At 37.0% G+C, this 72,089-nt stretch overlaps 2 protein-coding genes across 5 annotated transcripts; both read left to right on the forward strand.

Annotated features, from left to right (window-relative positions):
• Window positions 1–14,527: 14,527 nt before the first annotated feature.
• LOC123310414 lies at window positions 14,528–18,318 on the forward strand. Its single transcript, XM_044893882.1, has 3 exons — window positions 14,528–15,584; window positions 17,244–18,241; window positions 18,308–18,318. Exons 1-3 carry the CDS (start codon window positions 14,761–14,763, stop codon window positions 18,316–18,318), a joined length of 1,833 nt encoding a protein of 610 aa, XP_044749817.1. The 5' UTR covers window positions 14,528–14,760.
• A 1,939-nt stretch (window positions 18,319–20,257) lies between these two features.
• On the forward strand, window positions 20,258–38,827 carry LOC123310572 (UDP-glycosyltransferase UGT5-like). 4 transcript variants are annotated; one of them, XM_044894095.1, is made up of 4 exons: window positions 20,258–21,165; window positions 37,174–37,396; window positions 37,712–37,928; window positions 38,486–38,827. In XM_044894095.1, the coding sequence occupies exons 1-4, from the start codon at window positions 20,329–20,331 to the stop codon at window positions 38,760–38,762; spliced, it is 1,554 nt and encodes a 517-aa protein (XP_044750030.1). In that variant the 5' UTR covers window positions 20,258–20,328; the 3' UTR covers window positions 38,763–38,827. The 4 variants fall into 4 exon arrangements, with proteins under 4 accessions (XP_044750030.1, XP_044750029.1, XP_044750032.1 ...); XM_044894094.1 differs by lacking the exon at window positions 20,258–21,165 and adding an exon at window positions 23,153–24,164; XM_044894097.1 differs by lacking the exon at window positions 20,258–21,165 and adding an exon at window positions 26,234–27,086.
• Window positions 38,828–72,089: the final 33,262 nt, after the last annotated feature.

The following is a 72,089-nucleotide window of genomic DNA, read 5'->3' on the forward strand; positions in this document are numbered from 1 at the left end:
AAATAAAAGTATTCCTCATATTTTCTTGTATAATGCGTTGTTTCCGAGTAATTTGATGTTAAAAAATTGAAAAGTATCAGAATCTGTGATATTTGAAAAATTGGCTACTTTGGCTGAATACAACTCTGTTTGAACATCCACAAATGTGTAGTGTCCCAGATTTAGCTTATTATTCTAATAAGCTTTGGTTAAACCAATTCACAAGAAGGGAAATAAAAACATCTATGATAACTATCGCCCTATATCAATATTATCTAATATCAACAAGATTTTCGAGAGAATAATTTTTGATAAGGTCTTACATTTTTTTGAAAAAAATAACATCTTGGTTAAGCAACAATGTGGTTTCAGGCAGGGAAAATCCACAATAAATGCAATGTATCAGGCACTAAATTCCATCATAAAATCATTGAACAAAAATCAAGTGACAGCAGCTCTTTGCCTTGATTTGACAAAAGCATTTGACAGTGTGAATCATAACATCCTATTAGAAAAAATGGAAAAATATGGAATAAGAGGAGTTGCACTAGATCTCTTCAGATCATATTTAACAAGAAGAACTCAAAGAACCACAGAGAGAGGAAGAAATGGCAAACAGGTAATATCAGATCCCTTACATGTTGAGAGAGGTGTACCACAAGGCTCAATATTGGGTCCTCTACTCTACATAATCTATACCAATGATTTAATTCATGTAACATCCAATGATATGGTTATGTTTGCTGATGATGTATCAATGATTTTGTCTCGTAAGACTCTGACTGAATGCAAGGATCAGCTTGAATGTGACTTGGAAAATCTTGAAAAGTGGTTCAAAAGTAACGAATTGGTAATAAACATCGATAAAACAAAATTGCTCGTCTTTAGGGAAAGAAATAAAGATGCCATAAGCTTGACATATCATGGTAAAACAATCAAGACAGAGGATGCAGTACCTTTCCTGGGGATATATATCGATGGGGACCTGAGTTGGAAAACACAAATTGAAAATCTGTCTACAGGCATTGCAGGATATTGCTATGCTTTGAGGATATTGACCAATACAATTAGTGAAGAGACGGCCCTGACAGCTTATTATGCCTACGTTCAATCCAAACTCAGGTACGGAATAATTTTCTGGGGTAATTCTGTTGAGGCTGAGAGAATATTCAAAATGCAAAAGAGATGCTTGAGAACTATCTTCAAAATGAAATACAATGAGAGCTGTAGAAATATATTTATTGGTAATAACTTATTGACATTGTACAGTCTCTTTATTTATGAATGTGTAATGTATGTAAGCAACAACTTCAATGATTTTAAAGAATTACTGTTAAGTCATGAATACAATACCAGAGGAAAAAATTATCTCAGTAGAGAAAAAACAAATTTTAGTTATATACAAAGGAATGCTGTATATTTTATAATCACAGTATGGAATAAATTTCCTCAAAATTTTAAATGCTTGCCTATTGCAATTCAAAAAAAAAGATTAAAAATATTTTTGGCTAGAAAATGTTATTATAGTGTTGGGGATTTTTTGAATGAGGGAGATTTTGTTTCATTATAGGTTCATATGTATTGACGTGATCTACATCTGTTGATATTTGATCAAATAAAGATTATTATTATTATTATTATTATTATTATTATTATTATTATTAAATAAGAATTTCTCTTCACTTCCCTTAATTGGTGTTGACCAATAAAGCGAACTCTGTTCGCTTGTCATCAAGATGTAATTGATTCCTCAATATTTCATCCATCTCGAGCAAGAGAAGCAATTAGTTCAACGCCTACCACGATATCTACGAACGTAATAATAAATAAGGTGAAATGGAGTAATTCAATTAATTCTTTACCATAAGTAATGACTTTTTTATCGGTGCAATTTGTATAAATAAATGATTCGATTGCGTCTTTCTGTCTAGAATGGGACCGAAAAATAACCACAACAGAATGGATGGAACTAATAGAATCACTAATGTATCTTCCCAGGAACGCCTTAGGTAAACTTATTGATTTACAAACAACAATTTGTCAATATTGAATGTGTTTCTGAAGATTTATCGTGCGATTTGTCTAATGGATATGTTTCAGGAGAATTGAAACTACAGTATTTTGTTGTTTTTTTTTTCTGAATAGACCAGTAGTTTTAGAAGAGAGCTTTCATTCATGTTCGATTTGGAAAAACTGCTAGGGAAATAATCCAATTATTGTGCGGTCGTTTCGCTGTTATTTATGGTTTTCTTTTGTTTTTTTTTGTCACTATGAGAATTTGGTCATTCCTTTTTATCTGTCAATACTCAATTGAGTTGGATAGATAAGACTAACACTCCTTCGATCTATGATTTAGGGTAGAATTCTTATAATAACAACTTAAATCTGTATGTATGTACCATATATTAGATATGAATAAGTGAACAAGTGAAGAGCTAAAGAGTGGTACCTACTGGGGAGAACATAGGAAATGCACCCTTGTCAAAGGGTTGCCCAGATATACAGGGTCAGTCTTTGACTCGTACAAATATTTTAACAGTATATTCTTAAGGTCAAAAGAAACCCTTTTTTCTATACCGTTTCTCCGATTCGGCCCTGATAAAAAGATAAAGCCATTTTAAGTTTTCATAATGTCACCCCTGGATAAACAAAATTATCTTCAGAATAACTAGCCAAATCTGTGACATACATATCTGTGGATCTCTTCAACAGAGTTGTATTCAGAAAAAGCAGCCAATTTTTCAAATTTCAGAGATAATTTTCTATTTTTGTACATTTTGAACAAATTACTTACTCGAAATTGGCGCATTATACGAGAAAATGTGAGGAATACTTTTATTTTACAAAACGTTCAAATATTCATTAGATATAGCTCCAACTTAGTTTCAAGAGTTGGGTTCTTCAAATTTTTTGTATTTTTATGGTACGCAATGGTCATTATCAGAAAACTGAAAGCCGTGGGGTGATATCTTGTGTATGAAAATGATTCATCAAATAAATGAGAAACTTTGATACGAAATTCATTTCATCCGATAAAACCTTTTGTGAGAACTAAAAATAGCATTTTCACATTTTGGTCTTTCAACAGCCTGTATCTCTTAAACTGAGCCGATTCGGAAAAAATGGTAAATGAAAAAAGTTTTTCTGTCGACCTCAAGAATCTACTGTTATAATATTTGTACGATCAAAGACTCATCCTGTATAATAGAGGGCACACTGAAAGGTTGCATTGCACTGCAACCTCAAGATCTATTATGCCCCCCGTGCTCGTAAGAGCTGCTTTCGTCACTGTGTCGTTTACATTTCGCCATGGAGGGTCATTCAAGTAGGCTACAACAATAACTATGACATAGGTGTTTATTTGAAATATTGATTAATAAATATACTCTTGATAGAGTTACGTTCAATACTACTTGGTACGAACCAAGTTTATCACTGAACTTCAATATGCAGACGACTGTTCACTTATCGCTAGCACCTCGGAGGATCTACAGATAATGTTGGACACCTATAAACATATATACGAAGCTTTAGGACTTAGACTCAATATCGACAAAACCAAAATCCTGGTAAGTCCGCCAGAAAACCTTCAAACAGATCAGCCTGGAGGATGAAACTCTAGAACAGGTCGAGCAGTTCAAATACTTGGGAAGCTTCATAAATACTAGGGCTAACCTTGACACTGAAATACACAACCGTATCAATTCGGCATCACGGGCATTCTGGAAGCTAAAGGATAGAGTGTTTCAAAATCACGACCTCAATCTGAAGCCCAAGACAGCTGTTTACAAAGCAGTGGTCCTTCCAACGCTTCTTTACGGAAGCGAAAGCTGGACGCCCTACAGGCGACATATTAAACAGCTTGAACAAACGCAACAACGTCATCTAAGACAGATAATGCACATCAGATGGTTCCACAAAGTTTCGAATGCAGAAGTCTTGCAACGCGCGAGTTGTACAACAATTGAGACTCAAGTAACGAGGGCCCGACTCAGATGGAGCGGCCACATTCTGAGGATGCAAGACACAAGACTCCCCAAAATAGCGCTGTATGGCGAATTGGCATAGGGAGCTCGGAAACCAGGATGCCAGTATAAGCGGTTTAAGGATACACTACATCAATTCCTGAAATCAGTTAATGCCAATCATAACTGGGAACAACTAGCGTTAGACAGGTCACAGTGGAGGTCTTTGGTACACAGTTATAATGGAGACTCGAGAAGGATACAGCGGCGGCCAGATCTGGTTGTTGACTATCCATGCCCGGAGTGTGGTAGGATATGTAGGTCACGGTTGGGTCTCTACAGTCACAGGAGAGCACACAGTCGCAATTAGCCCTGAAAAATTAGTCTGTTCGCACCTTTTCTGTTTTTCTTTCTTTTTCTTTTCTTTTTGTTTTTTCCCTTTTTTCGTCTTTTTGTAGATCCATTCCCGGCAACGGAATACAGCAATGAATACGGTACGAACCGTATAGCTAGTGCCCTCTATGAGGGTCAGATATGGAAACAAATCCATGGGATGTATCAGCTTTCAAAACATATTCGTATAAAAATCGTAAAAAATGTGTATTTTGTATCGCCCTTTATCTTGAAATCCGAAAGCATTACGAAATTTTTTTAACAAGCAAACCCCAATTACTTTTCAGTCTTCTGCTTATCCTAAAAACGGGGTCACCTTTTTTTTAAACATCCTAGTTTTTTGGACTTGTCTAGGGTAGCTCCACCTCAGGTTAACCATGTACATAATCACCTATGAATAACCCTGTAGGTATTTTCCCAACAACAAAAAAATTCAGAGTCACATCAGTAGGTCAATCCAGGCTTTTCGATTCCACGAACCTGCAGCCTGCAGCTAATATTGGTCACTTCGTTATACCGAACGGACTGAATCTCCAAATCCGTCATAATATCGATTATTGGTTGGTATGTCATGTTCAGCAATAACTAGAGCCGATTTCCAGCATTCCCCTTGTCCTGAGCTGGGAATCGTTGGCTAATCACATATAGCGTACTTGCTGATTACGTACGTCCTGCAACCGCCTCTCTCTGATTACCTTTTAATTGAATCAAGGGACGATTAGTGGTCTGACATACCTATCTCTCTAAATTTTGCATTTGGTACTCCCCATTCGATAAAGGATGATCGGCCGGGATTCGATACTCTTTCGCAAATCGGGAATTAGGTCCAGTTCGATTTCAGGCAATTTTGCTGGTAATGATGGATTCGGAGTTTTCAATAATTGGACAGTAATCATTGCTGTATATTATCTCTCTTATAATACGCGTTTCTAGGGACGAAAAGTTATGGATGTAGGATTTGAACCGCTGCAAAATTTCACACACAGTGTATCATTTTTCATTAATATCTTAATGGTGCCGAATTCTTTTTTTCAGCTGTCCAAATACACTGCGCAGAAAAATTAACGCACATTCTGAAAACCTCAAATTTAATGAAAGTTAACTCTGCATTGACTTTATAACTTATTTTTTATGTTCTCCCGGGAAGGTTTTGAACGAAACAAGACACATTAAATCTTAAGTGAAAGAAGAGAAATGAACAATTTTCAAAATACTGAAATGCTGATGAGTGATTTAATACTTGGTATTTCCACCCCTTGCGTTAATTACAGCTCGGCAACGACGGTTCATACTCAAAATGAGTGATCTTAAAATGTTCTGATCTAATCCTTCCCAGATTTTTCCGAGTTGGATTTCTAAGTCATTAAGAGTAGCTGGATGATTTTCTGAACTTCTCAGCCTTCTATTGAGGTTGTCCCAAACCTGCTCAATCGGATTGAGATCTGGACTTCTTGCTGGCCATTCCATTCGAGAGACTTCAACCTCTTCAAGGTAGGGGAGAGTTCCTTTGAATCGGACGGCCCATGAACCGGACGCTACAGTTTTCTACTACACTCGATAGTAATTTAGCATCCCATTTTCGCAACATCGATCGATATCTCTTGGAAAATGGCCGACCCTGTGGCTCGCGCCTTGTTGCAAAAATGGGATTTACGTAAAGGATGCTACATTACTATTGAGTAGTAGAAAACTGTAGCGTCCGGTTCATGGGCCTTCCGATTCAAAGGAACTCTTCCCTACTCCTGAACGATGCGCACACGATGGGGTCTGGCACTATCGTCCAAAAAAATTTTCACCAATGTATGGGGCAAATGGCACTACATGCTCTTCAAGAATGTTCCTTATATACTTGTCAGCATTCATAGCTCGATTATCAACGACCACTACGTCTGTGCGAGCAGTCAAAGATATTCCACCCAATACCATAATCGATCTTCCCCCGAAACCAGTAGTATTCAGGAAATTGCACTCAGCATATCTTTCATGTGGACGTCTGTATACAAGGGAACGTCGATCACAATGGTAGAGGTAGAATCTAGGCTCATCTGTGAAGAGAACTCTTTCCCAATCGGCCTCTTCCCAATGGATATGCTCTCACGCAAAATCCAAACGCGCCCTTCGATGAGCTGGGGTAAGAGCTGGGCCTCTTGCCGCGACACGAAGCCTTAAATCATATTCTCTGAGGCGATTTCTTATTGTCTGAGTGCTAATTTGCACCTCATGAGTTTACTCAAGCTGAATTTGAAGGAGGCGAGCGGTTGCAAACCGTTGTCTCAACGAAGAAACTCTCAAGTAACGTTCTTGAATGGCAGTTGTTACCCGTGGTCTACCCTGTCCTAGTCTTCGGACATTCATACCTGCCTCCCTGAATCGCTGCAACATTCTGGACACACTTGTATGGAAAACTCCAAACCTTTCTGCAATTCTTGTGTATGTCCACCCTTCTTCTCGCAAAACTACCGCTTGGGCACATTCCTCTTGGGTCAAATTGCGTGTTTCACGTTGCATAGCGATCGAGTGTAGAAAATCAAACGAAAGAAAAACTATTGATAACTAGAATTGATCGAGAACAACTGATTTTAGAATGGAGCCAATACATTCAAAATCTGATAATATCATCTTTTTTTATTCCTGGTGGGAAAAAACCTCTGTATTGAAGAAAACCGTTGAACGTGGATAACATATACATGCATATGTGACTTTGAAATATAAAATATGTAGGTACTTCATACGCTGATACATCTGATGATGAATACCTTGACACAGACAATCGTTGGTCTTTGGAAATTGTTTTCTTTCAATCTTCTTCCTGATAAACTTATGGTCAAGTCTTTCTTGCCCCCAGTTCAACTCTCCCAAGGGTTAGGGAGACATGAGCCAATTTTCGGTTCTTGAAAATACCATCACTCTACTATTATCTATCGTTACCTATTTAGGCTTGATATCTTCACGCAAAAAAATGAGTTGCTATCATTTACTAATATAACTTAAGTGGCTTCAGAGTGAAAAGGGGTTCAACTTCTCCCCATATATCATAGGTAAATTTTTCAACCTGGTGGTTCTTCAACTAATGGAAGCAAATTTTTCCCAAGGCAAAGATACATATTTTTCGAAGACTGATTCTAACCCCAATGAATGAGACGATGACGGAAAAATATAGGGGGAGCGCCAGGAATATTCTTTTCCAGGGCGCCAGTGATGCTAAGCTGGTCCTTATATCGGCAGTAGATAGGGGAGAGTTCCTTTGAATTCCCCATGAACCGGACGCTACAGTTTTCTACTACACTCGATAGTAATTTAGCATCCTTTACGTAAATCCCATTTTTGCAACAAGGCGCGAGCCACAGAGTCAGCCATTTTCCAAGAGATATCGATCGATTTTGCGAAAATGGGATATACGTAAAGGATGCTAAATTACTATCGAGTGTAGTAGAAAACTGTAGCGTCCGGTTCATGGGCTGTCCGATTCAAAGGAACTCTCCCCTACCTAAAATATTTTATTACCTCCATATCGCAAATTGACACTATATGATAACGATGCCTTATCAAATTTTCAAACGAAATTTACGAACATACCAACTATTTTATCTGCACTTTGATAGGTGTATCAATCTAACGAAGTCGAAAATCTAAAAAAAGATTCAAACCAAAAATTATCTGATAAAGTCATACTATTTCTAATCTATTAACAGTTCAGTTATCGTCGAGATAATTTGAGTACGTTTCGTAATTTCTATTGAACTTTGTGATAGTGCGAAATGCACATTTCCCAACATATAACAGTGATTCTCCTTGCTTTCCAAACAAGCACGAATTTCTACAAAATACTGGCAATCCTTCAGGAATCCGTAGGCAGTCACTTTCAAGTTTTCAAACCGCTCGTACACAAACTCGTCGAGAGAAACCACAGCATTACCCTTGTATCCCATTCCTCTTCAGGGATACCTGCGAGCGAAAAGAACAGGGAATACCTTCTGGAAGACGAGCTATATTTGGCAGGTGTCTTCTCCAGAATCAAAAACAGGGGAAACATCAAATTGGACAGATTTGACGCAGTTGTGAGATTCGCCAAAGCGTCTTGGGCTATATGCGATGATAATTTACCTGGAGAAATCTTCGGACAGTTGGTAAATCAGAAGGAAACCTTCGACCTTGACATTCTTGGACATTTCTCCAACGACTGCTTCTTGATATTGGCAAGTAGGTGGAACGCACCAGTGGTTGGACGCCTTGAATACCCTGGTACAACGATAGATTTGGAAATGTGGACAATCCATCCTACATTCCCAATCCTTTCTATCTATCCTCGAACCAAATGGATTTTTGGGAGAGGGTGAAAAATTTTCTGGTCAATCACTTCCACGAAATCTATTTCAACTTGTTCACCAACCCCAAGGACGTCCACTTCGGTGGGAAATATTTCAATTTGGAGATCGATTCGATTGGAGAATTTGCTGCGAAGCAAACTAGTTTGATATTGGTGAACACGCATTTCAGTTTGAATTTTGCTAGACCATTAGTTCCGAACGTGGTAGAAATTGGAGGTATGCATATAGCGGAAGAACACAAATTGCCCCAGGTAAGTGGGAGGCTGAGGATGTGGAAGATAAGATAACGGGATATCGTTCAGGAAGGGTGAGCCTTAACGATTCTTATTCATCCGTTACATTTGGGTGCGTGGCCTATTGGTTGGGATCAATCATTCGATTCGTTAACTCTTTTCGAGATTGCCGAAATACCCATTAAATACATACTAGTTTAGAACTACTAGGTACTACTAAGCAATAATAATTACGAAACATAACATGAGCGTTGAATATAAATTTCTCCTAGAGGATTCCTCACTGAGCTGTAACATAGAATTAAATGCAGTTTATGATAACTAAGAAAGGGTTACCGTTTCTTTTCATTTCAAAAATATACGAGGATATTTTTAAGAATTCTAAGCCTACTATAGAACCAAACAAAATTTCAATGTCAAAATGTTTTATTACTCAACATATATCCTCCTCTTGAATACATTTAGTACAGTGAACCTGCAACGTCTCTAGACCTTTAAAAAAAACTGCTTCTTCTTGCACTGCAAACCAGACCTCCACAGCTTTTATTACCTCATCGTTGCAAGACAATTTACGACATTTTCACCTGTTTCCAGTTGAGGAAAGAGATGATAGTCGGATGGAGCCAAATCTGGTGAATAAGGGGAATGTTATAGTAATTCAAACCCTAAATCACGAATTTTTTGCATGGCAACATGAGATTTGTGTGCAGGGGCGTTGTCCTGCAAAAACAAGGCAACTTTGGATAGCTTTCCGCGTCTTTTCTCTTTAATTTTTTCCCGTAGAGTGGTCAGTAATATCGAATAGTAGCCTCCGAATATTGTTCTACCCTTATCAAAAAAATCAATCATGGTTACTCCATGGCAATCCCAAAAAACTGAAGCAAGAACTTTTCCAGCAGATTTTTGGACACGAAACTTCTTAGGTCTTGGAGAACCAGAGGGTCGCCATTCCATCGATTGTTGCTTTGTTTCTGGATCGTAGAAATGTACCCAAGTCTCATCCATAGTAACAATTCGGTTTAAGAAGTCTACATCGTTTTCAAATCGAGCACATATCGAACGCGATGCTTCTACCCTTGCACGCTTTTGGTCAACATTCAAACATTTGGGGATCAATCTTGCAGAAATTTTTTTCATGTCCAAATTCACGTGAACTACATGAAGAACGCGTTCGTTTGAAATATACAGAGCTTCAGATATCCGCTTCAGCCCAATTCCACGGTCTGATAAAATCATGTCATGAACTCCATCGATATTTTCGAGGACTGACACAGAAACTGGCCTTCTCGATCGGTCATCATCTTCAATGGAAAATTTACCTCTTTTGAAGCTTGCAGTCCAATTTTTCACGGTCGCATACGAAGGACACTGATCACCAAGGGTATTAAGCATATCTTCGTAAATCTTTCGACCTCAAAAATCTACTGCTCAAATATTTGTACGATTCAAAAACTCACCTCGTATTATGTTTTAATGTCAGTGTTAACAGGTTTAATAACTCGAAAACAAAAGAATATGGAGGAATGCAGTTTAACACATATGTAATGTGTTGTTCGAAAAAAGAAAACCGTATTGTGCCTTTCTCTTTCCTTTATCTCACAGAGTTGAAGAGTGCCTACCCTGTACATATATCGAAAAAAAAATCATGTTCTTTTCTTCTTGGGGTATTTCTGATGATATAAGATCAGTATCAGACAGATAAGAAGAATACTTCGAAAACATAATTGCTTCTTGACATTCAAGGTTTATCTATGCCTTATCTTTATCTAACTTATCGGTGAACCCCTCGATTGTTTGCTATTTTTTCAATACAGGTATCATACAAAACTTGAGATTGCTCGTTCTACAGTGGCGTAAGAAACAAGACGAAAGATCCGATTATGAGAATAATTTGAAGAAGCCTCCAATTTCAATTCGAAAAAAACTCAGGTCTTATGTGAAAAATGACAAATGTTCCTGATGAATTATTGATTAAACCAATTTTTGAATGGATCGAGATTCACCTACTCTCCACTAACACTGAAATTTTCCCCAATTTCCTTCGAAAGTTAAAATTTTGACCAAGGATTCATTGTCAGTGAGTCAATTTAGATAATTTGGGAGTATTTTGGGCTCCAAATGAAAAAATTACAGACAATAGAGGTAAGAAAGAGTGCACAAAAACAATTTTTGGTCTCCACTTCATAATTTCCAAAAACTCTACCAGTAAAAATATAATCCAATCTAAATATTGACCTGGACTCATTTTCGGAGGTGACGTGTTTATTATATCCGAATAAACAATCTTAAATTCCAGAAACAATGTTCAAAGTACATTGCTACATAAAGGTTGAGTGAAAAAGATACCAAAGTTCAATTTCTGGAATATGTTTCACATTTACTACGCCACTGTCTATGTACTACTGATATCAAAAAATTTCATCATAGGTGTTTCAGTTGTGAGTCAGTTCAAACGTGTGAAATCAGAAATTTATTTACGTGAATAAACTAATTTCGCGAAATGAAAACGCCTTTGGTATTTTGGTTCCTCACACTGTCGTTGTGTCCAGTGAGATCCTTGAATATAATAGCCTTTTTTATAAATCCCACCTTTAGCCACATACAGGTGTTTCGTCCTTTAATGGAGGAACTGGTGGGGAGAGGCCATAATTTGACAGTGGTGGGAAATTTCAAAATGGGTATTAATGGAACAAACTACAAAGAAATTAACTTGGGTATTCCACACATAATACAAATTTTCGACCTGGACGGCATCAAAACTTTGGCGTGGGAACAGCTCTCCATTCCACTCAGGATGAAAAAAAGATCTTACGAGCACTGTGAAAAAACTTTTTCCAACGAATACGTCAACCGGCTACTCCATAGTGAGGAAAAGTTTGATTTGATAATAACCGAATTTTTCGCTGGTGATTGTACCTTGGTTATGGCTGATAAATTTGAGATTCCAGTTGTTGGTATCTCCTCATCCACAATACTCCCCTGGCACAATGAAAGATTTGGAAATATCGATAACCCAAGCTACATACCAGACACCATCATGTACTCCAACAATAAAATGAATTTCTGGGAAAGGCTCAGAAACTTCCTCTCTGTTCATTTTCACAATTTCTTGTATAATTTCATACTAGAAAACGACGCATATTTGATCGGAAAACATTTCGGTCAAAGGGTCGCCATGAAACCGTTGATAAACAAAGTCTCAAGCCTGCTCTTGGTCAACTCCCATTTCAGCTTGAACCTTCCCAGACCACTGGTTCCCAATGTGATTGAAGTCAGAGGAATCCACATAAAAAAACCGAGGAAATTACCAGAGGTGAGTCAGATTTATCCCGGAACAAACAGAGGGAATAGACGGCAGCACGGTGTGTAAACAGTTGCCATCATCAACCTCTGATTTTCCAAATTAACATTCTTTGTTTAAGTTTGTCGACTGAAAGTTGCCAGTAACTGCTTCGAAAGTTTTTCAATTACGAGTCCATTTGATCAGGTGAAGCTGCAAGTCAAATATTATCTGAATTATTGATATCTGTAGTAGCTGAGGAAGGGGAACAAGTTTTCGCCAGATGGTTTAATCAAATTGCATTCGTATCAAGAACTTTGAATTTTATTAGTGGGATTAAGTTCCACAGAAGGTTACATATCAATTAACACACTTCTACATTAAGCGTGTCTTTGATCCTCGTCAAAGATCTGCTGCCATACACAAGATGTCTGTAAACAAATGGGAAGGACTTGGGGAGATGATTCCTCGATGAAAATAAGCAGGGGTAGTTCCTATAAATTTTTTTCGAAATCGACCTCCCTTCCAAGATACAGCCTTCGGAAGGTGATTATGAATTTAATTTTTTTTTACGGGTTCTGAAAAACTGAGTCATAAAATTATACATAATATGAAGCACTAAGTAGATGTTACTCACACAATTTTTTCAGATTTAATAGCTTTATTATTAAGGTTTGAAAATAACAACCCCTTATGATTTTTCTTCGAAAATTGTTTTCGTGGGATAGATTTTCGAAAAATAAAATTCTCTTATGGTTTCCCATTCAATTCTGGAGAAAAAAGTATGTAGCAAAATTTCGAAACAGTGGATACTTTGCTCGGAATAAATAAAAACTCACAAGCAGTTCTGATCCATGTTCATTTCATCGTATGTGTTCCATAGAATGACTACTTCCCGCTAAAATACTTGCATCAAATCTCTGCCTCATAGACCTTCGTATACTCCTTGTAAGTTTTTATTTATTCCGAGAAAAGTATCGACTGTATCGAAATTTTGCAAGACACTTTTTTTCTCCAGAATTGAATGGAAAACCATAAGAGAATTTTATTTTTCGAAAATCTATCTCACGAACTCACTTCTTGAAGAAAAATTATAAAGGGTTGTTATTTTCAACCCTCAATAATGAACTTATGAAATCTAAAAAAATTGTAAGGGTAACATCTACTTAGTGCTTCATATTATGTATAGTTTTATGACTCAGTGTTTTTTAGAATGCGTAAAAAAAATTAAACTGTCAACTCGTCACCCCCTTTCAAAGGCTATATCTTGGAAGGGTGGTCAATATCGAAAAAAATCAAAGGAACTACCCGAGGGATCATCTCCCTAAATCTTTCGCATTTGTTTATAGACACCCTGAATATCTGAGTTCTAAGCTAGTGAAATCTTAAATCGATAAAAATGATTGGTAAAAATTCTAAGATTCAATTCGTGAAATCTTGAAAATCAAAACGAAGTATTCAGTTGTGAAATGCTTTATTCCCAAAAACCATTCATGCAAGTCCATTTCACTGGTCAATGTGCTAAGCTAATCTAATAGAGAGTCGAGAATTTCTTTGACTTATTTCATGCCTCAACTTTCTTCATACTTCTTGAAACTCATTGTGGATTTTCTCTTCAACATCTGAAACAAAAAATATAATACTTAGGTACTGAAATATTTCTGTGAATAGAAAAACCAAAGACAAAGCAATTTTTCTAAGTACACCATTTTGGGCTAGATTTATTGCATAGAGAGAATCTGTATTCCTGTGATGTGGCAAGAAATTTTCGAACAAGTTTGAAAGTTTTCGAAAAAAATGATATTGAAAATTTTAATTTATTGTCTGAGGAAGGTTCTTAAACGCTACGTTAATTGACATTATTCCTTTACCATTTATTGGGCAGTTTTTTTACGAAAAAACTGCCTATGGCAGTTATTGCAAAACTCAACGAAGAAGCTGTTATGTACAACAAACAATTCACAATAGCTCGCAACATGTATGGATGCCTTTATAGTCATTAACTAAAGCTGCATTCACAATCAATTCGCGGGCCGAAGTGCACTTCGGCACGAAATTTACCATTCGCAATAATCTTGGAACCATATACTCAAATGAATCAAAAATGTAACTGATCAAAACATAAGCATCAGCATCATCTATAGCCGGCACGAAATTCCTTGCCGAAGTGATAGTTTGCGACTTGCAAGAAATTTGGTCTTGAATTTCATTGTGAATGGTAACGGAGAACGCCATCTGCTAAGCTTCCGTGCCGAAGTGCACTTCGGCCCGTGAATTGATTGTGAATGTAGCTTAACTCAAACCGTTAGCGACATCTTAACAGTTATTTCCGAACCAGGACTGGGACGGCCTGACAATATTCCAAACAAGTTTTTCACAGTACCTCGACGTCTAGTGAACTTGAAATTAAATCTGGAATATTCTTTTTACGTAATTCAAGTGTGAGTTCGACGTACGATTCAAGGACGTGACACCGCCCTGATTCGGTTTGATCCTCTTCTTAAGATTATCTACGATGAAACTGTTGTTTTTCTAGTTAATTTCGAGTCCGAGGAAGCTGTGCGTAAAGTGACATAACCGAAATGATTCTAGTTTCACTATGGGCGACTCTCGTCTTATCAGTAACGCAAGTTTCGTGTTTAAGAATTCTGACGGTATTCCCTCATGAAGGCAGGAGTCATCTGTATGTTTTTGCACCTGTTATACACGAGTTACTCGGTAGGGGACATCATATTACAGTGATCACGAGGCATACCCTAGGTTTTAAATCCAATAATTTAGTCGAAGTTATCCTGGAAGGAAAATTTAAAGGAGTGAATGATTATAGCTTGGATATGTTCGATAAACCAGGGCTAGTTCTTGCTTTCGGAAGCGCCGTAGTTCTTACCTCAATGGGTATAGATAGCTGTCATTCAATATACACGAATCCTCAAGTGCAGAACTTGATGAAGTCAGATGAAAAATTCGATCTGATCATAGCAGAAATGTTCAATAACGAATGTTACTTAGGCTTTGCCGATAAATTCAAAGCCCCTGTTATAGGCTTCTCATCCACGACGTTGATGTCCTGGCACGCAGCTAGATTTGGCCAGCCTACCAACCCCTCCTACATACCAAATAATCATTTTAGGTCTGGAGGAAAGATGGGTTTTTTCAGTAGACTCGAGAATTTCCTCGGAACTTCTTGGTATTCTTTGGTCCATCTCTTCCAAGTGAAATATAATGAAAAGGTATACGGGAAATATTACGGAGGGCAGATTGATTCTTTCGACGACTTGATCAAAAATAGTAGTTTGTTGCTCGTCAATTCGCATTTCTCGTTGCATCAACCGATTCCTTTTGTGCCTGGAGTAGTTGAGATTGGGGGAGTCCATATAGGTGCACCGAAGAAAATACCTGAGGTAATGTATATTCATCTCTTATCCTCATTTGAAATCTACAAAAGTCTACTGCAATTATCCTGATATCTTTAGTTCATTCACTTTCTAATAAACAGTCGGTTGGCCATGAATTATTCTTCTCGGGGTTGAGGAATGAGGTTTACACACATGAAATGTCGTTACTATCAAAAAGAAGCAGTAGCAAGTGTGTTATATTGTCTTCTTGATTGCCACAACTAGTTGCCCCACTCCCATTCATTTAAGCTACTTTACGCCGAAAGTGCTTACCAAAGAGCAATGGAAAAGTATCAGGAAGGGTTATTTTCAATTGAAATTTGCTAATTTCAATAGTAACCCTGATATTTAGAAATTGACGATTTATCGAACATGTAAGATGTAAGAAAATTCATATTATGTTTCATCTGAATTTGAACAACTTATATTTTAGCTACATATTTCTATAATCAGGAATATTGTGAGGTAAAAAAATGAGGACAAAAAATGTCCTTCTATAAATAGACAGTGGTCACATATGAGGATTTTATCTTCAGAAAAGATCTGCAGTAAACAATAATGTGGAATTACAATTAAAAAAATTAACACTTCATTACTGACACACTACTTTATTATGCGGAAAATATTTTGAAATGTAACAGGGAACGAATGCAAAATTTAATGTGAACAAAATCATGTCAATTCAAGAGGAAAACCGGCATTTAATCTCCTCAAGCATAGCATATTATGTATCAATAAGTTTAGTTTTTTTCATAACAAAAATAAATATGTTTGAAAACAGATTTCTTCTTCTTTCCATGCGAATAACTATACAGGGTTGGTCTTAGACTTTTACATATATTTTAACAATAGATTCTTTAGGTCAAAAAAACTCTTTTTGCTGTACCATTTTTCCGATTCAGCCTACATAAAAAGATATATTGAGCTATATCACCACTGGAAAAACAAAATTTCATTCAGAATAACAAGTTCAATCTATGACACTACACATCTGATGGATTTTTAAACAGAGTTGCTTTCAGCATTCACTAAAAGTACCTAATTTTTCAAATTTCACGGATATTTTTTTGATAGAATATCAAATTACTCAAAAACGGCGCATTTTACGAGAAAATGTAAAGAATGCTTTTATTTTCCAAATAGGTCATGTATTCATTAGTGAGCGTTCAAATAACCTAACCTAACCTACCTTTGAGAGTTGGGTTCTCCCAGACGAAATAGCGCTGATTTGAAAACCCAAACATGATCTAACAAGCGTCATAACCTCAAATTTTCATCCTATACAGTGAGAAATGTGTCAAATTTCCAAGGTCAACCGACTGCTTCTATAAATGTGAAGGGATTATATGGACGTAAATATCCGTAGACTGCGAATTTTTTCTTACACGTTTTCTTTACATCTACTTTGTAACGAGTTTGTAAAAAGTAATAAGGAAGGAATTGTAAGTAGGTACAGTAAATAACGTTGATCAATTGCTTAGTTCTTGTAATAAAAATTAACAAGATTAATCAATCACGTGAAATTTACCGATTGTTCGTAACAATTCAAGCAGTGAAACTATTTCTTTGACTGCAGGAGTAAAGGAGTAAGAATCTTAGATATAACGTGACTATGCACTATGACTGGTGATTGTATCTATTCCAAGGCTACCAGTGGTGAATTATTACAGTTTGCGGGCTATTCCTTCGTCGAGTATGAACGTCTTTATTTCACTCTTGAATATCGCTTATTTTTTCGCCCCTCTTTTCGCTTTTGACATACTGGCAGTGTTCCCTCATCAAGGAAGAAGTCATCAATCAGTTTTCGGACCAATCGTACGCGATTTAGTGGGAAGAGGACATAAATTGACAGTGATAGTTCATTACAGCTACGATGTGAAGAACGAAAACTACAAGGAAATTTTGCTGGGCGACGTGAATGGAACAGGGCATGATTTCTTCGATATGGAAACTCTGGAGGTTCCAGTTATCATATCTCAACTGATACATCCATTTCTACTCACAGATCTTGGATTAGAATCATGCTCAACGATGTTGTCCAACGCTGAAGTTCGCGAATTGGTCGAATCGGATAAGAGGTTCGATTTGATTTTGGCTGAGTTCTTCAACAGTGAGTGCGTCTTGGGTTTTGTGGGTGCTTTCGAGGCACCCCTGGTCGGGATAACCACCGGAATACTGATGCCATGGCACGGTGATAGGTTGGGAAATCCAGACAATCCCTCCTACATCGCCAGCAGTCATTTGGGCCAGCAGGCTGAAATGGGATTTTGGAATAGGTTGTATAACCTTATAGGGACGCAGTGGTATAAAATCGTGTATTGGTGGAAGCTGACGGACTGTCAGAAGATAGTGGAAGAACATTTTAGAAGAACCTTCAAGCCATTCCAGGAATCGATGAAAGATATCAGCATGCTACTCGTGAATTCTCACTTCTCACTCACTTTTCCAAGACCTCTGGTTCCTGGTATAATTGAAGTTGGTGGAGTTCACATTGAAAAAGCTAAGGCATTGCCTGGAGTAAGTGTTTCTGACAAAACTCAGGTTGAATTGCTGCAAGATGTTGAGGATAGTCTGCTTATGGTGGTTGGTTTCGAGATTAACATTGCCTCGTCAATAATCTTGATAGAAATAAAATGTATGAAACAAGGGGAACTTAAGTATAAAGGATGTAAGTCTTTGACTTGTAGTGTCTTAGATTAAGTGTGTTATTCTCAAGGAAATTTCCATTTTCCAGGGGTTGCATAGCTCATTATGAAAATTAAAAATTGCTAGACCTTTTTATCTGAGCTAAATCTGAAAAAATGTTGAGGAAAAAACGTGATTTTTTGGAATCCAGAATCTTCTATTGTAACGTACAAGTCAAAGATTCGCCCTGTATACATACACAGGGTGCCCGGATTTAACGTTTAATAGTTCAGAGGACAAATAATGAAGAAAACTTATCATCTTAGATCCTAACATGCGAGTGCTAGATCCTCTTCAACAAAACCTCCAAAATCCTATCAATTTGCGATAGTTTTGTCAAAAGTCAAATGAAATTCAATAGGTTCGTGAAGGTTTTTGGATAAGCTGAAACGTCTGGTAATAAAAAACTTACTGCCATCAGTGGTGGAGATAATAGGGAGCTCTTTGATAAAATAATGTATTTCTAATTTTTAAGATAAGTGATCTAATTGAAATTTCAAGCGAAGAAATGAAAAATGTCTTACGGAGTACCATTCTCGAGAAAAAATAAAATTGTAGGGGTCGCAACATATTCTTATGAAAGCGTTGAAATGCCACACCAAAAAAAAATTCTAAATGTACAATTCCGACTTGCAAGTCGGAATTCTGAGATGCAAGTCGGAATTATGAGATACAAGTCGGAATTCCGAGATACAAGTCGGAACTCCGACTTGTAAGTCGGAATTTCGAGATGCAAGGCAGGGGGAGGGCTAAAATAGGTCTAATGACTTTTGTTTTTTTGCATTTGATCCGTGCATGTGTTTTTAGCTTCTTGGAGGAATTTTGGATGAATGAAATGATATTCTATTTTTCTCTTCGGTTGCACCATAGCTAAGCTGTCCCAAAGCTTCGTGCTCACTTGGAGTATTTTTGCACTCCCGAGAATTATGCTCCTGGAACTTTTCAAAACCTTCCTTACTGCTTAGTGATTCGAGCACTTTATCGAAATTCCTACATCCAGTTTCATAATCAAGTTCAAAGTCACTTTAAGTTTCGTTTAGTGTCAGTTTCAGTAGGGTTGAAGAAAAACTTTAAAGATATATTATTATTGTATTATCATATTATCCTGATTCCCCGTAGGTTACGACGAACCCCACAGAAGCTCTGTGAGCATGTCAGAATCAATAACGTCCGTTAAATCTTTTGAAAGAAAAGAGATAGAGTAGGCGAAGGTTAAGGGTCCAGATGTGCCTATACATGCCTTAAATGAGACAGGTCTGCTCTACAGAGGGCATTTTGCTCACATGATTCGGCAACATACGAATGCAGCAAAGCATTCAACCAATTCTAGCCCCACTACTGTCTTGCATCTCAGAATTCTGACTTGTATCTCAGAATTCCGACTTGTAACTCACAATTCCGACTTGCAAGTCGGAATTCCGACTTGTATCTCAGAATTACGACTTGTAACTCACAATTCCGACTTGCAAGTCGGAATTCCGACTTGTATCTCAGAATTCTGACTTAGCAAGTCGGAATTATACATTTGGATTATTTTTTTATGGGGCCCTTCAGCGCTTTCGTATATTACCCAGTGATTAGTGAGATAAAATTGAAAAATTTAAGTTTACCTGGCTTGGCACTTTGAAATCATATGATTATGCATCTTTATCAGGAATATGAAATTAGGGCCTTTGGTCTGAGGACCAAGTTTAAGATTATGATTTGAAGTGAAAAATATATAGATATTAATTTCATTCTTTTCACAAATATGGAATGCTCTTGAAAGAACGATAACTTTATTAATTATTTATTGTTGACAGTTTGGATGAAGAAATAGCAAGTGTTCGTATTGACATAAATTATTTGCAAGTCATGATTTGATAAGAAGGTTACAAAGTGTCTACTAGTTTTTTTATCTCTCCTCGATCTACAATTCTGTTTGGATATATCTAACGTGATATGATTATCACTCGGCTAGTGTTTGAATAATTTCTAATCAAATTTTCTGAAATCGGTTGGCGATTTCAAGAAATTGAATTCAGTCAGCTTCGAGAGTTGAATATCCTATACTGAATTGATATACATTTTATGTTCGCGAAAATGTTCGGTTTACGGATTGTTTTTTCATTGCTTTGTCTCGCGGGGTTTTCCTACTGCTATAATATATTGGCAGTGTTTCCACATGAAGGAAAAAGCCACCAGTGGATATTCGGTCCAATAATCAGAGAACTAGTGAATAGAGGCCACAATGTAACAGCTTTAGTTCATCACAAATTCAACATAGAGTCGAAGAATTATAGGGAAATATTACTTGACAATCCCAATTCCCTTGGACTTGAAGTGATCGAAATGAAACATTTGGAAAGTTCGTCAGCATGGCTCACACTAATGCTAGGCTTTGGTTTCGTGCTGGAGGAAGGATTAATGTCCTGCGAGAATGTATTTTCGAAAAAAAAAGTTTCGGAATTATTAGAATCAGATCAGAAATTCGATCTTGTTTTCGGGGAACTGTTCAACAGCGAGTGTTCACAGGGTTTCTCTCTCAGATTTAATGCACCCCTCGTTGGTATATCTACAACGGTACTGATTCCTTGGCACACTGAACATTTTGCCAATCCAGACAACCCTGCTTATGTACCAACCAATGGCCTTTGGTTCAGTGACAGGATGTGTTTTTGGCAAAGGGTTCTCAATTTCGTGACCGACATGTATGCGAAACGTGTGTATCACCAGTATTTAGAGGCCAACAGAAATCTACTGCAGAAACATTTGAAAATTGAAATTCCCGATTTGGATGTTGCGCGAAAGAACACCAGTCTTATTTTTGTGAATACTCATTGGTCGCTGACACATTCTCGACCACTTGTACCGTCAGTGGTAGATATAGGTGGAGTTCACATAGGACAAGCTAAAAGACTTCCACAGGTGAGATTATTCATTTTTATAAAATTACGAAGAATTTGCTCATTATTCGCATATTATGAATGGAGTAGAAAAAGATTGCAGAATATGCTGCTCATTCAAGAAATATCTGAAGAACTTTTCGAAAGAAATTTATTTTTTCCAACAATATTTTTCTGAGGACCAAAATTGTTATTGTTCAAACCATTCGAATTCGTACAAGCCATAGAGCTTCTGAGGGTTACCTACGGAGAATCGGGATAATATGAAATATAAAAAATAAAATATATATGAAAAATGCATCGATGCATCTGGATACCAAAAACAGTGAACTAAGAGTCACCTAACGCTGGAATATAGTGCAACTGGTCAGACTTTTGACATTTTCGAATCCGTAGCTTACGCTATTTTTGAAGGTCTTCACAATTTGGGTATGGTCAAGAATGTATATTAACATGTTGTTTGAAAGAAAAATGTCTGACTAGATCTCTAATTTGAATCCACAAGTCGTAAATTCAACTTTCAGGTAATCATTTCAACAAGAGATGGTCTTATCTTTATTGATTGTTTAAAAACTCCAGGAAGAATTGAAAAGTAGGTTCGATGTGAACATTGAATGCTTTCTTGTCCGAATACCGAATCCTTCCAGTCTGTCAGATATTGAAGATGAATAACACTTCCTTGTATTATTGGATCTCAAATGATACCACAAAGCCTGCAATAAAGGGGAGGACCATTCAAAACCGTTCATTAAAAGGTCAATGAACCAAACTGTACAAATGTAGAAAGGAGATAAAAGGCTATTTGAGCCTATCTAAAAACGTAGGGCTGAAAATTAGTTGTTGGTTCTTCGGTTATATTACCTGAAATCGAAATATTCTCAAGGAATTATTCTCGAGCATGAAAAACAGCTGTAGTCGAATGGACTACACACCTGATGTTTAAGAAATGATTGTCGAGATACAATGAGCCACACATAATAAATACCCGAATATTTGGCATGAAGTTGAGTACTGTATGTTTGATCGGACATATTCGCTAAAAAATGTATAAAAGAGTTTCTACAACTTTGGAAAGGGGCTCTCGCCTACTTATACTCTTAATAAGTTTTTCCTACTAACAAATAGGCACCAAAATACATGAATGTTGAAAATTCTTGGAGGATTTCAAAAATCTGTATTTGCTTATGCATCTATGATTGTTCGGATGTACTAAGAACAGTTTTCAAGGAGTTTTTTCTGGACATATCAAAATTTTTTTCTTGAAAAGAGGTAATCTCGATGTATCAAAGTTTAAAGTTATAGATGTAAATGAGAAGGGTAAACCGAAATAGTGAAGTAGTGTTTTCAAATGGAACTAGAGGTGATAGAATACCAAGAAATGTGTTTATTTCATCAACTTAAAATCGAAATGATCTATTGAGGGTGTTGCAAAGTCAGAGAATTTAAAAACAGTTCCTCCTTAACAAGTCTAAGACGGTTACATTTTGGAGAATAAAGCCCGATTTTTCGTGTTAGCAAAAACTTATGCTCTCTATTCCTACTTACTTATTTCATGAGAGAAATTTGAAAAGTACCCTTAATGAATCCATAAAATAGGACTAGATGCAGATATCTTGTCTTGGTACCCTCAAACACTATGACGAATTTGAGTGGTACTTCAAAAATTAATTTGAACAATTTTGAGTGCTGATTCAATTTCTCTGAAATGTTCAAATACTTTTCCAGGTTTGATTTATATATTTATTTCCTAGGATGGAGACCATAAACAGGAATTATAACTGGTCTTTTTTTAACATATATTTGTCAAATACCCGCGTGTGTAGAGCTTACTTTAGAGGCGTGGAGATGTTTGTTTTTAATCTTATAGTAATTATTACGCAACTCCTCAAATACTTCCATTCCATTTCCGATCATTTAAACCAACCTGATCAACTTATCAGCAAGATACGACTATCATCTTCGAGTGGATTGTTTGAACATATTTTTTGGACATTTTTCACCACTCCGAATACTATATAATTGGATGTTTTCATAAGCAGCCATGAAATTTCGTCTTGCCGAAGCCTAGATTGATACGAACAACACGTATATCGCTAAATCAAATCAAGTGAGATCCTACATGAACTGAAGCATATATTTATAGTTTTGTTGCGGTAACCACCAGCAGCGTACGAATTTCGCGGAATGAAGTTTGTGAACATGATCGAACTACGCGTCGTCTTCGTATTGCTGTACTGCGTTGTTTCATCCTATTCTTACAACATTTTGGCCGTGTTTCCTCACGAGGGTAAGAGTCACCAGTGGATATTCGGACCTATAATAAGGGAGCTAGTCAAGAAGGGACACAGTGTAACGGCTTTGGTTCATTACAAATTCGATTTGAAGTCTGAGAGGTACAACGAAATCATTCTGCACGATCCAGATGCACGTGGTTTGGAAGTATTCGGCTTGGACGACTTGGAGGTATCTTTGTGGTACGCACAAATACGTTCATCCGATCTTCTACTGAACGAAGGCTTGCAATCTTGTGAAGTGATGTTTTCTAATAGCCACGTTAAAAAACTTCTCAAGTCCAATGTCAAGTTTGATCTTATTTTTGGAGAGTTATTCAACAGCGAGTGCACTCAGGGCTTCGCTCTACGGTTTAAGGCACCACTGGTTGCTATATCGACCACGATGATCATGGCTTGGCATAATGGGCATTTTGGCAACCCTGACAACCCTTCTTACATACCGAACAACCATATTTGGTTCAGCGACAGGATGAGTTTCTCTGAGAGGATGGTCAATTTTCTGGCCACAACATATGCTAAAGTGGTTTACGGAGCTTTCTTCGATTCCAATAGAAGACTGCTAGAGGAACACCTGCAAATGCAAATACCTGATTTGGATGCATTGACGAGGAATACGAGTCTTCTTCTTGTTAACTCCCATTGGTCACTGACATTTACGCGACCACTGGTGCCCTCAGTGGTGGAAATTGGAGGAGTTCATATACAAAAAAATAAGCCGTTGCCAAAGGTATGAAAATATAATTTACCATAAAATTTTTCACATGTGAGGTTCATCCTTTACGAACAGGAATATGAGAAACAAATTTATGAGATCTATGAATCTTTTTCCAATATTGAACTGAACTATGCTAAATTTGATTGAATACATTTTAAGAATTGAAGGACATGACTTCCCTCATAGCTTGGAACATACATGGAATGGCCATTGCTGTGCTACGAACTTTTTTATTGTTGTTCACACATTCGATACATCTCTATCTAGCGCAACACTAAGGCAGTGGCGTTACATGGATAAAATATACTTTACTATCTTTTCGAATTGAAAACTGATGTGACAGCAATGTCCGAGTCAACTGTCTCAGTCTTTGGACAAAACAAATGTTTATTTTTCATTCCATATATCAATGTTCCAAGCCTGAAATTTGATGAGAAATAAAGAAAGCACTTGCGTCAAAGTAAAAACTTTTGATTGGTTGTTAAAATTAACAATCACAGCGTAACCTATCCAGGTACTGAACACACAGTACGCTGCTTGACTAATTTCCAAAAGTGCATACCTGATCGATTTGAAACCTGATTTCTTACCCTGAAATTACGCTTTTAAGTTCGTGCATAATTTGAGCTCCATCTGTCCAATAGTAACTTATATTGATGGGTTTTTTTTCCACCAAATTTCATTATCAAATGTGGATCCCGCCAAAATATGGGGGAAGAATTTTTAACTATGAAATCAAACACAATTTTGTGATTATCCTCTTGAAGTCAGAGCTAGGCCATCAGTTTTCATGAGCTCTTCTTTCGATTGGAAAAATAATGTATATTCGAAAATATCCTGTTTATTTCCTAATAGTGGGTTTTCCTAATGTAAATTCTCACATCATCATTAAGGAATTATTTCAGCTCACATTCTCGGAACTGAAAGTAAAGAATAACAAGATCGTGAGATACATTCCAAGAAATTTTGAGCTCCTCTGGTTCCCTTCAGAGCCAAATGCTATATACGGAGTGGTTTAAAAGTGATGCACAAAATTCAAATCTTCGGTATTCTGTAAAAAGATGCTGAACTTCTTTTCAATTCACACTTTTCATGTGTAAATGAGGAGATTTACAAGCTCACTCTACTAGAGGAGGAGGATTCGGAATAAAACACAATTTCAAAAATAAATGAACATGTAACTGATTCTTTCATCTTTCAAAAATCACAAGCCTATAAAAATTGCCAAAAAATTCCAAATAACAATATTTGTTATTAATTATCATTATCCTTAAGTCAAACTGAACTTTCACGAATCGTAAACTAGCAACAAAATATATGTACAAGGCAAGTTTGGCCTAATCGTCACATAATGATGTGCAGTATATCAATCAGTATGTCAACTATCGTTTTGAATCACCATGTATAAATGATCAGGCCGTATTCCTCGTATATGAGACCTAAATCTGTCTAAAAAGCATCTGAACACGCAATTCTTTATTTATCGTGTCGATTTATAATCCTTTAAATATTTAACATTGTTAAATTACTGCAGACTCAATTAAATTCAATCTGATCTCGAAATAATGGTTTATTGAATGAATGTGTTGAGCGAAAAACTTGCAATAATGGTAAGGTTTCCGAATATTGTCGATGGATTATTCATGATAATTATTTACTCGATGAACTTGACATATTGAATATATCACATTAGATTTGGACGTTTGTCATTAAAGTTGATTGGCGAGTGTTCATTATTAAATATTAATGTGTCCATTACTCTATACATTGCAGAATTTTTTTGTAATTCGTAACCACATTGCATAAAATCAATAGGGATATTTTCGATATATGAATATTGGATTTATTATTCAATGACTAATATCATCTGATTTTACATTTGTGATGAGTTGAATGTAAGAGCTCTAAAAATTTGCATCCAAGTGCAACGGAGATAGCAACAATCCAGAAGTGATAGGAGCACTGCAGACTGTATTTAAGCGAAATCTGCAAGTTTGCAATGAATCTATCGTTGATATCCTAAAGTTTAATCAGTGCAAAATTGCAGATCACTATTTTAACACCTCGACTACATTTCACGACAAGTAGGCAAAAATTCGAGTGAAGATGAACTTTAATTTGGGAACAATTTTTTTTTGTGTTATATTATCGACTAGTGAATGTTTGAGTGTCCTTGGTGTGTTTCCAATTAATATAAAAAGTCATTTCCACGTTTTTCAATCTTTGATGAAGGAAATGTCAAGAAGGGGCCATGATGTTACCGTAGTTAGCCATTATCCTTTAGAGGAGCCATTACCCAGATACAGGGATGTGAGCCTGAAGGGGATTTTACCATTGTTCGTTGAAACTGTGGATGTTGAAGCCCTTTATAACTACAACAGAAAAGATATGTACATTGCCCCTACGGAATTGAGCCAATGGGGTCAAGCAATATGTGAATCCACGTACTTCAGCGGAAGATTGAACGAGATTTTGAACACCACGATACCCTACGACCTAATAGTTGTAGAGATGTTCAACACGGATTGCTTCCTTCCTATAAGCTTCAAATTCAAAGCACCCATTGTGGCCATTAGCTCATCTACTTTGTTGCCGTGGGTTATATCTCGTTCTGGAATACCTCTGAACCCAAGCTACATGCAAAGTGTTTTCATGGGATATCCTAAAAACCTCGATTTTCTAGAAAGGTTCGAGAATTCTATGATTACGTGGATTCATCTACTATTCTATCGATTTTGGAGAAACAAGAAAGATGATTCTATTGTTAGGAGGTATTTAAATGAATCTATGTTACCATCAGTTACAGAGCTTGCTAGGAGTACTAGTCTGATATTTGTGAACACGCATTTTACCCTTCATGATGCTAAACCACTTCCACCTAATGTTGTCGAAATAGGGGGTATACATTTGGAGAAGAAAAAAAAATTACCTGAGGTAACTTTTCAAGAGGCTTACACCTGTTGTATGAGTTTTTCAGTTAGGTACTTATTTATTGAACCCTTTCAGAAATTTCTTTAGTACAGAGTAATTTGGGCCCTGCTTTATGGAATTTCAATTTGAAAACTACTGCAGTATTTGGCTGGATTTCCACCATTTAACTATTTTGTGGAATAAATTATGTTTTTATTAAATGATCGTGATTTACGCTTCAAGATTTGAATGACTAAAGAGATTTAGATCACAAGAAATTCAACAGCAAAGAGGTCATTGAAAATTGAGTTATTCTTAATTACACTTTCTGATATGATCTATACAGGGGAGTCTTCGATTCCTACAAATATTTTAACAGTAGATTCTTGAGGTCAAAAGAAACACTGTTTTTCCTTACCAGTTTTTCTGAATCTGCTCGGTTTAAAATATACAGGCTGTTGAAAAACCATAAAAATGTTATTTTTAGGTCTATCCCGCACGGTTTTATCGAATGGAATGAATTTCGGAATATAGTTTTTCATTTATTTGATGAATCTTTTCCGAACACAAGATATCACCCACTTGCTTCAGTTTTCTCATTATGACCAGACCAAAGTAGCATAAAAATACCAGAAATTCAAAAACTTTTGGAACTCAGTTGGACTAATGAATATTTAAACGTTTTGTGAAATAAAAGTATACTTTATATTTTCTCGTATATGTGCTGTTTTCGAGTAATTTGATGTTAAAAAATTTAAAAGAAGTGGAATTCAAAAAATTGGGTACTTTGGCTGAATACAACTCTGGTTGAAAGATCCACTGATATGTAGTGTCACAGATTTAGCTTGTTATCCTGAGGGTAATTTAGTTTTCACAGGGGTGGCACAGCTCATTATGAAAACTTGAAATTATGAAAAATTATATATTTTTATCAGGGCTGAATCGAAAAAATGCCTTAAAAAAAGTGTCTCTTTTGGACTCAAGAATCCACTGTTGAAATGTGAGTCAAAGACTCACTTCAATCATCGATCAAGTTGAAAATATTTTATTATTGCATATAAACTACATGACGAATGAAGAAAATTCGTGATTTTCAAAGGTATTTTGAAAAAGATAAGGAAGTTTACCCAACAGAATGTTGCTTTTTGTCGTTGTAGTATTCTGCTTTTCATAAGCTCTTCTATTGTGAAAATTTGAATCTCATGTGACGATTTTTATTATATTTACTGCGAGGTGGAATGAGGATATGATGAGAACATTATGGAAAATAACAAAGTTTTGTACTTCATTGATATATTCATGGTAAATTTATATTACTAGATATAAGTATCTGCTTCCGAAAACCACATAACATAAGTAACTCAATATAACTTCATTTCTTCTCAAGAACCTGATACCAAGGAAACGGTCTATGTTGAAATACTGTATTATTAACGATTTTCTAAATTCAATAACTTTCACACATCAACGTCAAGTTTTTAAAAATCGTGACAGACAAGAAAATTCTTCAATATGCCAGTTTTGCCGCAATTATTGATTTAAAAAGGTTGTCTTGAATTAATTAACCTTGCTCTATTGAATCTCCTCATTACAAATGCTTCGTCTCATGAAAATTTTCAATTCATGTAAATTTTTTTACAATGTAATACGGAGTATGAATGATTCAGCACATGAGGTTTCATTTGGGGGAGGAACTGTGATGAACTGAACTTGACACTTGTAAAAAATTCAACCACCAGTGATTTTTAACAGGATTTGTGAAGATTAATTGAATTATTGGCTTGAAGGACCAAGGGCAGAAGAGATAAACATTATGAACGATATTTGAATTTGTATGAAAAATAAAGCCAAAGTTAATTTAAAGACATACACTTCGAAAAATATAGCAAAAAATCTTTTTCCAGGAGTACGATATTCCTAAATTGATTGAGCTCTCAAGGCTCTCAAATCAACAACAAACTTCCTACGAAAATTTTTTCGATTTTTATTATATTTAAATGGATGACACTCTTTTAAGTCTTTTACATATATACATTGGATATGCAGGCGATAGAAATCAATCTCTTAAGGACCCTCAAACTAATAGTTGATGGAATTCCTGAAGGAGAACTTGCGGTAATGGTTATTCCGCAAAATAAATGACGAAGGATTATCATTAATGATATTTATGCACTCAGCGAACTTGACATTTACAAAAAACACATCAGTTTTGACGTTTGTCATTAAACTGAACCGGTAATGATTCATTACTCCACATTAATATGACAATTTTCCTTTGATTTCCACATTTTTTTCTTATAACGAGACAACTTTGCATCAAATCTTATGTGCTTATTCGAATGTTAATTGTCAATCACAATATATACCGACATCTATAAGTTCTTGGATTTCTTCGTTCCTATTAATATTCAATAAGCAGGACAATTAGTTTCTACATCTGGTTCTGTGCAGAAAATTCGCCCGCAAAGTGTGACAAAGATGGAATAAATCAAGAAGAGATAGGAACGTTACAGAGTGTATTTAAGAGACTCCTGCAAGTTTTACAATGAATCTATCGGTGATATTCGAAAGTGTAACTAGTGCACATATTTATTAGTTACTCTAATATTCCGTAACATATATACAAACATCAAACTGGCTAGATTTGTGTGAAGTGAAGATGTTTTTGAGAAAATTTTTCTTGTGTTTCATAATTGCGAACAGTGAATGTTTTAGGATTCTCGGTGTATTCCCAATAAACATTAGAAGTCATTTGCGCGTTTTTCAATCCGTAATGAAAGAATTGGCAGCAAGAGGTCATGATGTTACTGTAGTTAGCCACTACCCCTTAGATGAACCTGTGCCTAGATACAAAGATATCAGCTTGAGGGGGATTTTCCCTCTGTTCTTTGAAACTGTGGATGTTGAGGTCCTTTATAACTACAACAGAATCGATATGTATATGTGCCCCACGCAGTTGAGTCAATGGGGCCAAGGAATCTGCGAATCTGCCTACTATAGTGGAAGATTGAACAAAGTTTTGAACCCCACCGTACCTTACGACCTCATGCTTGTTGAAATGTTCAACACCGACTGCTTCCTACCCTTAAGCTTCAAACTGAAGGTACCCCTAGTGGCGATCAGCACTTCGGAAATGACGCCATGGGTTGTGTCCAGATTTGGGATACCTCTGAACCCCAGCTACATGCAGAGCGTCTTCATGGGATATCCCAGAAGACTGGATTTCCTACAAAGGTTCGAGAATTCAGTGCTTACTTGGATACATCTACTGTATTACCGATTGTGGAGGACCAAGAAGGATGAGGCGATTATTAGGAGGTATTTCAATGAGTCTTTGCCAGCAGTAATGGAGTTCGTTAGAAATACTAGTCTGTTACTCGTGAATACGCATTTTACCCTTCATAATGCTAAAGTTTTTCCACCCAATGTAATAGAAATTGGAGGGATCCATTTGCAGAAAGAGAAACAATTACCACAGGTAATTCTGGTGAAGGTTTCTCATTTTCAGTATAATTCTACGAATAAGGTTCATTTCCATGCGATATGACTAGAAGACTAGATCGATTTGAACCACAACAAACGTCAAATATGACGAGAACAATCGAAGAATATGATGAATTTATAGGAAAGCACTTTTTTAACATCACCATATTCATGCGATAGTAGATTTTCCTACTACTATACATACATTTCAAAAGAGTGATGTTTTCATGGAGTTTTTTTCGAATCTTGACAACAAAAATTAAAATGCTCAGAAACTGTTTATGTTTTTCACCGTGCTGAATAATTAACGATAACCTAGACATTGAGATGTATTGAAATCCTAGTAAATGTTGTTGTTGTTTGATAATTCGTTGGTGCAGATTTCCAGTTCTGGTTGAATCATGGTATACTTCATGAATAATTTAAATAATCTGAATGAAAACATTTTTATCGTTACTCAGCGAATCAATGGAAATTAAATATTTCTAGTATTCCTAATTGAATATTACATTTCAGTCTAGAAATATCATTTGCAACTAAAACAATGTATTTTTCTAACACATTATTGATTTTTATATCCTTTCGAGTCTTTTTGTGTAGAAGTTATTTCGATCAGAGCAAGCATTTATAGTTTATAGCTAGTCTTCAGGTCTCTTATATGAAGGAAAGTTAATTACATTAATCAATATTAGGTTAATTTCAATTTTAAACTAGCTGTACCTGGCCCTTTCGGAAAAAGATCTGATAAGGTTTTGATGAACTGCAAATATTCCAGACACTTCAATTTTATAAGTTATAAGAGAAAACTCGTTTTTCGGCTCTTTGAATTGGTGCCTCTATTTCTCGAAGATATCGAAAAACAAATGTTATATTCGACAGACACTTTTTAATGTACCTAGAATGCAGTGGTGTACTCAAAGATTTTTTCAGTCTGCAATTTCAAAGGTTACTTTAAATTTTTCAAATATGAACCCTATGTTATTCTTACATATTTCAGTCCCATACTTTTTTCTGATTCAGAATAAATAATATATGTAGTGTCTCTAATTATTCTTCCAATAAGAAAAATTTTGAAACTAGTTCGGTCAAGTTGGCAGGTCATTTTCATTGATAATATGTTAATGAATACATTAAAATATGACTTGAAATAACTACCATAGCAACTCTTATTTCTCAGTGCATCCAAATACTATTTTTCAATATAGTTCTGAAACTCCTAATAATGGGAAATTTTATTGGACAAATAAAATATAGCCTATAAATCGTATAAATTTCACGGATACGCCCGCAGCATCTTCTGCATCCGATGTATTGAACTACTTTCGAGGTACTAACCGGTCAAGTTCAATGTACTTTCTTCGTAAACGCCTCAATGAAATGGATTATACAGTTTTCAGTTGTGACTTCTCAAGTTGAGGAGAAAGCTCGTAAAATTAAAAATTTTATTATGTTGGCCATAACCATGCGTATGACGTTTTGTGTTTTGTGTTTCGTGCTTTGTTTTTGGACTCCATTGGCATCCTACAAGATCCTAGGCCTTTTTCCATACCCAGGAAAGAGTCATTCAGATGTTTACCTACCCTTGATGAGGGAGTTGGCTAAGAGGGGCCATGATGTTTTGGTTCTCAGTCATTTTCCACTTGGATACGAACAACCAAATTACACAGATTTGTCACTGAGAGGATCCTATCCCATTCTGTTGCACACTGAGTCAACCAACAACCTAGACTTCCTGAGTGGAAGGATACTCTTTATGTATCTCGATGTGATTGAAATGGGTCTCATTGCTGATCAATACTGCGAGGCTGCATTTCAAACCGAAACAGTAAAGAGACTTGTAGCGTCGAATGAAACATATGACGCTATTGTGCATGAACCATTCAGCACCGACTGTCTTTTGGCGCTGAATCAACTATTCAAAGCTCCAGTGATCGGAGTAAGTACCAGCGTAATGCTGCCCTGGAACAATGGAAGACTTGGGAATCCTGATAATCCGAGTTACATCCCGTCACTGTTTTTGGATAACTCGGATCGTATGACTTTCTTTCAGAGGGTTGAGAATGCCATAGTGACATATGCACATTCTGCTTGGTTCAAGATGAAACAAAGAGATCATGGCAAAATTGTTCGGAAATATTTCTCAAGTGAGGAGCTTTTCTCCGGTTATGGAAATAAAATTGATCTGATGCTGGTGAACAGCCACTTCAGTCTGAATTTTGCTAGGCCTTTCGTGCCTAATGTCGTAGAAGTTGGAGGTATGCATTTGAATCAACCCAGAGATTTACCAGAGGTGAGTCTTTTCGGTAATGACGAGGAAAAATACTATGAAAAATAAAAATCAATGTTTTCAAATATCTCCCTTTCTGTACCTTCAATCATCTTTGTATATATACAACTTTTTTCTGAAGCAATTTTACATACTTTAAACCGTTTTCGAGCTAGAAGGCGATGAGGGCAAGAAGCTTAGGCATACACGCGAAAGGTCAATGTAGAATCCTAGTCTAAAGTACAGGGTGGGCAAAATTCGTTGTCTACTGAGGAGATCTCGAGAACCATAGCAGCTGGAAGAAAACACATGACACATTCTCTAGGTCTTTTTTCATGACTAATCTAAATCTGAAAACATAATCGGCCTATCATTTTGAAATTTCAAGTTATAAACAAAAATTGAGATTCTGACGATTCAATAAAAGTTTGCATTTAAAATTTGAACTTCTACAGGCACCTTTATACGTAGAATCTACTGACAAAAGATTTTTTCGCAATTCAAAAATAACAAATTCAATGAATGTTTGCATTTAAAAAAGTTAAAGTTTACCTAATAACTCGAAATGAAAAATTATTTTGATCTCATCATTGGATTCTTCGTAACAAAGTGCCAGTAGAAGGTTCAAGTTTCAGATTTGTAACTGCAAAGACAAAAAAATTATGAGAACTTTACGAAATCGTCAAACTCAAAAACGAAGTATCGTAGAAGGCTGCGGCTTTCACCATTCTTCGTTTCTCCGAAAATGAGCTCGGAAATGTGTCATCCATTTTCTTCCAGCTGCTATAGTTCTCGAGGTCCTCTCAGTAGACATCGAATTTTGCCCACCCTGTACATTCATTGACACAAATGGACGAAATTTGTAGAAAGTGTTATGCTCTACAACTTTATGATGAATGTGAAAACGATTTGAAGCCCAGAAGAAGAGATGATTCAAAAAACTTATTTTTGTGACATTCATCGCCAATTTTGATGGTTTCGGCTTACTGAAACTGTCAGATTATATATTTTCCATCATTCTTGAATCATTACTATTACACATTTTCTGCACGCTTAAATTCTCAGATTAAGAGAATATATACTTTTCAACATGTAATTAACCACATATGTATTTCTTAATCTGACACGCTCGAGTATGTACAATGATCTTTTTTTTTGTACAATTCTAACAGGCTCTCCTAGACAATTCCCTCTGTGAACAGATCTAATTTTTGGTTTAGATACTCTATAGGGTCCAAGGTATCTTCCCTTATATTAAGTAAATTCCAAATTACGAATAAATTTTCTACACAAAAGTGAAATTCCCATCAAAATGGGACATCTGTTTCTGGAATTATATGTCAGTACAAACATACAATCAAATATCCACAACGGAAAGAAGGTTGAAAACTTTCGCCAAATATTGAGCCATTAATATTTCCCCAATTCCGACTGTGTGTGGCCCCCTTTACTTGGAGTAATTTTTCCAGGTGATAAAGACGTGTAGTTCCTTCTAATTATCCCAATAAAGTCACGTGATTGATTAACTTCGAAGTTCAACCTTCGAAAGAATCGATGTTCATATCTGTTATCGAATTCTACAGTCAAATTTTTCCTGGCTCCTCCATGCTTGGCGTTAACAATTATTCAAATTTGAACATCACTCTGCTCATACGAATATCTTATCAATACCGTGGTCTCTTCGATTCAGATAACAGTTCAGATATCATTTTTCGGATTTTCATGTTAGTAGTGCCAAGTTGCAATACCTTCAATGAGAGTGAAAGAACTAGTGAACCCATGTTATATCATTTGGAGTAAATAAAATTGGCTCATTTCCATGACAACAGGACCGAGATTAGAGTTAGACGAGAAGCATTACTTAACTTTCAAGATTAGTACTATCGGAGTTTAGCGTAGGAGCATACAATGAAACTGTTAAGTGCGCTTTATTTCCTTTCAATTTCGATTCATCTATCGGAATGTTACAAGATTCTTGGATTGTTCCCTTATCCAGGTAAAAGCCATTTGGATGTCATCAAACCTCTCATGAAGGAATTGAGCAGAAGGGGTCATGAAGTGGTGGTAGTTAGCCAGTACCCGTTAGAGGAACCCATGCAGAGATACACAGATTTATCTTTAAAAGGATCCTTTCCACAATTCCTGGAGGTTTATCCTATGAACAATTTCAATCCAATTGTATCCAGAATACTCTACCAGTACTTGAATGTCTTCTTCAGTGGTAAACTGTCGGATGAGTATTGTGAAGCAGCTTTAGGTAGTAAAGTCATCAAGAATTTGTTGGAATCGAATCAAACCTTCGATCTCGTGTTTCATGAACCCTTCCTGAGTGATTGCTTATTAGCCTTGAATGAAAAATTCAAGGCTCCCATCATGGCAATAACAACAAGTGTGATGCTTCCCTGGAACAATGAAAGATTTGGTAACCCTGATAATCCAAGTTATATCCCTACACTCTGGATGCATTATTCTGACAGGATACCCTTTCTGGAGAGGGTTGAAAATTTTTTAGTAGCGTATGGACATATTTTGTGGTTCAGAATGAAACAAAAACATCAAGATCAAATTGTTAGAAAACATCTGGGAGAAGATCATCCACCACTGTCGAAGTACGGTAATAATATGAGCTTGATACTGGTGAACACGCATTTCAGTCTGAACTTGGCTAGACCTCTGGTTCCAAATGTGGTTGAAGTCGGAGGTTTACATATAACGAATGCCAAGCCTCTTCCGAAGGTGAGGATTCATAAACTTTCGAATTTGTTTTTCTGGAGAACTTATTGTCTTTTAATGTAGAAAAAATTAGGACAAACACTATTGGTGCGGATTAATCCAAATTATTCTTCAAGTTTATCAAGTTAATCTTCGTGGACTGTATTACAGTAACAAGATTTTCATAACATTCTCTTCGGTAAACCATTTCAACAAGATTTTCATAACATTCTCTTCGGTAAACCATTTCACTTGACTACACATGATTCTTTTCAACATGCTCCTCCAGACTCCTTGCTAGGGATAATGATGGCCCTCATTCTTATTTCAACCTGGGGATGTCATCCAGCTTCATGCTGGAAATGAACATTGATAAATGCGGGAACGCTGACAACCAAAATTACATACCATATTTTACTGCTTCTTAACATAATGGCCCAAAAATGAGGTTAGTCTATTTGTAAGAGGTTGCTTGAGCGAAAATTGCAGACTTCAGTTCTGATGATATCAGCAACCTACATAAGTGATTTAAAATAGTGTCTGACCAAAATTATAAGAAATTATTTTATGTCTATATCATTCATTGCAGGAATAGAACACACTATTTTAATCTTTGTCTTATTCTTGTTTTCTAGATATTCATTTAGTAGGTGATGTTTTTCTTGGTTAATGATGGCTTTCTATATGATTCCTTGTTCAGCATTCAAGTTTCTTGAAAACTATGGCTGTGATATTTGATAATATATACTTTCATTCACTATGATATGATACTATAATTGTTTTATTTATGATTTTTAGATATATACTTCGTAAAGTAGAAACAGGTGTTTTGAAGAAATTATCATTACTTCGATTAGATTAAAGTTTTCGATGGAGTGTATGTTTTTACCGCCAGTTTGGGAAATCAACAGGCTAATCAATTTGTATCGATAACATTTATTTTGACTACGGCCAAAGTACTAGGATTTCTAAAACACCTTTCATTCTTTATCATAATTGTCTCATTATGCTATAATTGGTTTATCTAAGACTGATTATTGCAATATCTTATCATTGAACAATTCTAACATATTTTATTAAGGAGTCATTGATTTTGATTTCGCATAAATTTGTTGACGACCTTGATGAGAAATTTGCCAAAGGGCCAATGTTCAATGTTTGCATTGTGTGCCAAATGAATCTTATAGTCCACTGCTAAAGAACATGGTGGCTCAAGAAAGAATGATAGAAACGGTTGAGAATTATTTAAAAAATAAACTCAGTTCATTCGAATGAAAGTAACATAATACCTACTTTTCTTATTGGTGACCTGATCGAAAGAAATCATCTTCGAAATACACAATAGGATAAGTTTTTCAAGAAATCGAATTCTTTTTATTGTATACTCACAAGCTAATAACATCTGTATACAACTGTGAACCCACATTGAATTTGATGGGATCCGAACACTTAATGAAATGAAACTGTTCAGCGCTCTACCTTTTAAGGTTTTATTCTCTCAACCTCATCTTCCAGTAGATTATATGTTGTTGACAGTGAAAAAATCACTTAAAATCTCCCAACATTGATTACCTGTGATATATTTTGAGTACAGTTGATCAGAACATATTCCTGTAAAATTAGACCTAATGAAACCATTCCCTTTTCCAGAATATTGAAAAATTCATCAACGAGTCAACTCACGGAGTTATCTACTTCAGTTTGGGATCAATGATAAAAGGACACACATTCCCGCAAGAAAAGCGAGAAGCTTTCCTCAAGGCATTTGCACGCCTGCCACAGAGAGTGCTATGGAAATGGGAAAACGAAACTATGCCTGGAAAACCAGATAATGTGATGATTCAAAAGTGGATGCCACAATTCGATATTTTATGTGAGTTTTATGCTTTTATATTTTCATTTCTATAAAAAACATAGGGGAGCTCATGTAATAAGGGTTGAAGTATAAGAGACATGCTATATTATTGTGAAATATTGTTGCCGGACATGTTTCGACATAGTCTCATTATCAAAGACATGACACAAAATTGAAGTTGAATTATCAAACTGCTGGCAGTCGATTTGTGGTTCACCCTGCTGTATTATTATTGGACATATAAAAACTGTTACAGATTTGCTATATTTGAAAGGATTTATATTCGATTTTTTTTTTAAATCTCTTTGCACAACGTATCCTATTTTATTTCAGCTCATCCAAATGTGAAAGCCTTTATCTCTCACGGAGGGCTTTTAGGAACTACTGAAGCTGTACACTGTGGTGTGCCGATGGTGGTAATGCCTCAATATGGCGATCAACATACGAATGCTAAGGCCGTGGAAGCTAATGGTGGTGGCGTTGTTCTCTATTTGAAGGAAGCTACAGAAGAAACCGTTTATCAAAGCTTGAAGACCATACTAGAGCCCGAGTAAGTATGGCTTCATTATTCATCATTTAGATACTCCTTCTACTGAATGTTTGTGGGAAAGTAATTCATTTGACTCACTAAGGAAAGAACTGCACGCATCAAATTACCATCAATTAATCCAGTTTGGATTCACAAAAAAAGCAATGAACGAAAACTCACGGTAGGTTAGTGACACATTAGGGAAAGATTTCAGGTCGTTAGAATAGATTCAGCTATATCTAGAGGTGCTGATGATCTTTTAGTAGGAAACCCCAAGTAGGGCAAACGACATTCTGCCAACCATGGCATTTGCAAGTATGAGTTTTCTGAATAAAATTTACTTGCCCCTAGGAGGAGAATTATTATAACACAAAATCCTGCAAAAGGCTACTGCTTCAATATTTCTTAGGCACCTTTATTTCTTCATACAGAAGCCGATGTTGAGTTCTCTATGCCAGTTGCTGGCGGATGCGCCATCTGTCAGTCTGCGTCAAATTGATAGGTTATGAGTTAGTCGTAGAGAATAGCTAAAGTAAAAATGTCCTCTGACAAATATTTGAAAATGCTTTTTCTTCCAGATTCAGAGCAAAAGCCAAAGCTCTATCAGAACGTTTCAGGGATAGGCCCATGTCTCCAATGGATACTGCAATATATTGGGTTGAATATGTTGCCAGGCATAAAGGAGCCCCTCACATGAAGACAGCAGCAGTGGATATGCCCCTCTACCAGTATTTACTTTTGGACGTTTTGGCATTCCTAGCTGCTATCATTTTGTTGTTCTCCTACATCAGTTACAAAATTCTCAGTTTGGTGTTCAGATCTGTGTTCGCTAAGAAAAAGGTTAAACAGAACTGATATATTCATTGTTCGTTGTGGAGTGTAAATCTGTTGTGATATATTGAATAATGCCAAAACCTTTAGCTGCGTTTTTCCCTCAATCCAAGGGCATAAGAAGACCTTTGAGTAGTTCCCATTGGTGGATAATTATGTCATACATACACATGCAAACACACTTATCACCACAGCTCTCCTCAGAACTCCTCCTAGATGAATACAAATAAGCCGTTATTCACGATGAGATCGTAATCAAAAGGTTGTTGATAAGCCCATTTTTATCGTGAATCTACGAAATTACATAATTAGGCTTCGAATACAAGGAGTGTAATGAATTCAATATGGAGCAGCGAATATAATTTCCTCGGGGGATCCAATGAGCATAATAACATAGTTTCATTCAGGTCTGTATATTAACCGCAAACACCCCTGCTGCACAAATAAATAGGCATGCGATATTGTGGAACGAAAGGGTAGCTATAATGTTTCATTAAGTTGAATGAATACATATAGGTAACACAAATTTCGACGTCAATATAAAGCAGCTCAAGCCTAGCTGTTTTCGCTGCTGGAACGATTTAGTGAAACCGATTTATTTCGATTAGTTCATCATCAGCTACAGGTTCACAGTGTTTCCGGGTATGCAAAATCATTTACGAGGTGATTGGTAGCTCAAGATAACCGAGATGTTCCATTTCGAATTTGAAGGAGCTATACAGGGTTTTTGACTCGTACAAATATTTTAACAGTAGATTCTTGAAGTATAGAGAAACACTTTTTACCCTTACCATTTTTTCCGAACTCATTCGGTTTAAAAGGTATACAGGCTGTTGAAAAAACATAAAAAAATCTCACAAATGGTTTTATCGAATCAATTGAATTTCGGAATAAAGTTTTTCATTTTTCGAGCAAAAAATATCACCCATGTCTTCCATTTTTCTCATTATGACCATTACGTACCATAAAAATAGCAAAATTTCAAAGAACCCTACTCTTGAAACTGAGTTGGACGCTATCTAATGAAATTTGAAAAATTGGGTACTTTGGCTGAATACAAGTCTGGTCAAGAGATCCACAGATGTGTAGAGTCACGGATTCAGATAGTTATTCTGAAGGCAATTTTGTTCTTCCAGGGGTGGCCCAGCTCATTACGAAAATTTTTTATCAGGACCGAATAGAAAAAAATGTGTTTCTTTGGACCTCAAGAAACTACTGTTGAAATATTTGAACGAGTCAAAGACTCACCCTGTATGGGAAAGCCGGTAGAGTTGAACCCCTTTTTGCTCTGAAGCCACTTAAGTTGTATCTGTAAATGGTAGCAACTCATTTGTTTGCGTGAAGATATGCCCAATTAGGTAACGATAGATAAAAGTGATGGTGAGATCAACATTTTGAGTACAGCAATTCTTTTTTTAGGAACCGAAAAGCTCATGTCTCTCTAACCAATTGGAGAGTTGAACAGGGGGCGAGAGAGACTTGACCATAAGTTTGTTTATCAGGAAAAACATTGAAAGTAAAACAATTTCCAATGACTAACGATTGTCTTTGTTAAGGTTTTCATCATCGGATGTATCAGTGTATGAAATACATATTTTCTATTTCAGAGTCACTCTCCCTTACTTCCGAGATGTTTTTTGCTTTTTTGAACCTTTGTATATTTTTATATTTATTTCTATTATTCAATTTTTTTTTAAGCAAATTATTATCTAAACTTAGTGCGGGACCACTGATTATGTCTCCAATCATAGCATGGGTCAATTCTCCCACACTCCCTCTTAGTCTGTTAAACAGATGTTTTCAAAAATAGGTTTAAAAGAATGAGAGACTTTCATATCATCTACTCTTGAATGATAAATGGTTCTTGAAATCTTCGCATATTCTATGGAATAATTTATCCCTTCAACCCATTATAAGAAACATTTGGTAACTGAAACCCCAAAATTCATATATTGCACAATTACACTGCTCAAAAAAAACTCGATTAATATCAGGTGGGACTTCCTCTAGCTCTTCGTTGTGCTCTTACTCTGATAGGTTTTGTGCCAATGAGGTTATCAATTGACGTTTACGGAATGTTTTAGTAAACGAGCAAGCTGTTGTAATGTCTGCGGTGGGTCAGGTAAGCGGTGTAATTGCTGTGACATTGCAGATCAGATATATGTTCTAAACAATTCTGATTTGGGAAGGCAACTGGCCAATCCATTCGGGCAATGCTACGTTTTTCTATGGGGCAAAACCAGTGAACTCTAAGAGAACTTTCTTCATTGGGCCAAACATACCTTTACGGTGCATTGTAACGTCTTAAAAACTATCAAGGTTTTGGAAATTATGAAACCAACCCTCTCCCGACCCAAAAAAAAATTGAAACAGCTTTTCCCTTAGGTTTTGTCTGTATCCGAAACAGCATTCCTTCTCATATCTATAGAATAAGTTGAAATGTTTACCTCAAAACCTCCCTCCGGCCCATTCGCCTGATACCCAGAAACCGCAACTAGTAAACAGTAATTAACAAACTTCATTTTATTCGCTAGACGAGTATAAATTTCATAAACGTGTTTAGGATAACGTGGTAGGTAGACAAGTCGACGCAGAGGGTGATAAAAATTAACAGGATTCCGGGTACCGGGCTATATAACCCGGCCAGTGGCACGCTAATGAAGATCCATCGGGATTTGAGGTGCTGAATTAGTTTTATTCCAGTCTATGGAGTTTCGGCCGGCCTGGGGCTTATCATAAATCTAGGATACCGCAAATGACTCGAGTTTTCCTCACGACCTGCTCTGTTTCGTCCCCAGGCGATTTATTCCCGAAAATAGCCTCGGACATAGTTGGGAAAGCCGGGACTATTCGGATATGCCCTCCGCTTTTTTCACAGCGGAGTTGGGTGTTACACAACCGTTTGTTCTCTACGTGGAATTCACTCTCGTTTCTCCAACTTATGTTATGCGTTTGTGCGGCGTTACCTCAGGAATCTATCTCACTTATCACCATCATTTATCAATGATTTCATTGAAAATTGTTAACCCAATCCTGAAATTCGAGAAATTGTAACAAGTTTTTTTTTGTTATCGATAGTTTTTTTGAGCATTTCCCTTTGCTCTCCACTAGTTAAGTTTCTACACGATAACAATCAAGTGAGGCTTATCAGACTAAGCAAGGCATGAGGCTAAGACTCCCCATACAGCTGAGCAAGAAAATTCATAATGTGCACACATTTCTAACGTCTGTACTATTATATTCCACTCTAAGAGAAGCTTTTACCTGAACGGTTTCACAAAGTTTCGAATGCAGAAGTCTTGCAACGCGCGAGTTGTACAACAATTGAGACTCAAGTAACGAGGGCCCGACTCAGATAGAGCTGCCACATTCTGGATGCAAGACACAAGACTCCCCAAAATAACTCTGTATGGCGAATTGGCAGAGGGAGCCCGGAAACCAGGAGGCCAGTATAAGCGGTTTAAGGATACACTACATCAATCCCTAAAATCAATTAATGCCAACCATAACTGGGAACAACTAGCGTTAGACAGGTCACAGTGGAGATCTGTGGTGCACAGTTATAATGGAGACTCGAGAAGAATTCAGCGGCGGCCAGATCTGGTTGGTGACCATCCATACCCGGAATGTGGTAGGATCTGTAGGTCACGGTTGGATCTCTAAAGTCACAGTCTCAATTAGCCCCAACAAATTATAAGTCTGTTCTTTTTTTTATATCTTTTTGTAGATTAATTCCCGGTAACGGGATACAGCAATGAATGAATGAATGAACAGATCCTGTTGACCCCGGTGACCCCGTTTTTAGGATAAGCAGAAGACTGAAAAGTAATTGGGGTTTGCTTGGTAAAAAAATTTCGCAATGCTATCGGTTTTCAAGATAAAGGGCGATAGAAAATACACATTTTGCCGAAACAACTGGCAACACTATGATGGAACTTTATACGAATATGTTTTGGAAGCTGATACATCCCATGGATTTGTTTCCATATCTGACCCTCATAGAGGGCGCTAGCTATACTGTTCGTACCATTCATTCTATCATTGCTGTATCCCGTTGCCGGGAATGAATCTACAAAAAGACCAAAAAAGTGAAAAAACAAAAAGAAAAGAAAAAGAAAAAAAAAAGGTGCGAACAGACTTATAATTTTTCAGGGCTAATTGCGACTGTGTGCTCTCCTGTGACTGTAGAGAGCCAACCGTGACCTACATATCCTACCACATTCCGGGCATGGATAGTCACCAACCAGTTCTGGCCGCCGCTGTATTCTTCTCGAGTCTCCATTATAACTGTGGACCAAAGACCTCCACTGTGATCTGTCTAACGCTAGTTGTTCCCAGTTATGATTGGCATCAACTGATTTTAGGGATTGATGTAGTGTATCCTTAAACCGCTTATACTGGCCTCCTGGTTTCCGGGCTCCCTCTGTCAATTCGCCATACAGAGCTATTTTGGGGAGTCTTGTGTCTTGCATCCTCAGAATGTGGCCGCTCCATCTGAGTCGGGCCCTCGTTACTTGAGTTTAAATTGTTGTACAACTCGCGCGTTGCAAGACTTCTGCATTCGAAACTTTGTAGAACCATCTGATGTGCATTATTTGTCTTAGATGACGTTGTTGCGTTTGTTCAAGCTGTTCAAAATGTCGCCTGTAGGGCGTCCCGCTTTCGCTTCCGTAAAGAAGCGTTGGGAGGACGACTGCTTTGTAAATAGCTATCTTGGTCTTCAGTTTGAGATCGTGATTTTGAATCCAACAAATGGTTATAGACAAACATATTATTTTTTTCATATTATATAGCATATATCAGATAATTCGAACTCTGTTTATAATTGTGAATTGGCAATCGAGGACTTGTGCAAAATAATTAGCTAATAAAAACAATTCTGCATGTGACAAACTGTAATCCAGATGATCCTCAAATCCCGCAAGACTTTTCGGAAAGTAATCATGAAGCCAATTATAGCTTGTCAACATCTCGGTCGGTCTGTTGTCTCAGAAATGTATCACTTATATTATTGGGAAAATAATTGTTTTTTCATGGGAGCCTTTGGCGAGTTCAATACGTGGATGTCTGCCCACCCTGACCATCAGCTCGAACAAGGATACTTGACGTCATTGTTTTTTTCATCTTCGATTAAGCTACAGAAAACGTTTCCCGATTTTTCGAAACTTTTATTCCTTTATCTTGTCTCTACCCTCATCGATAAGAATATTTCTTTCTGGGGCATTTTGGTCAGAGAAGTTGAATAATAGAACTATACCGTTACCGGCTGTGGCTAGACATTATTTACAGCGAAATGCTAGCATTCCGCCAGTGGCAGTTTAATTTTGGCATAGCTCTCCACTTAGCGGTTTGAGAGATGTATATCGCAGGCCGTAACTACATGGAAGGATCACGATAACCACTCTTGATTACATATTATAAATTTTCCAAATGACGTATAATTATTTTCGAGCTGGGAACCACAGACAGATAGAATAAATCAAATGTACTGGGGCAGTCTGACAATCGTTAATAATTCCGAGAAACCAAACCGCCCCGGTAAAAAATAATGAACTACCTCTCATCAGGCAGGGTTTGGTCTGCCTTTTTCATATCCTGGGGGAACCAGGGGCGTGCAGAAGGGTTTACAATCGGAAAGTTTTTTTATATATGTGAATTTTTTAACGACTTTTGTTGCACAACTTGATTTCAACCCTTACGTAAGTGACATAAAGATGAATAGTTATCTGAAGGCCTAAGAAAGTAACTGCTAATTGCTTGCATCTATGAGGATGTATTGATATTTAGTTAGCCTAGACCAGTTCCATGCATAAAAAATATTGCGTTACGATAGCAAGGAACAATAACTCATTAAAAGTGTCAGTTTGAGGTCAAAAAAGCAAGCCAGAGTTAAGCAATAAATTAAAAGAAAGGAGATGTCCACCAAAATTTTGAAAATCGAAAAATTGGAGTGTCGAACCATCATCAATTTGAAAGGGTTAAGAGGTATACAGATTTACGAAGATATGCTTAATACCCTTGGTGATCAATGTCTTTCGTATGCGACCGTGAAAAATTGGACTGCAAGCTTCAAAAGAGGTCAGTTTTCCATTGAAGATGATGACCGATCGGGAAGGCCAGTTTCTGTGTCTGTGCAGTTCATGACATGATTTTATCAGACCGTCGAATTGGGCTAAAACGGATATCTGCAGCACATCGAACGCGTTCGTCATATAGTTCACATCAATTTTGACATGAGAAAAATTGCTGCATGGTGGATTCCCAAATGTTTGAATGTTGACCAAAAGCGTGCAAGGGTAGAGTCATCGCGTTCGCTCTGTGCTCGATTTGAAAACGATGTACACTTCTTGAACCGAATTGTTACTACAGATGAGACTTGGGTACATTTTTACGATCCAGAAACAAAGCAACAATCGATGGAATGGCGACACTCTGGTTCTCCAAGACCTAAGAAATTTCGTGTCCAAAAATTTGCTGGAAAAGTTCTTGCTTCAGTTTTTTGCGATTGCCATGGAGTAATCATGATTAATTTTTTGGATAAGGGTAAAACAATAACCGGAGATTACTATTCGTCATTACTGACCAATCTACGGGAAAAAATTGAAGAGAAAAGACGCGAAAAGCTATCCAAAGGTGTTTTGTTTTTGCAGCACAACGCCCCTGCACACAAATCTCATGTTGCCATGCAAAAAATACTCCAAAGAAACAGTAAAAAGAATGAGAATAGTTATTAATTTCACTAGGAAGCTTTAGATCAAAGCACCCCATAAAAAAACTATTAGTAATATCTATAATATACAGTAGTGTAAATAAATGGGAATTCATATATTGCAATATAAGGACGAAGCAGTGATTTCAAAATTCCATATGCTTTTGAATTTATTTATTGAAGAAGATAGCTTGTTTTTTGAAAGTTAAAACTGATTTTTTTTCAAATTATATATTCGACATTAAAAGTTGTTTATTTTGCATTTATTCTATTTACACTAGCTAGAAATTAGTGCTTTATATTTAATGTACATTAGCCCTCTTATTTGTGGGCATGATTACATTTCATGCTTCTCAAAAAAATACAATTTTCCACCAACGCATTGCTCTCTACATGATTACCTTGCTGTTGCAAGCCACGATAAAAAGAACAGCCTGCATGTCGAACTGAATCTTTCACCTTGTATCAGAATTCCGTAAAAGAAACATGTTGAATGTAAAACCGCAAACGAACCCAAAACTTCCAAAGGATGAAGGTGTTTTTCTCGTTCGGAATACGAACAAATGCCTTTCCATTAGGCCACCATGTTTGCTCATTTACATCATGCCAAAATTCAAAGCATTTCCGTTGAATTAACTATATGGGTCCGGGGTAAAATGAAAAGGGGAGAAGACCTGATACAGATACACCACTGAATCCGCAGACTATATTTCTGTGTCGGCAAAAACGGGGAGGTTTTCAGAGCCGTTATCACGTCTTATCTACACAAGTAGATTTCAGGGCTCGGCAATCGTATGCTAATCTTATTTGCTGTTGCTGATTTATTTATACCTTGCGTCTGTTCAGTTCGGCCAGGCATCCTACTTGCCCTAGACCAGAAAATGATTGGGGAATTATGTTAACGCAATAATGTACGGAATGGGGTGATGTAGAAAGGGGAGAAATAGACTTATTCCACGTCACCGACCAGTCAAGGACGATATAATTTCGAAAGATTGTTGTCTTGCAATATATCTCTTTGTGATGGTTGAAATCGTCAGAAAGAAGAATTGCTTTGATCTATTTGACAACCCTTATGAGCACAGTTTTTATTCAGCATCTGAAATCTATCATATTTAAGTCATCCACAGGTAAGGCAATTGAGTACCTACCTCATAATCTGAACAGTGAGTGATACGTTGAAAGGCTTAATATCGCCAAAGTTGTTAGAAACATCCCTCACAAGACGAGGCGTACTACTTCTTACTAGGTACTAGTTTACAACTTGTTCGGATCGGAATTCAAAGAAATATTGAGATATAAAATGATTTTTGAGGGGCAAGCAGCTTTGGGCGAATTCAGTGTATGGATGGGTGATCGCAGAAAACTTATGACTTCGCATCAGTGCATTTCTTGTTTAACTGGCTTCATTCAAGTTACCTTTTATACATACGAGGATATATTGAGAAATTCTTAGCCTACTATAGAACCAAACAAAATTTGAATGTCAAAATATTTTATTACTCAACATATTCTCCTCTTGATTGGATACATTTCTTACAGCAAACATGCAAAGTCTCTAGTCCTTTCAAAAGAAATATTTCTTCTTGCTCTGTAAACCAGACCTCCACAGATTTTGTTACCTCCTCGATGGAAGAAAATTTACGACTTCTAAAACTTTTTTTCAGTTGAGGATAGAGATGATAATCGGATGGAGCCAAATCTGGTGAATAAGGGGGTTGTTCTAGTAATTCAAACCCTAAATTACGAATTTTTTGCATGGACACATGAGATTTGTGTGCAGGGTCGTTGTCCTGCAAAAACAAAACACCTTTGGATAGCTTTCCGCGTCTTTTTTCATCAATTTTATTCCGTAGAGTGGTCAGTGATGTCGAATAGTAATCTCCGGATATTGTTACTACCCTTATTCAAAAAATCAATCATGATTACTCCATGGCAATCCCAAAAAACTGAAGCAAGAGCAAGAACTTTTCCAGCAGATTTTTGTACACGAAACTTCTAAAGTCTTGGAGAACCAGAGTGTCGCCATTCCATCGATTGTTGCTTTATTTCTGGATCGTAGAAATGTACCCAAGTCTGATCCATAGTAACAATTCGGTTTAAGAAGTCTACATCGTTTTCAAATCGAGCATAGATCGAAAGCGATGCTTCTACCCTTGCACGCTTTTGGTCAGCATTCAAACATTCGGGTACCCATTTTGCAGCAATTTTTCTCATGCTCAATTGACGTGAACTATATGATGAACGCGTTCGTATGAAAATTCAGTTCTTCAGATATCCGTTTAAGCCCAATTCGACGGTCTGATAAAATCATGTCATGAACTGCATCGATATTTTCGGGGACTGACACAGAAACTGGCCTTTACATCTTTTGAAGCTTGCAGTCCAATTTTTCACGGTCGCATACGAAGGACATTGAAGGGTATTAAGCATATCTTTGTAAATCTGCTTACCTTTCAACCCCCTTAAATACAGGTACTTGAGGATGGCTCGATACTCTAATTTTTCGATTCTCAAACTTTCGGTGCACATCTTCTTTCTTTTAATTCATTGCGTAACTCTGGTTTACTTTTTTGACCTCAAACTTCACACTGACACTTCTAATGAGTTAAAGTTCGTTGCTATGGTAACGCAATATTTTTTTATGCATGGAACTGGTCTAGGCTAACCAGATATCGATACATCCTCGTATCCGTGACTGTAATGGGTTTGAAATGAAAATCTTTCTCCCTATCTATGCATCCTCTGGTTCAGCTACAGATTCTGCAAGCATTATCAACTTGAGCAACTTGGAGATCTTGGGGTGCAGCATGTAATTCATCTTCAATATCGAGGCATTATCGAACGATAAAGGAGTATGGGCTGCCACGAGTTTGGTTAGGTTTACATTCCCCACATTAACGTAATTCAGATCCGGGATTCGAGTGAAATGATATATTAGCTGGGACTGCTGTTTTTGGGATCATTTCGGGAATGGATAACCTTAATTTAATTAACTTTATATAAACTGTTATCGCCGAAATAAATTACTTCACCATGGATGCTTCCAAGGGATATCCTAGGTTGGGTCAGCGGCTTAATTAATGGATGCTACTCGGAGCTTCCAGTCATAACGGTTAGTTATTTTGAATGTTTCATATGAATAATGATGCTGAATGGATTAACATCCATTCGAAGTTCGGCCGATGTTATTCCGTTTTGCAAGCTTGCTTTAACGTAATCAAACTACACATTTGGGATGCTCTTAAGGCACATTAATTTTTCACTTGATCTTGATTCATGCATAGGCCTTCATTATATCTCCATAGGCCTCTCAACTGAATATAATGATGCAGGATTTTACCAAATTCGATTAGTGCTTTTCAACATTGATTGTAGTAGTAGATACGCACAACTGAGTATTCATGATGAAAATATATTCACCATAACATATTAAGGTACTATTTTCGTACTTAGCTCATAACTTAGGCTAAAATTAAGGCCATGAAAACTGTATCTGTCTCGACAAAACTTAGCGTCTTGTTAACCAACAGAGAAGGCACTGAGCTCCTATGTCATCGATTCAAAGCTGATTTGGGAGTGCCGGAATAAACTCAATGATGTAGGCAAGAAGAATAGGGTCTCTTTAATCTGGGTTCCCGGTCACTCGGGAATCGTAGGAAACGAGAAGGCCAATAAACTTGCCAGGGAGAGCGCACAAACGCCACTCACTGGCCCAGAACCCTTCTGTGGTATAGGAAAATGCACCTACAAGAAGGAGTTTATGGAGAAGGAGAAAGCCGAAAGGGAAAAACTCTGGCGGAATCTCCCAGGAATGGATCACTCCAAAAAGTTCCTTCGGAACTTTGAAACTGCTAGATCCAAAAAATATCTGGATCTCAGTAAGAACCAACTACACCTACTCACTGGCTTTCTCACAGGACATTGTCGCCTAAAGAAGCATCTGTTGAGAATGGGTTTGTCGGACACTGACGAGTGTAGATTCTGTGGGGAGGAGGAGGAAACTCCTATTCACCTGGTTACGGAATGCTTTGCCATTGCAAGCCAAAGGAAAGAGTGCTTTGGACGAGAAACTTGTAGGAGTGGGGAATTATCCTCGTTGAAGCCGTCCCAGATATTGGATTTCATCAGATCTCTGGATCTGGAAGGCGAGCTGTAAAGGGCGCGATGAAAACAGCTCTGTTAGGGGGCACAATAGACCTTAAGGTCGCAGTGAACTGTAACCCCTTCTCACTATATACTATATACTAACCAACAGAGATTAGTACAGGTACAGGAATCTCTACCTACAGGCATCTTGGTTCGTTGACGGCTCAGAAGCAAATCATAATTCGGCAGATTCTTATCCCCCAGTTTAGTGAGTTTATATTAGACACTTCTTCGACAAGACAGGTGCCATTAACTGACAGCTGATATATACAACGTAGTCTTAGTGCTTTGTCTAGATCTACTACTTTTTCAATTGATTGCAACTTTTCTCTGTTTCTCTCTCTATAGAGGCTCAAAGATTGATAAGAGTGAGTTAAGAGGCACGTTTAGTCGTGAATAATAGGTTGCCTAACTCGAGTAGTCAGGCGTTTTTTGTCCCAATTGCTGGCGAAGCCTAGCAGCTTAGATAACACACTCTTGTATATTCACCTGTTTAGTTGCTCAGTATCCACAATAATAATAACCACAAATTGATCTCTTTACTATCCAATCTAGGCAAATACTAATGAGGTTGTAAATAAAATGAACTGAGTGAGAACTTGACCAGCAAAATCTTGAAATAAATAATAAAATAAAAAAATATTTGAGTTTCGGATAAGAAATCAATCGAATACACATCACTTTGGCGACAGAAACCTTTGCAATTCGAACATATACTTCCTGCAAGATGGAAATCTGAAGGCAAATTTGTCCAATTTTCTCTCGATTTTCCTTTGAACACGGACCTCTTGGAATCGTATGTCGAATGTTGGCTACCCTTGGGTCGGTTTCTTCAGATTTTCACTTCATTCTTAAATTTACATTCGAATGAATCCAAACTCGAAGAGATTTTTCTGCGGCTGGGAGCTCTCTAACCTTTTCAGTTGAAATCGAGTTAAACGAGCGAAAATTATTGGACGAAACCAATTGTTGGACTACTATATTTTCGAGAGAAAATATTACAACAGAATTATAATAGTTTTTATAAAATCTATCGAATATGTTATAATAGAACTCAGAATTGATTACCATAATGATGAATGTTCAACTCAAAAATTTCTCTATATATGTTCTCAAGGCTAAAATAGGATATTTACTTTCTCGTGAAAAAGTGCTGGTAAAAATCTTTTGATTCATAACAAATTATTAGCATTAGCAATATAAGCATTCAACGAGGCTTCAGATGATAATATGGTTGAAGAATATTACAGAGTGTGAATAAATGAATAAAAATAACACATAACACTGTCTGATTGTGCCAAAAGAAGCACTGTCTAAACGATAAAAAATAGATGCTGAATGTTTCGATCTAGTTAGATCTAGTCAGACCATTACAACTCATACATTGATGAGAAGAGGTAAAAAAATTTCCTGAATATATTAAATGCTGGCAAGTTTCACCCAATATCCTGATACTCGAGCACCATCCTGATAAAGTGTTTCTCCTAAAATGCTTCAAAGCTGAGTTGTGAGACTGCAGGACTGCACACGCAGCTATCAAATGATACGGGAAGAAGCGTGGAAACGTTCGAGTTGAAAAATATACGTAAATAAGTATATGGTTGAAATCCAATCGACAACAAACTCAAGAATGAACTGTAGATTATCCATTATTAATGCACACATACTCTCCAAATTTCGAAATACGTTGTATTCAGTGAGATGTGGAACTGTATCTTGGTATGTATCCTATTGTCTTACCAGCATTGTTTGGAATGATTCGACTCGAGAATAGGACTACCCATTTGTTTCTTGATCCTTTCAAATTATTCCTCAGAGCTGAACGAGCGTATATCAATTGAAGCATTTCCTGTTCGAGGAGAATTGGCAATAATTCCTGGGGAATTTACTGCAGCATTATTTCGATGTATACAGATCGGAGGATTTTTCTTGGGGAATAGAGGATCCGAATGCAAATCCTATCGTATTCTGGTCCCTGATCCTACTTGAGACATGAGGCGCCTGACGGTTATAGGGAGAATCAGAAATTCGGAAAATTCATTGTGAGATGTCAAGAAAAATAAACTGAAATTATGCACATGTTTTTTTGGTGAGTAATGTGTATAAACATGGCCGGGAAAAAATGGTTTTGGTTAGATTTTTTTCTTGAAAAACTTGAGTTGAAGTGCATATCTATAAAGTTCAGTTAACATTGAACAAATTGAGCCTGAGCATCAATAACCTCGATTATGTGGTGGAAAAGCAAGAAAATGAACTCGAATTTTATCTCTGTGCTGGACATAGCTCTGATTTTGTTAACCTGTGTAATCCAAGTGACGTTTCGTGAATGAAAAATGAGTGTTTTATTCAGTGATGCATATTTATTACTACTGAAACATAAACTCTCCACCTGCATACATAATTTCGGTCATTGTCCATTCGGCGTCCGTCCCCAGCAAAAAAGCACAAAAACGTGACGAACTTTGTACTTATTCCATTGTAAAGGGATGAAATAGAGCAATTATTCGTCAGGGCAATGCATGATGCGGTTCAAAGGAACAAAAACGGGATTGATCATAAACCTGCATCGTAATGAGTTTGGTCCTCATGTAGGGAATGCGACAACAATTTCCGTCTCTAGTACGTCCGCGGTTTTCACACGCTACCCTTTTATTAATTTATCTCCTGCGGCTATGGATGTGCTCAGCTCGATCGACAACGGGGAGGCTACGCACAAAAATGAAAACAAATTGTAGGGGCACTTTTATAACATGAACGGAATATTCAAAAGCTCGGAGTACAAAGAAAACTTCCGGACAACACACTCACTGGTAATTGGAAAATGCCACCTTTGTTAACGACGATAAGGGATAAAAGAGTGTCGAAAAATTGTATTATACTGGAGTGGAGGAAAGTGACGGGTTTACCGTGTGGACGAAAAAAGTTCGATTTTAATCAGAATTACAATTACTGAATTCGCCAGCAGAGAACTTCTACGGACTTATCGTAATTATTGCCGAAATACGTTCATTATAGGTGGATCTTTCTACATGTTATATGCAGTGGTTTCATGATGATGTTCTGAATTTTTATATGCATACCGTGCATAGAGAATGAGGGTAAAACTGAAACTGGTACTCATTCTGGTCAAGCCAATAAGGCTTCAAACACTCGAAAGCCTTTCTAGCAAACTCCAATACTCGAACTTCTAGGATTAGATAAGCAAAAAATAAGTAGACTAGTTGGTTTGCTGAGAGGCTCAAATCTCATATTCATAAAATCGAAGAGGAATAGTTTACCAAAGAGACTCACTCGATTCTAGATCCTAGGATTTGAAGTGAAGTAAGTGAGATCTAAACGTGACACATATTCTGAAAGAGCAACTCTTCTAGTAATAAATCTGAGAACTTCATCCATCTCGGCATAACCGTTCGATCTTGAGGAAGTTTCAACTGAACCCAACTTTTTGAGAAGTTTTCGAAGGTCATCTACAGAGTAATTTATCTTTCACGAAAATCATCGTAGCTCTAAACGTGATACATATTCTGAAAGAGCAACTCTTCTTGTAATAAATCTGAGAACTTCATCCATCTTGGCATAACCGTTCGGTCTTGAGGAATTTTCAACCGAACCCAACTTTTTGGGAATTTTTCGAAGTTCATCTTAAGAGTAATTTATCTTTCAGAAAAATTATCGTAGATCCAAACGTGATACATATTCTGAAAGAGCAACTCTTCTAGAAATAAATCTGAGAATTTCATTCATCTCGGCACAACCTTCAGGTCTTGAGGAAGCTTTAACTGAACCCAACTTTTTGGGAATTTTTCGGAGGTCATCTTTCGAGTCGATTATCTTCCAGGAAAATTATCGCAGATCTAAAAGTGATACACATTCTGAAAGAGCAACTCTTCTAGTAACGAATCTGAGAACTTCATCCATCTCGGCATAACCGTTCGGTCTTGACGAATTCTCAAGTGAAATTCGCAATTTTTGAAAAAATGCCATTTCCTAGATGAAAATTTCAATTTTCAATAGAGATAAGCTTTCGAAACTGCTCGCAATAGATTCAGGGTGCTCGAAAATCTATATTTTCATACCATAATTTCAAATATCCAGCGTAGTTCAGGGGAAAATATTTTTTTTTTCCACTTTTCAGTTTCGGGTTGACTTCGAAGAGCTCTCTGGAGTGCAATTCTTTATTGGATCATCACTGTTTGGTTTTCTAGAATCTCCAAAACAAATTCTATGCACTCCATCTTTTAAGGGTAATTTTTCAAAGGTAAATTTTCGACAAGCGTACCAGAAAAATCATCGAAGATCCAAATGTGATATATTTCAAGTTCTTAAAGTGAGGTTCCATGGCCTCCCCACTGGAACCGCCCTTGCTTCATGGTTGGAAAATATGGACGGAATGGTCAACAATCATTATGTTGGGGATAGTGAATTTTGTATGTATATCGTCGAGTACCTCCTATATTGTGAATAGGATTCTAGTTACATTTAAAATAATTAGAAGAAAGGGAATGAAAATGATCCATCTGAAAGCGTAGTCATACTGGTCATACCTCATAAAGAACGAGTAACGCACAAAATTCACATCTGTAATTTTTGATCAAAACCCAAATTTTTTGAGCCAGAAATGGCTCAATAGGTTTTTTAGTGACCCTATTCTTATTATAGGTAAAAGGAATGAAATGCTCAAACTCTTTGAACTCAAATTATTATTTTCTATGTAATTGACAATGACAATGATAAATTGACAATGACATACATTTCAAGCGTAACGGTATTAGATATGGATTTTTCTTTGAGTAGTTACTAATTCCGAAGAATAAGATGCATCTCCATCTGTTGTTTTATTCTGTCATCAATTCGAGGGCAGAATCAAGGACATCCATTCTATTTCCGTTTCGATATAATTATATTTAACTTCGAGTGTTGCGTGATCGGGAATCTCGACTGCCATTTCCAAACATTCGAGGCTTTCTGGTTTCCCGAATACAAGCCACAAGGCAACGTTACGGAGTATTTGTATTTTCTGTACCTGCCATTAATCATATACGTCAGTTGGTTACGCAGATTGCTTATGCATTACTCCGGAGGCCTGGAAAGGGAATAAAGTGGCAGACAAGTCTACTGTATTACATAATCGAACCTCGATCAATCATTGCGTAGTGATCCCCTTCGAGAGGAAGCCTTGACAGCCAATGTTTTGTGTTATGTAGATTGCGCTTTTTTCCCCGATTTTCAGATTTATGTGGTTTCCGACAATAAAATCCTGAGCTTATAAACACAATCGAACTCATCATGGATTATGGAAAAAATAATGAAAGTGATAATAACTATAATATTATGAAAAACAAAACTTTTAGCCTGAAGTGAATAAACTAAATTAAAAATTGATTTAGATGATATCTTCCGTGGTTCCACCCTGTCCCAGATATACAGCATGGAGGACACGTTGCCTCTGATGAGCACCACAGGTGACAAACTTCCATAAGTAGTAGCCTCCCATACTATAAATCCGACAGCTTTTCCGCAAAATGTTAAGTATCTCTTCTTGCCCAAACAGAATCTAGATGCATCACTAAAGATGATGTCAGCAACATGTCTCTGATTTTGTACTGCAGTTGTCTGCACAAAGCCAGTCGATCACTCCTGTGCCTAAGAGTGATGGATAGGACCAACTGAGGTGGGTATGAAATAAGTCCAATTGATTCGTCGATGAACAGTTCGCAATATAATTGGCCTGCAAGCTCTGAAATCCATTGGTCTGTAACCTACCTTGTGGACGTGAAGAGGTCTTGTGTAGCCCAAAGCAGCTACCTTGAACTGGTGTCGTTATTCGAACAGTTTATACCTCTAGGTCTTCGTGTGTAGCCTTCTACAATAAAACCAACTATCCAACAAAAATCCGTTACTGTATAATTTACACTTCTGTGCATCCTTTTGTTTATTCATCTGAAGGACATACCAGCCTCGAATGAGCCTTCAATTCTATTGAAAATTCGTCTGCTCACTCTGAATAGGAATAAATTCGAGTAGCTCTTCACAAAGTATTATACTACGACAAAATGTGAATTTTATGTAACTAGAAATCACAACTATCGCATACTTACGTCTGTCAAAAGAAACAATAACACAAATACCACTATGCCGTACATTCGTGTGACTTGGGACGATTTTGAAATTCAACTTGTCATATTTCAAAAACGGTGACCTATTTTCGGGTGAGAAAGAGGTTCAAATATGTTGAATGTTTCAGACTATTGACTAGGATATACACTATGCTTCAGAATTCGGATATAAATGAAAATAAAAAATTTACTTGTCCCAAGTCACCCACCGCTTTGGGAGGCTTGGGACACAAGTTAAAATCTATTGATTTCTCAACTCTCAAATGAAATAGGTGACTTGGGACGGTGTATAGTTTTGAAAAATTAGAATTCGTGATTATATAGTTGAAATTCGGTAAGGAAATGAAATGATACAACCCTATTACAGCGAAAGTAAATATATTGCAACTCAAATGTAAGAAAACTAAACAAAACAAGGGAACTTTGGTTTCTTTCATTCTTTGGTGATTTATTTGGGAAATAACGTAAATAATAATATCCTGCGAAAAATCGGCATATTCCCTGCTGCCAACGAGCCGCTTGTATCTATTCGGCATTGTCACCCTATGAAACAACAAAATAAATGAATGAGATACGTGTTGCCGTTTGATTTGTAAATAACTTTTTTTCATGACATATCTAATATCCCAATATCTCACGTATCCAGAAAAAGAAATAACACATGCACAAAGTGAAACACATGTACAGGACCCTAGAAAGTATAAAGGCCATAAAAAAACGCGCTTTTACTCTCCTGAATTCGTTAATTTTTCCTGTCAATTCGAACGCTCTGGTCACTGAAAACTCAACAGGAATTAATTGTTAAACTAGCGGAAAAAACGCTACACAATATTAAAAGTTTTTCCCTTCACCCTTCAAATGGTCAGAAACAAAGAAATCTGCAAGGGGGGTAATTGTCCCAAGTTACCCGAATCTATCGGTATATATAAGTTGGTTGAAAAATATACAATCAACTTTGAAAATAATTGTTCATGAGCGTCCTTTCAGAGAGAATTCACTAAGAGATGGTGTAGCGACTGTAAGAAGTTAACATGAAGGAACGAAATAATGCACCACAAAAATTTTAGCCACAACTTTAGATGTAACACTAAAAAATATAGTGAACTGATTTATCAGTAGCAAGAACTCATGTTGCGTCAATAATAGAAGGGACATCAATTTTATATTTTAGGTAAGAATGGAGCGTGGTTGAACTTTTTCATAAAAACACTCCACATCCCGTGTCACGAGTGGGAAGAGATGTTCGAAATTTCAAACTTAGATGGAACTTGCCGTGTTTCGGATACGTCTTTTCCTTTATAGAATTCCTATATAGCCATTGAGGAAGGGAAAAGTGGAATTGAATTCGTACTTCATAACTCACTTAGGAGCAACTTATATTTCAGGGGAAGTTTCCCTTGAAAGTAGTTCAAAAAACGAATGATAGAAATACGATCCTGGAGAATAGTGAGAATTCGAGAGGTTTGAGCTGCATGAACGAAGTCGAAAAGTGAAGGATTTTTCTGTCAATTGGTTATAGGGGCATATTGTAAGTTTTCGTTTATTATTGTCTTATGTCTATGGGGTATAGAGTGGGGTGTAATAATTGCTGACATGAGTATGGCTGTAAGAGGTGTTGGGATTCAGATTTGATGGAGGCTTATTTAACCTGAAGCGCCTCAAAGCAAAAACCCGTTCAAAGTTTATCACGTACTTCAATATGCAGACGACCGCGCACTTATCGATAGCAGCCTAGAGGATCTACAGATAATGTTGGACACCTATAAACATGTATACGAAGCTTTAGGCCTTAGACTCAATATAGACAAAACCGAAATGCTGGTAAGTTCACCAGAAAGCCTTCAAACAGATGTCAGCCTGAAGAATGAAACTCTAGAACAGGTCGAGCAGTTCAAATACTTGGGACACTTCATAAATACTAGGGCTAACCTAGACACGGAAATACACAACCGTATCAATACGGCATCACGGGCATTCTGGAAGCTGAAGGTCAGAGTGTTTCAAAATCATGACCTCACTCTGAAGACCAAGTCAGCAGTTTACAAAGCAGTCGTCCTCTCAACACTTCTCTACGGAAGCGAAAGCTGGACGCCCTACAGGCGACATATTAAATAGCTTGAACAAACGCGTCAACGTCATCTAAGACAGATAATGCACATCAGATAGTTCCACAAAGCTTCGAATACAGAAGTCTTGCAACGCGCGAGTTGTACAACAATTGAGACTCACGTAACGAGGGTCCGACTCAGATAGAGCGGTCACATTCTGAGGATGCAAGACACAAGACTCCCCAAAATAGCTTTCTATGGCAAATTGACAGGGGGAGCCCGGAAACCATGAGGCCAGTACCCCAAGGGCTTACGCACCATGACTGATAGCGAAGGGAAAAGTCAGACTCGCGAAACAAGGTAAAGTACGATAAAATATAACAGAAAGCGATACAGTACAGCAGTGTCAAAGAAGTAACCGGTGTAGGTCTAATTAAGAGACTGAACGGTAAATACGGGGACCTACCTCCTTTATTTCAGGCACTCGCGGAAAAAAACGAATACTGAAAATTAACTCCTAAGAGCACTGATACTCGCAACACAAAATTATTCCTAAATTTGTTGAACGGCTTGTCGTGCACTCAATTAAAGTCGAATCGCAGAGAAAAGAGAGTACGGAGCGTAAAAGTGACTAAAGAGTAAAAGAGTCAAAGTAAAAGAGAGACAAAGTAAAAGTGACCGTTGCGGGGGAAAATCTGCTTTTATGGGCAAATCCCCCCACACGTTAAAAATCTGAAAATTCCAGAATGCGGTTTAAGGATACACTACATCTATCCCTAAAATCAGTTAATGCCAATCATAACTAGGAACAACTAGCGTTAGACAGTCTCTCAGTTGATGCTCAATTTTGATGGATAACATATCAAAGATGTTAATTTTGTTATTTAACATCTTCACTGATAACCGAATATGTCATGCAAATATCAAACTCAAGCAACGAAACCCAGTATATTATTTGAAGACCAGGTTATTGATTTGGCCGCTAGGCGGCGTTTAGACCATGGATTCGCCAATATCATTTCCAAAATTTCATCAAACTTTACCCTAGAGTATTAGGTACCATTAAAGTCGAATAGTATCAAACAACATCCTTATAATCCATTCAAAGCAACAAAATTCATGGGACTTCATAGTATTCCCAGACAGATCACGATATTTTTCCATTTTCCGCCATTTGACGTTGGCCAATTTCATCTCGAACAAGCCGATCCTGTCGGGGATAGGTTTAAAAGCCAGAAGTACGGAAAATGTCAGTTTGTCGATACTAAATTCGGAATATGGTGAACGCATATTCCCAGGGGCGTTCCAGATTGCGGAGGAAACTTCAACTTGACCCGTGCTTAGTGTCGCTCTGTCCCGTACTCTGGGGACACCCTTGTCACTTCTTCGAAAGTATTCGATTTGAATATGAACGTGCAGAATATTTTTGTGCGAAAAAATGCGTTTTCTCGCCCATTCGGGTGAAGTATGTGTGGGCGTTCGAACCCACACATATTTTCAGAAAAAAAATGGTAGAATTGAACCTATAGAATAGATCGTTAGAATGAAAACATGTAAAAAAAAATATGGGGAATTAAAATTTCACATATTCTTGATTCACCTAATATGGTTTCAACTTTTTCGAAACAAATAGTGAACATCAAATCACCAAATGCGTCGTATCAGTCATGCCTACTGTACTAGCTTGGAATTCGCATAAAACCGAGCAGTTTCTTAAAGTTTGTGTTGTGAGCACTACATTGCTCCTCTCTCTGAAAAGTACGGTGTTTTATTATTGCTCCAGAGAAAGAAATTCATACAAGTCGTTTTGAAGATTCCAAAAAAACAATGAGTAGAAGAGCCTGTAAAAAATTGCACTGTAGACGGCATTTCAAAGTGAACTCGAAAATGAAAAATGGAAAAACACAAAATTCGTTTTTTTCGAAATCTGCATCGGAGATCCAAAAGTTTGGTATGGAAATATAGGTTTTCGAACACGCAGAATCGATTGGAAATAAAATTGTGAGCCTATCTCTCTTTGTTTAGATTTTCATCTTCGAAATGGCATTTTTCAAAAATGGCAAATTTCAATCTGCGATATCTCCTGTTATACTTGTCAGATCCAATTGAGATTTCCGATATCGTAATCAGAACAGGTCAGGCTTCAATAATAAATCAATAACTCGAATTCGAAAATCCCAAATTTTTGGGTCAAAAATGAGCAAGGGGTAAGACCCCCCTAAAATCACATATTTGCTTCTCTCTCTGAGAAGTACGGTGTTTAATTAATGCTCCAGAGAAATAAATTTATACTAGTCGTTTTGAAGATTCTAAAAAACCAATGATTTGATGAGCCAATGCAAAAACACACTGTACACAGCCTTTCAAAGTGAAATCGAAAATGAAAAATGAAAAAAGAGAAACTTCGTTTTTCTCGAAATCTGCGTCGGAGATAAAAAAGTTTGGTATGGAAATATAGGTTTTCGAACACGCAGAATCCATTGCAGTTATTTGCGAAAGCCTATCCCACTTCGTTTAGATTTTCATCTTCAAAATGGCTTTTTTTCAAAAATGGCAAATTTCAATCTGCCATATCTCCTGTTATACTTGTCCGATCCAATTGAGATTTCCGGTTCCGTAATCAGCACTAGTCAGGCTTCAATACCAGATGAAAAACTCGAATTCGAAAATTCTAAATTTTTGGGTCAAAAATGAGCAAGGGGTTAGACCCCCCTAAAATCACATATTTGCTTCTCTCTCTGAGAAGTACGGTGTTTTATTATTGCTCCAGAGAAAGAAATTCATACTAGTCGTTTTGAAGATTCTAAAAAGCCAATGAGTTGATGAGCCAATGCAAAAACACACTGTAGACAGCCTTTCAAAGTGAACTCGAAAATGAAAAATGGAAAAACAGAAAATTCGTATTTCTCGAAATCTGCGTCGGAGATCCAGATGTTTGGTATGGAAATATAGGTTTTCGAACACGCAGAATCCATTGCAGCTATTTGCGAAAGCCTATCTCCCTTCGTTTAGATTTTCATCTTCAAAATGGGTTTTTTTCAAAAATGGCAAATTTCAATCTGCCATATCTCCTGTTATACTTGTCCGATTCAATTGAGAATTCCCGTTTCGTAATCAGCACTAGTCAGGCTTCAATACCAGATCAAAAACTCGAATTCGAAAATTCCAAATTTTTGGGTCAAAAATGAGCAAGGGGTTAGACCCCCCTAAAATCACATATTTGCTTCTCTCTCTGAGAAGTACGGTGTTTTATTATTGCTCCAGAGAAATGAATTTATACTAGTCGTTTTGAAGATTCTAAAAAACCAATGATTTGATGAGCCAATGCAAAAACACACTGTACACAGCCTTTCAAAGTGAAATCGAAAATGAAAAATGAAAAAACAGAAACTTCGTTTTTCTCGAAATCTGCGTAGGAGATCCAAAAGTTTGGTATGGAAATATAGGTTTTCGAACACGCAGAATCCATTGCAGTTATTTGCGAAAGCCTATCCCCCTTCGTTTAGATTTTCATCTTCAAAATGGCTTTTTTTCAAAAATGGCAAATTTCAATCTGCCATATCTCCTGTTATACTTGTCCGATCCAATTGAGAATTCCCGTTTCGTAATCAGCACTAGTCAGGCTTCAATACCAGATCAAAAACTCGAATTCGAAAATTCCAAATTTTTGGGTCAAAAATGAGCAAGGGGTTAGACCCCCCCAAAATCACATATTTGCTTCTCTCTCTGAGAAGTACGGTGTTTTATTATTGCTCCAGAGAAAGAAATTCATACCAGCTGTTTTGAAGATTCTAAAAAGCCAATGATTTGATGAGCCAATGCAAAAACACACTGTAGACAGCCTTTCAAAGTGAACTCGAAAATGAAAAATGGAAAAACAGAAAATTCGTATTTGTCGAAATCTGCGTCGGAGATCCAGATGTTTGGTATGGAAATATAGATTTTCGAACACGCAGAATCCATTGCAGCTATTTGCGAAAGCCTATCTCCCTTCGTTTAGATTTTCATCTTCAAAATGGCTTTTTTTCAAAAATGGCAAATTTCAATCTGCCATATCTCCTGTTATACTTGTCCGATTCTATTGAGATTTCCCGTTTCGTAATCAGCACTAGTCAGGCTTCAATATCAGATCAAAAATTCGAATTCGAAAATTCCAAATTTTTTGGTCAAAAATGAGCAAGGGGTTAGACCCCCCTAAAATCACATATTTGCTTCTCTCTCTGAGAAGTACGATGTCTTATTATTGCTCCAGAGAAAAAAATTCATACTAGTCGTTTTGAGCATCCTAAAAAGCCAATGAGTTGATGAGCCAATGCAAAAACACACTGTAGACAGCCTTTCAAAGTGAACTCGAAAATGAAAAATGGAAAAACAGGAAATTCGTTTTTCTCGAAATCTGCGTCGGAGATCCAAATGTTTGGTATGGAAATATAGGTTTTCGAACACGCAGAATCTATTGCAGCTATTTGCGAAAGCCTATCTCCCTTCGTTTAGATTTTCATCTTCAAAATGGCTTTTTTTCAAAAATGGTAAATTTCAATCTGCCATATCTCCTGCTATACTTGTCCGATTCAATTGAGATTTCCCGTTTCGTAATCAGCACTAGTCGGGCTTCAATACCAGATCAAAAACTCGAATTCGAAAATTCCAAATTTTTGGGTCAAAAATGAGCAAGGGGTTAGACCCCCCTAAAATCACATATTTGCTTCTCTCTCTGAGAAGTACGGTGTTTTATTATTGCTCCAGAGAAAGAAATTCATACCAGTTGTTTTGAAGATTCTAAAAAGCCAATGATTTGATGAGCCAATGCAAAAACACACTGTAAACAGCCTTTCAAAGTGAACTCGAAAATGAAAAATGGAAAAACAGAAAATTCGTATTTCTCGAAATCTGCGTCGGAGATCCAGAAGTTTGGTATGGAAATATAGGTTTTCGAACACGCAGAATCGATTGGGAATAAAATCTTGAGGTTATCTCCCTTTGTTTAGATTTTCATCTTCAAAATGGCTTTTTTTCAAAAATGGCAAATTTCAATCTGCCATATCTCCTGTTATACTTGTCCGATCCAATTGAGATTTCCGGTTTCGTAATCAGCACTTGTCAGACTTCAATACCAGATCAAAATCTCGAATTCGAAAATCCCAAATTTTTGGGTCAAAAATGAGCAAGGGGTTAGACCCCCCTAAAATCACATATTTGCTCCTCTCTCTGAGAAGTACGGTGTTTTATTATTGCTCCAAAGAAATAAATTTATACTAGTCGTTTTGAAGATTCTAAAAAGCCAATGATTTGATGAGCCAATGCAAAAACACACTGTACACAGCCTTTCAAAGTGAAATCGAAAATGAAAAATGAAAAAACAGAAACTTCGTTTTTCTCGAAATCTGCGTCGGAGATCCAGAAGTTTGGTATGGAAATATAGGTTTTCGAACACGCAGAAACCATCGCAGCTATTTGCGAAAGCCTATCTCCCTTCGTTTAGATTTTCATCCTCAAAATGGCTTTTTTTCAAAAATGGCAAATTTCAATCTGCCATATCTCCTGTTATACTTGTCCGATTCAATTGAAATTTCCCGTTTCGTAATCAGCACTAGTCAGGCTTCAATACCAGATCAAAAACTCGAATTCGAAAATTCCAAATTTTTGGGTCAAAAATGAGCAAGGGGTTGGACCCCCCTAAAATCACATATTTGCTTCTCTCTCTGAGAAGTACGGTGTTTTATTATTGCTCCAGAGAAAGAAATTCATACCAGTTGTTTTGAAGATTCTAAAAAGCCAATGATTTGATGAGCCAATGCAAAAACACACTGTAGACAGCCTTTCAAAGTGAACTCGAAAATGAAAAATGGAAAAACAGAAAATTCGTATTTCTCGAAATCTGCGTCGGAGATCCAGATGTTTGGTATGGAAATATAGATTTTCGAACACGCAGAATCCATTGCAGCTATTTGCGAAAGCCTATCTCCCTTCGTTTAGATTTTCATCTTCAAAATGGCATTTTTTCAAAAATGGCAAATTTCAATCTGCCATATCTCCTGTTATACTTGTCCGATTCAATTGAGATTTCCCGTTTCGTAATCAGCACTAGTCAGGCTTCAATATCAGATCAAAAACTCAAATTCGAAAATTCCAAATTTTTTGGTCAAAAATGAGCAAGGGGTTAGACCCTCCTAAAATCACATATTTGCTTCTCTCTCTGAGAAGTACGATGTTTTATTATTGCTCCAGAGGAAAAAATTCATACAAGTCGTTTTGAGCATCCTAAAAAGCCAATGAGTTGATGAGCCAATGCAAAAACACATTGTAGACAGCCTTTCAAAGTGAACTCGAAAATGAAAAATGGAAAAACAGGAAATTCGTTTTTCTCGAAATCTGCGTCAGAGATCCAAATATTTGGTATGGAAATATAGGTTTTCGAAAACGCAGAATCCATTGCAGCTATTTGCGAAAGCCTATCTCCCTTCGTTTAGATTTTCATCCTCAAAATGGCTTTTTTTCAAAAATGGCAAATTTCAATCTGCCATTTCTCCTGTTATACTTGTCCGATTCAATTGAAATTTCCCGTTTCGTAATCAGCACTAGTCAGGCTTCAATACCAGATCAAAAACTCGAATTCGAAAATTCCAAATTTTTGGGTCAAAAATGAGCAAGGGGTTGGACCCCCCTAAAATCACATATTTGCTTCTCTCTCTGAGAAGTACGGTGTTTTATTATTGCTCCAAAGAAAGAAATTCATACCAGTTGTTTTGAAGATTCTAAAAAGCCAATGATTTGATGAGCCAATGCAAAAACACACTGTAGACAGCCTTTCAAAGTGAACTCGAAAATGAAAAATGGAAAAACAGGAAATTCGTTTTTCTCGAAATCTGCGTCGGAGATCCAAATATTTGGTATGGAAATATAGGTTTTCGAAAACGCAGAATCCATTGCAGCTATTTGCGAAAGCCTATCTCCCTTCGTTTAGATTTTCATCTTCAAAATGGCTTTTTTTCAAAAATGGCAAATTTCAATCTGCCATATCTCCTGTTATACTTGTCCGATTCGAATGAGATTTCCCGTTTCGTAATCAGCACTAGTCAGGCTTCAATACCAGATCGAAAACTCGAATTCGAAAATCCCAAATTTTTGGGTCAAAAATGAGCAAGGGGTAAGACCCCCCTAAAATCACATATTTGCTTCTCTCTCTGAGAAGTACGGTGTTTAATTATTGCTCCAGAGAAATAAATTTATACTAGTCGTTTTGAAGATTCTAAAAAACCAATAATTTGATGAGCCAATGCAAAAACACACTGTAAACAGCCTTTCAAAGTGAAATCGAAAATGAAAAATGAAAAAACAGAAACTTCGTTTTTCTCGAAATCTGCATCGGAGATCCAAAAGTTTGGTATGGAAATATAGGTTTTCGAACACGCAGAATCCATTGCAGTTATTTGCGAAAGCCTATCCCCCACCGTTTAGATTTTCATCTTCAAAATGGCTTTTTTTCAAAAATGGCAAATTTCAATCTGCCATATCTCCTGTTATACTTGTCCGATCCAATTGAGATTTCCGGTTCCGTAATCAGCACTAGTCAGGCTTCAATACCAGATGAAAAACTCGAATTCGAAAATTCCAAATTTTTGGGTCAAAAATGAGCAAGGGGTTAGACCCCCTAAAATCACATATTTGCTTCTCTCTCTGAGAAGTACGGTGTCTTATTATTGCTCCAGAGAAAGAAATTCATACTAGTCGTTTTGAGGATTCTAAAAAGCCAATGATTTGATGAGCCAATGCAAAAACACACCGTAGACAGCCTTTCAAAGTGAACTCGAAAATGAAAAATAAAAAAACACAAAATTCGTTTTTTTCGAAATCTGCGTCGGAGATCCAGAAGTTTGGTATGCAAATAAAGGTTTTCGAAATCGCAGAATCCATTCCAGGTATTTGCGAAAGCCTATCTCCCTTTGTTTAGATTTTCATCTTCAAAATGGCTTTTTTTCAAAAATGGCAAATTTCAATCTGCCATATCTCCTGTTATACTTGTCCGATTCAATTGAGATTTCCCGTTTCGTAATCAGCACTAGTCAGGCTTCAATACCAGATCAAAAACTCGAATTCGAAAATTCCAAATTTTTGGGTCAAAAATGAGCAAGGGGTTAGACCCCCTTTAAATCACATATTTGCTTCTCTCTCTGAGAAGTACGGTGTCTTATTATTGCTCCAGAGAAAGAAATTCATACTAGTTGTTTTGAAGATTCTAAAAAGCCAATGATTTGATGAGCCAATGCAAAAACACACTGTAGACAGCCTTTCAAAGTGAACTCGAAAATGAAAAATGGAAAAACAGGAAATTCGTATTTCTCGAAATCTGCGTCGGAGATCCAGAAGTTTGGTATAGAAATATGGGTTTTCGAACACGCAGAATCGATTGGGAATAAAATCTTGAGCTTATCTCCCTTTGTTTAGATTTTCATCTTCAAAATGGCTTTTTTTCAAAAATGGCAAATTTCAATCTGCCATATCTCCTGTTATACTTGTCCGATCCAATTGAGATTTCCGGTTTCGTAATCAGCACTTGTCAGGCTTCAATACCAGATCAAAAACTCGAATTCGAAAATTCCAAATTTTTGGGTCAAAAATGAGCAAGGGGTTAGACCCCCCTAAAATCACATATTTGCTTCTCTCTCTGAGAAGTACGGTGTTTTATTATTGCTCCAGAGAAAAATATTCATACTAGTCGTTTGGAGGATTCTAAAAAGCCAATGAGTTGATGAGCCAATGCAAAAACACACTGTAGACAGCCTTTCAAAGTGAACTCGAAAATGAAAAATGGAAAAACAGGAAATTCGTTTTTCTCGAAATATGCGTCGGAGATCCAGAAGTTTGGTATGGAAATATGGGTTTTCGAACACGCAGAATCGATTGGGAATAAAATCTTGAGCTTATCTCTCTTCGTTTAGATTTTCATCTTCAAAATGGCTTTTTTTCAAAAATGGCAAATTTCAATCTGCCATATCTCCTGTTATACTTGTCCGATCCAATTGAGATTTCCGGTTCCGTAATCAGCACTAGTGAGACTTCAATACTAAATCAAAAACTTGAATTCAAAAATCCCAAATTTTTGGGTCAAAAATGAGAAAGCGGTTAAACCCCCCTAAAATCACATACTTGCTCCTCTCTCTCAGAAGTACGGTGTTTAATCATTCCTCCAGAGAAAGAAATTCTTACTAGTCGTTATGAAGATTCCAAAAAACCAATGAGTTGATGAGCCAATGCAAAATTGCACTGTAGACAGCCGTTCAAAGTGAACTCGAAAATGAAAAATGGAAAAACACAAAATTCGTTTTTTTCGAAATCTGCGTCGGGGTTACGACGTTTGGTATAGAGACATAGGTTTTCAAATACGCCGAATCTAATCCAAGCAATTTCATGGGTCCATCTCCCTTCGTTCAGATTTTCATCGTTGAAATGGCATTTTTCGAAAAATTGCAAATTTCAGTTGAAAGCACCTCAAGATCAAAGGGTTGCTTCGAGATCGCTGTAGATCTCAGATTCATCACTAGAAGGGTTGCTCCTCCGGAATGTGTATCACTTTCCGATCTGTGTTGGTTTCTCTGGAAAATACGCGACTTGAAAGGTGAGATATCAGCTCTGAAATCTAGGATTATTTTGACAGTCTGACGATTTTGTACTTCTGACTGCTAGTGTCAATTCATTTTTGAGATGGACCAAGTAATTCAGATCTCATGTAGATCCTAGTTTCTAATCTTACATGTCATGTGTCTGTGAAGAAGAGATGTTGAGCTTCAGAATGACATGTTAGTTTCAAATTGCCCATCTTGATCTGAAGGGATTAAAATTATCCCTCTCGCTTGATTTCCTGGTAACTGGATATCATATTCTCGAATACTGCATACTGCACCCTTTATAAACTGCCAATGCAGCTGAATTTTCTTGTGGTTCTTGAAACAACAGTAAACGAGTCAATGAGGCCCACTGATGTTACCGCAACTGCCAAACTCTAACTTTATTTCATCATTACATCGGGTCGTAAGTCTCAATTTCCTCTTCCTCCGCAATATGTTTTTCCGCAGTTTAATTTTCTCCAACACCATCTTTTATTTGTTGCATGAGCCGGCCCAGCATTAGGTCGTAATGAGTTTCGCCAGGCCGCCAGCACATTTAATAAAGAAAGCTGATTGGGAATCAAATGGAGCAACTGGGGAGGCCGCCTGGGAAATTTTCCCTAATGCTAAGCTCCCTTCATTTCCCTCCAGAGTCCCGCGCGTGACTCAGACTCGGCCAAAAACAAAAAGTTAACGCTACAGTCATCACGGAAGAGTACCTACTTTATCAATTATCACTGTTGCACTTCCATTACGGGATTAAGGTTGTCTGCCTTTGGGGTGAATGGGAAAAACCCGGGTATGAGGTTAGCTTCTTTCCGTTAATGAAATGATAAGAAGAAGCATTTTCTTTGTTAGGGAGTTGACTCGTTTCCGTTGTCTATGCTTTGTTTCCCGTTTTTTTTCTAGAGCTGTGTTCTCAGTAGGAGCAGCTTAGTTGGGCAATAAAGGACGGTGACTTAATGGGGATAATGAAATTCAGCCTCTATACAAAAAACAAATTTGTTCGAAACTGCAAAAAAACATTTCACTATCTAAGATAAAATTATGCAAAGTCCATACCATTTTGGAATCCTTATTATGTTAAATGCGCAATTTCACCTTCCTCTTATCTACGCTCCTGACTTGTTCGAATGTCAACCGAATCGTACGCCAGTTCTAGGGTACTCGGAAAGTAGCTGATTGACCGACGCAGCAGCCCCACTCTTCTTCAAAGTTATTTATTACTCGATTTCCATGTCATTTTCAGGCTTTCATTATGTATGAAATTAAAGATTGGTAATCCTTATTAGAACTCAATTTATAAGTTCACTCGATTCACTTGGCTTGTGTGCATTCTAATAATTATATATTTTTTTAGTTATTTCTACAATTCACAGAGATTTTCATACCTTTCTAGGTTCCTTACAAGGTAACTTTCGCATGTCTTTCTCTTTGATAATGAATACAGATTTATTGTCTACTGAAGCTCATCTCACTAATTTCAATCAGGTTTTTTCATTTCTCAAGTCAACTCTCTTGTTGACCTCTCAATCTACATATGACTAATAACTGTTCTCAAGTTTCAGATGAATAAATCCTCATGCCTCCAGGGTGGACCTTGGACCCTGGGTTTAGTAGATTTCCTACAGATCACGCTGTGAGTTTCTCTGATATGGTTCAGTTTTAATCTATGAAATTGGTTGACAGTCTCACTTCCTGGTTCCACCCTGGAAGGTCTCCTTTGGTGACTTTGGTGTTATCTCTAATTTGGTATGATCTCCCCATTATAATCTTGTATACTCACATTCATTCATCTTGCTCGATACATATATTAGATATCAAGACTTCTGCTCTTCTCGAAATCAACGATTAGTAGTTTCCCCCATTTAGTACTCTCATTTTGTATCGCTTATAATTTATCAATTGTATCTTCTAATTTTCTTATGGACGTGGACGTGCTAATCGTGCTTACTTGTAAACAGTCTGTCTCTGCCAATGTTGTATTCCTTGATGAATTTTGCACTCTCTTCAAGACCAATATTGTTTATAGTGAAAATAATATTATAGCTTCACTCATATTTACTGTATTGATGTCGATGATGAAAAGACATAGACAATTAAGCTTTCACATCTTGTATTTCACTCTTGGCCTGTATCATTATTACAAGTCAGCCTTGTTTCATCTTTGCTTCAAGCCTTTTGTTTTTCTGATGGAATAAAGAGGCTCTCGCAATCAAGTTTCATTGATTGCTCTGGGACTGTAAACGTTGTATTCAACAGTTGAACTTCATGTGACTTTTTATTTGAACTACTCTAGATTACTTCTGCTTTTAATCGAATAACATCACTCTGATTTTACCCTATTATCAGTTGGATCAGATGTATATGAAGAAGCCATATATACATCCACCTTGAAAATGCTGCTATGTATCTGAATCTATCAATTAGCTGATGAATATTTTCAAATTGAATTGACTGACCGAATATATTTTGGTGTTCGAAGAGCATAAGAAGCTGATCTTACTCCATCCAAATGAGGGGAAAAACTGTCGTAGCAAAGAGGGTAAATCGTGACTTGAACGGAGTGACATGGAATAATGAATGTCGGTTTCTATTGAATCGTTGTCTTAGGAAAACATACGGATTAATTTTCCGACTGAGAAACTTCCAACGTTATGTCGGGGGAGTTCTAAACAAACAAGATACTTCCAATAATTGTTCCACTCTTGGAGACGGTAGTCACGTGAATTCGGATTATCTTGAACTTCCACGAATTAATGATACCGAAGATAAATAAGTTTTGGGGATGTTTTCTGGTGTGTGCGCACTTCTTTATCAGAATGCATTCGAGGAATAAGGACGCTGTGGGGAATTCAAATACTCTGCAGTGGACGAGAAGATAACTTCAGTAGTAGATCTAACCTCAATGTAAATGCTTCAACCGATATATCATGTAGACCTTTCAAGGCGCCCTCTGCACAGCCAAAACAAAAACTGGAAGACAAGGAATTGAAGGCATTTCTCGATGTAGATCCGACTCTGTACGAAACGTGGAGGTGATAAGATACAAGTGTATAACGAAGAACATTCTTGACTGCAATTGTCTTTCTTCTATCTGAAGAAGTGCATTGTTTGCCAGAGTCATTCGTCATCAATGTAAGAGAGTCATAATGAAAATACCTTAATTACTGAAACTTTAGTAATTGAGATAACTGCAAATACTTGTTTGCTCCTCAGCTTTGATGTCAACGTTTAGAATACTGCACAAACGCAAAAATAATAGCACCATCTGACGCAAACAGGTGAAACTTTGAGATTATTAGAATATAATTCCTAATGGGAAGGCACATTATCTGCAACTAGAACTGAAACTCTACTGCCGAAGGTGTTTCTGATATATTTGGAGTGTATTGCCTTGTGAATTGTGAATTAGAAAAGAATATTTTCTGCAAAGGGAATCCACTGTTCGATCTGTTTTAGAGTTTCATTATATATCCTCGACTGAAAACTTGATTTCTTCAATTTTGGCGGTATAATTTTTGGTATCAGTGTAATCTGAAGATTTTCTGATAAAATTCTAAGGTAGATCTACTTTCAATCATGTTCGGGAAACCAGGCAGACGAAGTGGAAACTGGGTGGAGTAGGAAAAACGACAAGACACTATTCCTATTGTTCCTATGTAGGACGGGGGCTTCAAAAAACAGAATTTTCCGAGCAAATTCAGCTCGCGTTACGGGATCAATCGATACCAATTAGGAATGAAAATTTCAATTTATTCCCTTTCTTTCAGACGTTTCCCGGCATTGTTATTCGAGGAGTTCCCGCTTGAATTTAATTGGAATCAAATTTCACGAAGGAAACCAGGTGAGAGCTCTCAGATCGAGAAAAACAAGAAATCTCCCGCCTGTCTAGAGTTCCATGCTAATGGATCGCTAGCAGTTTTTGTTTTTCGTATTTCCTTTCATTAGAGTAGATGGAAGATTTTTTATGGGGAGTGGAACGATCGGGTGGTAATTAATAATGGAATTAATCATAGGAGACGGAAAAAAGTTCAGGTTGCTTTGATTGGATTGATCGTCAATCGAAATTCGTCTCAGTATGCGTGGGTAGGACACCCAGTATGAATGAAGAACACAATAGAACACTAACCTGTCAGTTAGTGTCTAATGTGAGTAGTAGGCTTGTTCGTAGTGTGGTTCACAACGGTTGTGAACTGTACAGAGCAAGCGCAAATGGATTTTCGCTACCCTAAAATGGAATTGCGCTTGCTCTGTACAGTTCACAACCGTTGTGAACTGTACAGAGCAAGCGCAAATGGATTTTCGCCACCCTAAAATGGTATTGCGCTTGCTCTGTACAGTTCACAACCGTTGTGAACTGTGCAGAGCAAGCGCAAATGGATTTTCGCCACCCTCAAATGGTATTGCGCTTGCTCTGTACAGTTCACAACCGTTGTGAGCCACTCTAAGAACAAAGCTAATATTTTCGAGTGGTAGTTTCTACTGACTGACTCTCCAGAAAAAAACGATTCAAAAGGCGAACAGAATCTACATGTTTCAAGGCGTTCAACTGCAATCTTCTTTGGGGCCATCGTTTCTACTTTGAATTCAGAGTTTAGATTGGAAAAAAACGGCCTCAAATACTCAGGTTTCCTTTCTCGAGATCAACACAGAAACTTTAGCAGAATAGCTGAAGTATAACGTTCGGTAGTCATTGAATTCATCGTGTATACAACCTGTAC

The sequence above is a fragment of the Coccinella septempunctata genome, chromosome 3 (assembly GCF_907165205.1).
Source record: "Coccinella septempunctata chromosome 3, icCocSept1.1, whole genome shotgun sequence".
Lineage (NCBI taxonomy): Eukaryota > Metazoa > Arthropoda > Insecta > Coleoptera > Coccinellidae > Coccinella > Coccinella septempunctata.

What these genes read in the sequence shown, in the direction of transcription:
- LOC123310414 (XM_044893882.1), top strand. Translation starts at nt 14,761, where the DNA reads ATGATTCTAGTTTCACTATGGGCGACTCTCGTCTTATCAGTAACGCAA. An exon ending in AAGAAAATACCTGAGGTAAT is followed by an intron (nt 15,585 to 17,243) that starts GTATATTCATCT and finishes GAATTATTACAG; the next exon opens with TTTGCGGGCTATTCCTTCGT.
- LOC123310572 (XM_044894095.1), top strand. Translation starts at nt 20,329, where the DNA reads ATGTTCGCGAAAATGTTCGGTTTACGGATTGTTTTTTCATTGCTTTGT. An exon ending in AAGCTAAAAGACTTCCACAG is followed by an intron (nt 21,166 to 37,173) that starts GTGAGATTATTC and finishes TCCCTTTTCCAG; the next exon opens with AATATTGAAAAATTCATCAA. An exon ending in AAGACCATACTAGAGCCCGA is followed by an intron (nt 37,929 to 38,485) that starts GTAAGTATGGCT and finishes TTTTTCTTCCAG; the next exon opens with ATTCAGAGCAAAAGCCAAAG.